The following is a 72089-nucleotide window of genomic DNA, read 5'->3' on the forward strand; positions in this document are numbered from 1 at the left end:
TATGGCATAATGGCAATGGTCAGTGTGGCAAAGTGATGTCATTTGTAAGATACATATCGTCAGCTATTGCTGCAGATTTATATGGGTTGCAAGCTTATCTCAGCCTTATTTTACTCATTTGAGACTGACCTGGTGTCGCATTACCATGATTGAACTGAGGCCCCTGAGAGTACTATAACTAGGAACACAGGACATGATTGGACATGTTCTGTTTACAGCTAGACTTCCCAAATAATCGCTCCTCCTTGTGTTAGATATGGCATCGCTTTGTGTTACCATCCACCTCTAACTTATATCATTAGTGCTACAATCTAGACTTAATTTTATCAGGTGGATGACAGGGAAGAGATGAAGAGAACTAATTAACAGTTATTTAAAAACACACATGATTTGCCATAAAACCTGGCCTTCTATTCAGACTTGGCTCCCATTCTGGAAAGCCAAGGCTGTCAACTGGACTTGTGTTAACATGGAATTTGAGTTCATAAAATTCCTTTTGACTTTTGCAGCCACTCGTTGTGAACTGGTACTACATGTGCCTCAATAATGTCTGAAATTACTGACATGGAGAGCAACAGTGTTGCCTAAATCAGGACTGGGTAAATACCAGCCCATGGGCTGAATCCAGTCTGTCAAGGTTAGGTCCTGGTGGGTCTCAACTGCTATATTTACCTACATGGCCAGAGATACCGGCGACTGCAGTTCCTGTTGGCCACAGATCACCATTTCCAGCCAATGGGAACTGAGGAAAGTAGTGTCCTGGTCCACCATCCACACCACTTCCTGCTGCTCTCATTGGCCAGGAATGGTGATCCGTGGCCACTAGGAGCTGCGATTGTTGGTACCTGTGGCTATGCAGGTAAATATAACATTGGCGGTCTGCCAGCAGCTAACTCTGGTGAACTGCACCATTTTATTGCCCATCTCTGGTCTAAATGATGTTCCCCAATTTCTGTGTTTCCCTTTTAAATGTCAAACACTGAACAGCCTTAGATACACTGAGCCTGATTCTCAGCTATCAGCTCCTGTGATTGAGGTGGGATGGGAGGATTGCCAAAAGGTAGCTTTAAGTCATTGTACTCTCCCTGTATTCTGGGGACATGCAGGGACCTATCTAGTTCTCTGGATAATGTATAGCAGCCCCAGGACTACGGTTATTCACTCTGCTTCTCATGGTCCAGGGAAGCAGAGTATAGCGATAGTGCTCTCCAAATCCATCCCTATACCAATGAGATCAGAAAATAATTGATGTAGAGCTCTGATCATTAGTTTTACAGAGGGGGCTCTTTTCATCCACTTTATCCTGACTGAATAGTAAAAGGGCCTTAATATAATTCATGAACTGGGCCACTGGCTTGTTAGGTGATATAGACGTGAAAGAGTTTCAAATACATGCTAAAATATGAATGTAAATGCTTTATAGCAGTTACAACCAAGACACAATGGCTACATCTTGACTGGCATGATTTTCCGCAAATGCTTTTAACAGAAAAGTTTTCCGTTAAAAGCATTTGTGGAAAAGAGCATCTAGATTGGCAGGACGCTTTTCTGTAAAAGCGCTTTTTGCGGAAAAGCGCCCGTGCCAATCTAGATGCGCTTTTAAGCAAAAAAGCCCCGATCGCCATTTTTGCGATCTGGGCTTTTTTGCGCAAAACAAATCTGAACTGTCTACCCTGGCCCTTTTGCGCAAAAGGACTTTTGCCCGATTGGGAGGAGCATAGTATTTCCGCAAGAAGCACTGATTTCTTACATGAGTTTGTCAGTGTTCTTGCGGAAATTCAAGCAGCCAGTGTAGACAGCTGGCAAGTTTTCCTGCAAAAGCAGTTGCTTTTGCGGAAAAACTTGCCAGTCTAGACACAGCCAACATGTTTTCACTTTTTGAATTCAGGATCCAAAGGAATCGGTCCATACAATTAGCAATTTGTATTTACAGAGTTTTCCCTGTATTAATTAAATTATAGTCAAAGTATCTGTCACACATATGTAACTCCACTGACAGTTTCATGTTTCAATGTATGGGTCAAATTCTGATCTTACTACAGACAGTGTCTATAGATACTGGGGTAAATTCTGCTCACTATCCTTGGGTTGAGTGACCCCAGAATGAAGTTGAGACCATTAGTTTCCCTGCACAGGAACTGGGGGCAGGATTTCTGGACCCAATCTATTCTCTGGGAGCCATGATGTGTTTTCTACTGGATATTTCTATGCTCTGCATATTAGAAAGGAGAAGGTAGAATTAGCAGGCTGAGGTCAGGAGAAACTATGCAAGATACTGCAATGAATTGGAAGAATTTCTTCCCTTGCAAACCCTACATGAGAGAAAGTGAGGAAGAATCATAATTCTACTGCAGGTGATTAATCTAGCTGCCATATATTCAGTAAGAGGAAACCACAGCTTCTCCTGCCTTCAGAAAAAGGTTGTATGAGAGCCACTCACCCAAACCAGATGGAGTCAGAGGAACTCCATAGCATTAAAAAGCCTAGAACCACAATATTTAGGGGGAAAAAAGTTCTAATGCCCTTAACATGAGACAACTGAGTGTGATTAAGAGGAAATCAGAAAAATGGCAAAAGTATTTTGTAGCAGAACTTCCCCCTCATTAGTTTCCTTAGAGAATCTAGTAAGAACTAAAGCCAAACACTTGGGTGTGTTGTATAGGAGACTAACTATATATAGAGGCTAATTGCTTTTATAAGTATTACTACCAGCTAAGGAGCCATGAAAATTATTTCACCATTTTCATCAATTTAAGCTTTATACAGGACAGGTAAAGATGGACAGCTCCAGTCCTTTTAGAACAATCCTGAAAAGCTCTTCACTATGGGTGTGTCTAGACTACTGAGTTTTGTCGACAAAAGTGGACTTTTGGCGACAAAACTATACCAGCGTCTACACTACCGCTGAGTTCTGTCGACATAACATCGACAGAACTCAGCAGTTTTGTCGACGCTGGTAAACCTCATTTTACGAGGCAGAGGTTTTACGAGGCAGAGTTCTGTGGACAGAAGGTGTTATTGCCTGTAGGGTTGCATCTAGACTACAGGGTTTTGTCGACAAAGCAGCTTGCTTTGTCGACGGAACTCAATGTGTCTAGACGCTCTATGTCGACAGAAGTTTTGTCGACAGTATCTGTCGACAAAACTTCTGTCGACAAAACCCTGTAGTCTAGACGTACCCTATGACTCAAGTTTTCAGATCCCTGCATTTTCAAAGTAATGAAGATTTCTTTTTGACCATCTGCCAACATAAACAATTGCCAGTAATCTTGATGTCTTGGTAGCAGTCAAATAACACAGAAAAAAGCAGTGAGCACTCAGATCTGAATAAATGGTTTTTTTGTGTTAAGACAGTTTTAAAAAGGACTGAGGAAATGAATGATTCAAAAGAAGAGATACTAGCGCTCAGTATGTGGAGATGTAGAAGTATTTGACTTTCAGATATTACCATATGTTTTAATCTACTAACCCCAGCACAAGGATATCCAACCAATGAATCAGGAAGAGTACGTACAGACATTTTCAGATGATGTTTCTCTTGGCTTGCTCTAACGAAGAATTCTTAGAGAAAGAGGAGCAATATTTGTTTTTCTTTTTAATTTGTCCTCTGAATTAAATGGGTTTTTGTTTGTTTTTTAAGCTTTCACAAATAATTTATTTTTGGGAAGAAACAGCCCTGGAAAATGACAGCATTTTTGACAGGCTCACAAACATGTGAAAAAAACATGAGTGACAATGGAAAATGGTTTGGATTGCTAACTGACGCCATTTAAAGTGCTACCAGGATGACTTTCACAGCCTGGCAGCATGTCACTCCATAGCCTTTGCACCAGGTAAATCCCACTTAATCTTCTGTGTGGCTTATCAGCCAGGAAGTAAAGCTCCAGCCCTCTCACTCTTGTTAGATCTTTTCCTCAAAGTTTAATTATTATCCACCAAACAAAAACAAACCCAGTGAAAAATACAAGGCAATATTTTTCTCACAGACCTCCCCCTTCCCTTTTTACACACCCAAGAAGCCATGTACCCAGCTGGGACTTGGGAATCCTTTACAGACTGCAGCACCTTTACCTTATCACATCCAACTGTGAAGTTTTGAATGGTGCATAAGCCTTGTGTAAGCCCTCTGCATGAGGTGGGTGAATGTATTTGTTGTTGACAACAGGTGCTGAAGCATGACAAACACAAAGCCATCCTTCAAGCAATAATTAGAGAACTTCCTGACCAAGAAGTTCCTATGTGTATTAAACTCTCCTATGCTGCTAGTATATGAGTCACATTGCACATTGTCATTTTTGCTTCCAAAAGATCTCTAACGCAGGAGTGGGTAATAATTTTTTATGGGGAGGCACTCCAAGAATATTGACAGAGGTCAAGGGCTGTACTGTTCCATATTAATGGAGGAGGTGCAGGGTCTGGAATGGAGGTTGGGTGCAGAAGGGAGCTTGCAGTAAGGGACTGGGGTGCAAGAGAAGGTGTGGGGTCTGGGAGGCAGTTTGGGTGAAGGAGGCAGTTATGACCTGGGTTAGGAGACTAGGGTGCATAAGTTTGGATTGTGACTTGGGGCAGGGGACTGAGGTGCAGAAGAGGGTACCAGGGTTTTGGTTGTGATCTGGAGCAGGGGATTAAGGTGCAGGGGGGCAGAGGATTTGAGGTGTGACCTGCTGGAGGGGATATAGAAGCAGAGGTTTGGGTTATGCAGGGTAGGGAAATAAGGGTAGGGGTGCCAGAAACAGGCTCTGGCTGGGGGACTTACCTGCTTGACTCCCAGACAGCAGCCTTCTCAAGCAAACTCCCTGCCTGCCCCACCCCTGCACTGACTGCAGGGAGTTTTTTGACCAGCTAGGAGCCTGAATGGAGGGGAGGAAAGTGCTTCACAAGCTGCCTATTGACAACAAGCAGCTCCCATTGGCCAGGTTCTGGCCAATAGGATTGTTCTTGGGGTGAAGCCTCTTTCCCCTACCAGGGCTCACAGATGCTCAATGGCTGCTTTTCTGGGAGCATGCAAGGAGCATGCAAGGAGTCTGCCTGAGGATCCCCACTGTGCCCATAGGCTGAATCTGGCGGCTTGGTGGACTGGATCCTGCCCATGGAGGGTGTTCTATGCAGACCTGCTCTAACTGAAGCTATGCTGATAAACTGGTGTCTCTTATGCCAACAAGAGCCAACTACGGATTCAGCTGAGCCAGTGCTGATCATAGTGTAATTACAAGTGTAGCCAAAAGATGAACTTTTCAGCATCATTTCAGAAACCAAGGTTAAAACTTTCCAATCTTCTACCATGATTTGGATACAAAAGTTTGTTTTTCTAGACCAAGGGTCGGCAACCTATAGCTCCTGAGACAAATATGTCTCAGCAGGGAGTCAAATATGTTTTTTTGCAAGAAGAGCCTTGGGGCTTTCTCCTTCCATAGCAGGGAGCTTGTACTTGTGCTCCAGCCTCACGGTCCCCCACAAGTTTAGAGCACCAGTGCCAGCTTCCTGTGGTGTGGAAGAGAAAGCCCCAAGGCTCCCCACCAGATCTGGCTTTTGGGGAATAAGTGGAACTAGAAGCAGCTGTGTGCACTGCTGCTTTTCTTCCTCCTCCCCTGGTTGAGGGAACAGCATTTCCCGGAGACTTTCACTTCTGTTCAAATTGGCCAAAACCTGGCCAATGAGGTCAGCAGGAGGCGGTGCCTGAGCTACGGCGCTGGGAGCTGAGTGAAAGCAAGCAAGTAAGTAGCCCCCCTTCTCCTCATTCCCAGACCCTGTACCCCCACATCCCCTCACTTACCCCATCCACAGAGACCCCGCACGACCAGCCTACTACTGAACCCTCCCCACTGGCCAGACACCTACCCCCGGCCTGCTCCTGCACCCTCCTTCCTGGACAGACTTTGCACCCTCTCTTGATCCTGCACCCTCACCCTTGGCCACACACCCTACCCCCAGCCTGCTCCTGCATTCTCCCTTGATCCTTCCTGTACCCTCCCTCCTGGCCAGACATTCTACTCCCAGTCTGCTCCTGTACCCTTGCCTCCCACCCAGAACTTTCAACCTCACCCCTTCCTGCACCCCATCTTGCACTCAGATCCTGCACCCCCATCCCTATCCCATTCACTGTAGCTCTGTTCCACATACTTAACCCCTTATTTCTGGTTCCATCACAGAATCCAGGGAGGCCCACAAAATCCACTAGCCCTGGAACCTCAGAAGAGTTAATCTGGCCTGATACCTTGAACCTCAGGCCTCCCTGCTCCTCCCCCACCATGGGGCAGGAGCACCAGGAGAGTGAGGTGTTTCAGTTGGGGGCCACATCAGTGAGGGGCTGGAGGGGTATTTTTTTATTTTGGATTGAGGTTTTCTTTGCTTCTCACTTGTGTGGTCCCCGACTGATTTTTCTGTGGGTCAGTGGCTTCTGACTCAAAAAAGATTTCCCACCCCTGCCATAAATAAAGACAGTGTTGAAACCTTTTGTGTTGGACATAAAATTTTACTTTATTTAAAAATGAAGTCTGGCCAACAAAGTCCCAATCAGGGCCCAGTCCCCATCCAGCAGCAACATCCTGTCCCCAGTCTTGATCCATGATCCAGCCCCCATCTGGCCACAGGAATGGCTGGTGGCGGCCCCCCTTCTTGCTGTGGCACAGGTAGGAGAAGAGGCCATGATCCAGCTGTGGCAATCCTGTCCCAGTTCATTGCTGCCCAAGTGCAGGAGCCCAGTCCTGGCCAGGTAAGGTAATCTGGCCCCAGGCTCCCACGCCTCCATACTCTATTTCCCACCCCCCAACACCCCTGCCCTGCCTCCAACACCTCCCCTACCCACCAATCCCCTGCCCTGAGCCCCTCATGCACCCTAACTCTTTAAATTTCACCCCCAGCAGCAGCCCCATATTTCATTTATGCTATTTTTAATCATCATGTCAATTATCGTTAATATTAAGTTGTATATATACAGTCATGCAAATGGACATTTTTATACAGCTCTTTGTTGACCACTTGTTCTGATTTTTGATGTAGTTTGGCTCTTTGGTTCTAAATTCATGGATAACCTAAGTGGTGGGAACCTACTATCTGGAGGCCAGATCCGGCAGCCCAGCTTGCCTGGATCCAGCCCTGAGGCTTGGGGATCCCCCCAGCATCAGGGAGCTGGCACTCCAGCCCTGCACTTCCTCCTCCTCACAACCCGCCATGGGGCTAGAGCACCAGCATCAGCTCCCTGCTGTGGCAGGGTGGAGGAGCCCTGAGTCTCCTGAGCTGGATTTATGCAAGCCAGGACTGGATCTGACCCATGAGCTCTGCCTGGCAAGGGGAGGAAGTGGCTCCATGTGCTGCCATTCTCCCTTCCTTCGGCTGGGGAGCCAGCAGCGCAGCAAAGTGCTGCCTGGAGGCTTTTCCTCCACTGCTCTGATTGGCTGTAATTGCAGCCAATAGGAGCAGCAGAGGTGGTGCCTGAGAGTGGTGGGGGATATGGAGCCATGTGTATTGCCCAGAAGCTGCACCAGTTAAGCGCCCTCTATTGCTCAGAGCCTGCACCTCCATCCTGCTCCTGCACCCCCTCCTGCCCAGATCCCACCCCTACCCTACTTCTGCACCCACCTTCCCCCAGATACTCTACTCTACTCCTGCACCCTATCTTCCACCTATACCGCCAATCCCCAACCCATTCCTGCACCCTACTGCCCTCCAGATCCACCAATCCTTTCCTGCATCCTCCCTCCTTTCCAGACCTGACACCTAAGCCTGCTTTCTAGCAATTATTTTCCCCCACCCCAGAGCCTAGAAGGGGCCCACAAAACCTACTAGCCCGGGCACCCTAGGTTCTACTGTGCAAGGGGAATGTGGGGAGTATCTTTCTGCTTCTCAATCAGGGGACCATGTCAGTGAGGTGTGGTTTTTTTGCTTCTCACTTTTGTGCAGTCCCCAATTGATTTTTTTCTGTGGGTCAGCAGTCCCCAACCCAAAAAAGGTTCCCCTCCCCTGTCCTAAGGAGTTGGTGTCTGCATTGCTACCTGCCCTCACTCCTCCAACTCCATGTGGTTTGTACAGGAAGTTATCATATGTAGGGAAATTCTTGGAAGTCTGTATCAGTATGATGTCTCTAAGACCATGCTGCATCAGAAGGGTGTGAGAAGAAGATATGCCACTGTTCCCAGAGGAGAGAAGAAAGGAAGTTTTCTCAGATAGATGACCTCCACATTCTAATAGCAAAAGTTAATTTATAAGTTTCTCTAATTTTTTTTTTTTTTTTTTTTTTTTTTTTGGTGGGGAAAAGAATTTTCTCTAGAGATAAAATCTACCCATGCTCACAGTCTGCACCACTAAAGTTCCTGTGGAGCAGGGCTACTCAACTTTGGAAGTCCCAGGGGCCACAATGAAACTCACAGCACATGCCAAGGGCCACAACTTAAGTATTGTGGCACATACATGCAAATAGCTTCTTTCACAGTGACGGGCATGAATACAAAAATAAAGGCAAGACTACACCACACAGAGACCCCATTTAAGTCAGTTCTGCTGATATTCATAAAATGCAATATTTACCCAATTTTCACCCATATGGCAGCATTTTTAATGAGCAATGACCGTCCAGGAATTTAACTATTAAAACAAATATCAACAGGAGACCATTATATTGACTACTTTTTTGTTTTGGCTCCCACCCGTGTTGCCGCATGTTGAGCCCCACGTAAACCCAAACTGTGCGCCGCGGGCCACAAACAAATGGGCCATGGGCCACATGTTGCGTAGCCCTGCTGTAGAGCTTAAATGAGACTTAGGTGATGGCTTAGGTTTTGCTCAGGCTCTCTGCAGACTGATGAATTACATTTTGTATTTATATACCATATATAGCTAACCTCTCTGTGTATATTTTATCTAGGTATAGACAAAGTTGTTGCTATTTACTATCACCATTGTTAGTAACATTTCATGCACATTTTGGGACTCATGTTTAGCAAAATATTAGAACAGTAAAAAACAACTTATGAATGGAATAGTTTTATATTAGTTTGGAAAAAGCAGCCATTTATATGAATAGGGCCTGAGTCTGCAAGCTTTACTCACACAGAGTAGCATTTACTCATGAAAATAGTACCATTAAAATAATTGAAACTGCTCAGAGTAAGGATTGCAGGATCAGGCCCATGCTAGTTTACAGACTGTCTTTTGCTAAAAGATTTTGTTGCTGACAGTATCTGATAATGATTGGCTGTTTGCAGTTGCATACAAGGAAGTTCTTAAGTGGGGGATTTCTCAGTGGAAGTTCCCAGCTATCGTCAGTCAAAACCAATATAGGGGACTGGCTGAGTTGCATTTCAAAATCCTGTTGACAAAAGCTTCCAGCCTACGTAAAAATTGCTATCTTGTTATTGAAAATGACTGAAGAAAAATATTCTTAAAGAGATTACTTATAAAGGTAATCAAAAACTTTAGCTGTTATTGCTTGTAGACAAAAGATTGCATGCAGTCAAACTGAAATAATTAAAACAATGTCAGACTAGGATTTGCTCCTCTATCTATCATTTTACTTGATCGCTATAGGGTATGTCTACACTGTATTCCTCTTTCAAGAGAGGAATGCAAATGCAGACAAACGAAATTGCAAATGAGGCACAGATCTGAATTTCCCGCGCTTCAGTTGCATAATCACATCCAGCTGCTATTTCAAAATACCCTCTTTTGAGATAAAAAACACCATGTAGAAGCTGTTTCAAAGGGGTTTCTTTCAATGCATTTACACTGCATGTTTTATCTCAAAAGAGGGTATTAGGAAATAGCAGCTGGATGCGATTATGCAAATGAAGCATGGGAAATTCAAATCTGCGCTTCATTTGCAGTTTCGTTTGTCTGCATTTGCATTCCTCTCTCGAAGAGGAATGCAGTGTAGACATACCCAGGTTCTGAGATGTAAGTACTATAATTGCACTCACTTTTGCCTTAACATATATTAGATTGAGGAGGATTTAAAACCGCATTTAAAGATAACTAGCTAGTTTGTTTAGTTACTCTCTAGAACTCAAACTTTTCATGAATTTCCTTCTGCTGTGAAAATATCCAATGCAAAAATCAAACCCAATTTTTTTAGCCTACAGCTAAAGTTTACACTGTCTCAACATATTACTGGTTTCTCAGAAAAAAAGTTAGTCTCCTGTATCTTATAACAGTTCTACAGATTTGTTCTGAATTGCTCTACAATTCCTGCTCCACTCGAGTTGATACTTTATACCTGCATCAACATAGTGTAGTGTAGATCCTCCCCTAATTCTGACATGTTAGTTCTGTGACCAAACTTCAGATTTTGTCTCCTCTCTTAGTCTTATAATATACCTTTTTGTGAATATCCAGAGTAACACCAGCTTCTCCATTTGATAGCAAAAAAATGCCAAAAGCTATGTCTGAGTCTCATTATGTATTACAGACAAAGCACAGAAGTTAATAGTCCTGGAGAAAAAAATTAAACATCTGATGTGGGCCACCTAGTGTTTGAAAATGTGGCTACATAAAGAAGCTTGGAGAAATATGTTAGTCTTTCAGCTTCTCAAAGTTGATTTCTAGAGACCAATTCATATAAGACCAATAAAACATCATGAATGATCATCCTTAAACTAATAGTTAAATGTGGTCTTCCTGAAGCTATGTTGCATTGCAAACATATCTGTAGTAAGTTCTACCCCACAGTGTATTGCTACTTGATTTATAATGGCAATAGTCTGACTGATATTATCTACAATAATACATTTTTTATATTGACCACAGAGAGAAATATTTGTATCTTGGTTAAACTGCCCTTTATAACAGAGATGTCAAACACCCAGCCTGAGGCCAACTGCAGCCACTTGAGGTAGTCATGTGGTCCATCTGACCTATTCAGTTTGTACAGAATGTGAGCTGCAAATAACTTCCAAGTATAACCAATAAGTCTGCAGGAAGCCTGGAACAACACTTTAGAAATGTGAACTCTTCCTCTCCCACTAATCTCATTTTAATGTTACAGCTAACGCCTAATGATGGCACTTGAATATCATCAATGATAGTGTCAGATACTAATGTGGGAGTGAAGCCCATATGGAATGGCTAGTGGGAGTTGCTGCAGGGAAGGAAGTGCAAAGGGAAGAGGAGAGGAGACACAAATACAGTGGAGAAGAGATAAAAGAGAAAGTAAGATGGGGAAGAGAAACAGAAGGCAGAAACCACAGTGATTCTATAGGGGAATGTATTGAGCGATGCAAACTATGAAATAAGGTTATAATGGGGCTCACTGCCTTCCATGCACTCTCTTAGGCTACGTCTACACTGGCCCCTCTTCCGGAAGGGGCATGTAAATTTCACGAGTCGTCGTAGGGAAATCCGCGGGGGATTTAAATATCCCCCGCGGCATTTAAATAAAAATGTCCGCCGCTTTTTTCCGGCTTTTAAAAAAGCCGGAAAAGAGCGTCTAGACTGGCCCCGATCCTCCGGAAAAAGTGCCCTTTTCCGGAGGCTCTTATTCTTACTTTGAAGTAAGAATAAGAGCCTCCGGAGAAGGGCACTTTTTCCGGAGGATCGGGGCCAGTCTAGACGCTCTTTTCCGGCTTTTTTAAAAGCCGGAAAAAAGCGGCGGACATTTTTATTTAAATGCCGCGGGGGATATTTAAATCCCCCGCGGATTTCCCTACGACGACTCGTGAAATTTACATGCCCCTTCCGGAAGAGGGGCCAGTGTAGACGTAGCCTTAGGGTATGTCTCCCCTCAAAGTTAATTCGAACTAACGGACGTTAGTTCGAATTAACTTTGATAGGCGCTACACATGCAAATCGCTAGTTCGAACTTAATTCGAACTAGCAGAGCGCTTAGTTCGAACTAGGTAAACCTCATTTTACGAGGACTAAGCCTAGTTCGAACTTACTAGTTCGAATTAAGGGGTGTGTAGCCCCTTAATTCGAACTAGTGGGAGGCTAGCCCTCCCCAGCTTTCCCTGGTGGCCACTCTGGCCAACCCCAGGGAAACTCTATTGCCCCCCTCCCAGCCACGGACCCCTTAAAGGGGCACGGGCTGGCTACAGTGCCCGTGCCAGGTGCAAGCCTGCCAGCACCCAGCCAGCAGACCCTGCACCTGGCACGGCTCGAGCCAGCCACCCGATGCCCCCCAGCCCTCCCCCTCTTCCCGGGACCAGGCTGGCGGCTCCCGGGAGCTTGCCCAGGACTGCAAGAGGTGGGCACCCGCCTGGTCCAGTGCAGACATCGTGGACCTCATCTACGACTTCCGTACTAGGCACAGGAAAGTGGCCGTCTAGGGCAGGAGAGCTGCCAGCCTGGTCACCCAGGAGCAGGTTTGCATGAAAATCAAGGTGGTCCACTGAGACCCCCGACCCTGAGCCCTGAGCTTAGAATGGCCATACTGGGTCAGACCAAAGGTCCATCTAGCCCAGTATCCTGTCTGCCGACAGCGGCCAACCCTAGGGACCCTGGAGGGCATGGACCAAAGACAGTGACCAAGCCATTTGTCTTGTGGCATCCCTCTCCAGCCTTCCACAAACTTCTGGCAGGGACACCACTCCTACCCCCTGGCTAATACCACTCCATGGACCCGACCTCCATGAATTGATCTCACTTCTCTTTAAACTCTGTTCTAGTTCTAGTCTTCACAGCCACTCGCAAGGAGTTCCACAGGTTGACTCTTTGCTTTGTGAAGAACAACTTTCTGTTGTTAGTTTGAAGCCTGCTACCCATTCCTTTCCTTTGGTGTCCTCTAGTCCTTCTATTATGGGAACTAATGAAGAACTTTTCTGTATGCACCCTCTCCACCCCACTCGTGCTTTTATAGACCTCTATCATATCCCCCCTCCATCTCCTCTTTTCTAAGCTGAAAAGTCCCAGTCTCTTTAGCCTCTCTTCATATGGGACCTGTTCCAAACCCCTCATCATTGTAGTTGCCCTCCCCTCTCCCACCGTCTCTCTTCCCCTCTCCCACCTCCTTTTCCCAGTCTCCCCCAGTTTTGTTCAATAAAAAGAGATTCTATTTTTGAACACAATTGTCCTTTATTTTGTACATCAGGAAAGAGGGCTAGGGAGGGGTAAATAGAAGGAGGTGAGGGAGGAATGGGGTACGAGCCCCCGATGGGGAGGACTGGGCTGGCTCTGTGGGCTTATGGGGGTAGAACCTCTCCTGCAGCCCCCCAATTGTCCCCTCTCCCCAGATGGCAGCCTGCGGCAAATGCAGCCAGTCTGATGGCCGAGTGCTGTGATGTGCCCAGTGTGGGTACTCCGGGCAATCCAAGCCAGGACTGCTTTGCAAGCGGGGCACCCCTGAGAACTGTCTGTCCGGGGTGGGGGTCGGGTCCCTTTAAGCACAGTCCTCGGCTAGCCTGAGACAGCAGCTCCACGCTCTAAGTCCTCCTCTGATGCACTGCTGGCACTGTTTCCGGCCATCCTTAACCCCGGTTCAGGGTCCACTCGCTAGTTCGAATTAGCAAAACGCTAATTTGAACTAGTTTTTTAGTCTGGATGCGTTAGTTCGAATTAGCTTAGTTCGAATTAACTAATTCGAACTAAGTTAGTTCGAATTAGCGCTGTAGTGTAGACATACCCTTACATTGTAAGGTCACATTACAGGCACCCTGCCTGAGTATCTCATCTTGGGCTATTCAAGAAACTCTAACTCTTTAATCCATTCCCATCCCTTCTCAGGTTTCTTAACTTTGTTAAATTATTAAACATTCAAACTAACGTTTTCAAGCCCATCCTAACGCTCACACAAACATTTCTCTTTCTCCTCCCAGGCTCTACCTGACTGGAGTCACAATCTTAACTCCCAGAAAGCCTAGTTCTATATTTATATTTCAGCCTATAGTCCATAATAAAAAATAGAAGTTGGCCATTTCCACCAAAATATCATCACATCTCTGATTTCCTTTAATCCTGTTAGAAAGTATAGGTTTTACACTGTGGTTTTAGAGAGTTATTTTTCTTTTTAAAAAGACTATAGAACTAGGTTTTACTTATGATATTTGAGATTTCTGAGGAAAATTAGGGTAGGTCTTTGTACAGCATGTGCTATTTTATATATCAAATCATACTTGCGGAAACAGAAAAAGACTGCTAAATATTGACCAAGGGGGACAGACTAGCTTCCCTCGTAGCATATCACCAAATGATATTACTGACAACGTGCTAAGCAGAAGAATAATGTACATGAACTGAAAAAAATTCTAAATGGTTGTCATTTTGCTCTGGCAGCTTTAATAAGTTCACATGAAATTTGTACTGAGTGTATTAGAGTTTGATCAGAGAACTTCTGTTTCCTGTAAAACCATCAGCACATACACTGAGGAAGCTGCTCAGCTGGTATAAATTGTCATAGCTCCGCTGAAGTCAATAGAGTTATGACAGTTTACACCAGCTGAATACATGCCAGATTATCTTCACTGTTGTCAGATAACATTATTTGATTTATGACACACTTAGCCTGTTTTTAATGTGGCTTATATTGTACTAAATTTAGCATAGCTTGAATTGAATACAGCAGCTGGGGAGTTCTCAGTTATTTCAGCTACTTATTGGGGTCAGAGCATACAAATTGGAGCTAAAAAGCAGAATGCTGAAGTACAGAGGTAGGTGGCAGGATAAGTACAGCTGGTAGGTGGTAGGACTGGGTCAGCTGAAGTTCAAAAAACTTGTATAGTAGAAAAAACAAACAGTAGGAAGGATTATATACCCCTCCCCCCAAAATTTAAATAGCTCCAGAATTTGAGCCTTGTAAGTTTGTTGGTGATTAACGCCCCCTCCCCCAATGGAGGAAAATGAAGGCCTAGTTCCCCCTTTCTTTAACAGGAGAGAACCTTCAGCAAGACTTGGGAGGCATGTGAAGGCCTCACCTTAGGAGGCCTCAAAGACAAACTAATGTTCTGTCATCTGAAGAAGTGGGTTGCGCCCACGAAAGCTCATGATACCATCTACATGTTTTGTTAGTCTTTAAGGTGCTATTAGGCTATTTGCTGTTTTTTAAGTTTTTCCTGTTAAAGACTAACTGGGCTACCCCTCTGAAGCTAATTTCTTTGTGGCTGCCTTTACAGTCATAGTAGCATAAATGGACCCAAACTGGTCCCGTGTGCTTCAGTTGTCCTGGGAATTACTAGTTGTGAGCTATCAACTGTGTCAAGTTGGGAGAAATTCCTGGTTCCTGCCAGGATGTATCCTCTGCTCCACCCCCCACTGCTCCACTGATTTCTGGCCAATGGGAAAACTGCTTGTTGTCAACAGGCAGTTTACAAAGCACCTTCCTCCCCTCCCCTCAGACTCCTAGCTGGTCACAAAACTCCCTGCAGCCAGTGTAGGGACAGGCAGGAAGTTTGCTTAAGAAGGCTGCTGGCTGGGAGTCAAGCATGTGATCTTTACTGGGTGATGCTTACCGGATACCAGTTAACCAGAACCTAGGAGTAGCCCATGACCTGCCATGGGTAGAGAGCTGCTCCAGCCTTGCGGGGATCAAAAGCTGACCCCCTTGCTAGCATTACCAGATGGCTTAAAAAAAATACTGGACACACTTGATCCCAGATGGGGGTGGGGGATGAGGGGACTGGCTGGGAGGGGGTTGGGAGGAACGGGCTGGGGGGAAATGGAGGGAGAAAATTGGCCAGCGGGGATTGGGGCTGGCCTGGGCGCACTCAGATCGAGCAAGTTTGGCCCCAGGGAATCCATCCCACCTCAGTCCGCCCCCTTCTCCCACCTTGCTACTGCGTAGTTGCGTACTGCCTGGCTGGTAGACACACTCCTGCAGCATGAGCGTGTCTACCAGCCAGGCAGTACGCAACTACATACTGATACTCAGGGCTCGACAATTAATGTAATCTACTCGCTCTTGGTGAGTAGATTTTAGCCACATGCGGCCACACAGCACGGTCAGCACATGTGCAGTGCAGTCTGCGCATGGGCAGAGTGCAGTTCTGTGGAGCTGGCGAGCAGGGCTCGCTGCTGCTTGGCCAGCCCTGCTGATACTCATAATAATAAAACGTACTTAATTAGAAAATACTGGACATTTATATGTCTGCTATTTTCTCAATTTATTTCCCAGAAAGAAACCTCAAATACTACTGTCCAGTTCAAAACTGGACACCTGGCAACCCTACCCACTGGACATGGGGATCCGGAGCAGGAACTGACCCTTTACACCAGGTGCTGGGCTGCCAGCTCCTGCTGCTGCTGCCATTCTGCACAGGGAAGCTGGGAGCAGCAGCTGGAAGCCTCATGTGCAGGGGGACCAGCAGTAGCAGCCAGGAGCCCCACACATGGGGGGAGGGGCAAGAGCAGAAGCCATACTCACATGTGGCTGCGGCAGGGGAGGAGGGGCAGGAGAGGGATTCCGCTTACGTTTAACCCAGGGGGTGGGGTCTTAGGCAGAAGGTGTGGTGCCTTGGGTGAAAAGGGGCAGTTCCCTTTATGCCCCGCCTGGGGGTAGGGTAGCAGCAGGGCAGGCCAGATCTTGACCACTCCTTGTTTAACCAATTAACAGATGAACTGGGATTTTACATCCCTAGTTACAATGAGAATTTAGTTGCAACCTTGGCTCTGGAGTGACAATTTTGTCATCCATAATCAATATAGATAAGAAATGACTGATGAACTTATTTTCTCATCTTATTTTCAAAAAGAGACAGAGCAGAGTAGCTTGGAGAAATAGAATTATTTGCCCAAATCAATTGTGTGGAAATGTTTAGTATCACCTTAAACCCATGGGCAGGATTAAAGATATTTTCAAATCCCTCGATGAAAGGTGCTCTGTGACTTAAGTGTATTATTTTTGTCTCATATGTTTCTCACACATTACAACTTTACAAATGGCATGAACAGAGGAGGAAGAATCATTCCATTAGCCATGAAAGAGCAGCCACTTCAGGAAAGGCTGAGGGATAACACACAGGCACAAAATTAGCAGGTAACACTGCAGAAGAGTGAATGGAGTAGGGATGGCCAAAGGCACTGAAACAATCATTCTCCTGTTTTTAAGAATGGGTTTCTGGGCTCCTTCTGGCTACTCTACACTGCCAAGCTATTTCAGGTTACCAGAAGTATCCCAAAATAGCTATTCAGTATCCTTTGAGTGTGCCCATTATTTAAAAAGGGCTTGCTATTCCGACATCCCTCATTCCATGAAAGTTAAGGGATTACCTCAAAATAAAGTACACAATTGGCATAGCGCAAATTGTGTAGCTCATTTCGAGATAAGGGTGCAGTGTAGACACACTTCATGTCCAGGTTGCAATACAAAGTGTATGTCTGCCATAGACTTTAACACCTAAGTTATGTCTTAGAGGGGTAGCCCTGTTAGTCTGTAATTAAGAAAAACTTCCCACAACAATGGTCCGGTGGGTGCTACGGGACAATTGTTGCCTCTTTAAGTTCTGTCTGGTTTAACCCTGCAGCAGCTGGTAACCTCTGAACCTGGGGGAAAGGGCAGGGCTGTGAGGCTCTCCCGTACACTGTCACATGGGCTGGGGCGGGCGTGGGACACAACAGGAAGTAAATGCGGGTTCCTGAGTTAACAAGAGAGGCTGGGGAAGGACCGGCTGCAGCGCTCCAGTGCGAGCCCAGCAGAGTTCGTAAGTTTAACTCGCTTTTCAGCCTTTGTCTTTCCCCTGGGCAGAGCAGGCGGGCCTGGAGTCGCTGCTCGGAGAAGAGGACTAGCCCAGTTCTGGCACATGCCACTCAGCGGTCGCTGCTGTTCGCTGCCTGCTTGCGTTTACAGCCAGCTTCCTTCTCCTTCCGCCCTCTGCCCCGCAGGTTCGGGGCGCCCCTGCGCCCCGCCGCTCAGTATCTCGCAGTGGAGCAGGCGGCTCGCAGCCCGCACGGGGTGAGCCGTGCAGAGCCTGACAAAGACGGAAGTGAAGCGCCTGCCCGGGGACAAGGGGAAGGGTTATGTGGGGGGCTACTGAGCCGCACCACGGCCCTGTTTTCTCCTTGCCCCTGGCAAACTCAAGCGCGGGCTGCTGGGCTTGTTTGGGACGGGGCAGGCAGGGCTGGGGGTGAGGAGTTGTTCTCTTTGCTGGCAGGCGGGGGCTGTGTGTAGAAGCAGCTGCAGAGCTCCAAGGGCAGGCGGGTTTTTTCGCTCCTCTGTGAGCCAGCGTGTCAGGCATATAAGAAAATGACACACACCCACACACCCTTCTCAGGTTTTATTCTGCAGGGGCTGAGCACAAGTGGCTGGGACAATGGGACAGGTGGGAGATTTTCCAGATCAGGAGGGGAAAATTCTGTTGAAAGTAACACAGTGGGAAGGACTTTGACCACACTTTTTCTGGACCTGAACAGAGAGCTTTTGTAATTTCTTTGTTCAGTTATTTTAAAAAAAAACTACCATAAAATGAATCGATAGTAATAATAATCTGTCCTTATAGGATGTACAAACAGAGGGGTCCCTGATGCTTTATTGTGAATAAAGGTGTCGCAGCACCAGAGGCTTTGGGTATGATTCTACTTTCGCTTAGTGGTGGTATAAAAGCAGGCATTATTGGGTGCATTTGGGGGAAAAAGAGCCCAGCTGCTGACAGTGCCTCAATATTTTATGAATGATTACTTCAGCTGCTTCACTATTCCCAGTGATGGTCTAGCTGTGGCAAAATAATAAAAGATATTCCTGTGGAGGAAAACTGCATAGAAAAGTGGAAGAAATGTACAGAAGTGCTTTCTGCTGGAACACCAATATTCTGGTGGGAACTTTTAGCATTAAGGGGGTGTGATTATATGTATGTACACACTCAATTTGATATTTTTTAAGCATTTAATTAGGCTTTTGAAAAGTTGCTCGCAAGAACTCTCATGGTGTTCATCTTCATTGTCAGTATGCTGAAATATGAAATTGTTCATATATAAATAGTGACAAGCTAAGTTGTTACTTCTACTTCCTTAGAGTATGCTCACTGGCTGTGCAGTAGTTCTGTTAATGGAGCAGCATAGCACAGCATTAAGGAACACACTGCTTTCAGCAAACCAGTGGGAATCTTGTGTGGAGATTGCCTACAACAGGCATAGGCTCAAATATTTTTTGTTTCCTCTCTTTCATGTATAATGTCTGATTTTGTGCCTATCTGAACACTTGCTAATGTTAATACTAGAATGTCTTAGTCCTGATGCATGTAGCCATTTCCTATTGTAATATATTTTGCATGTTATTGTACCATCTTGTAGAAGAATGAGCCATCAAAACTATATAAATATGGTTGTGTATTTAGACGGCAAATACTTAGCGAGACCCCACTGGGATTCTATATAATTACAGCTGTTCATCTGCAAGGATTGGGCCTTATGGATGTCACATTGACTTTGACTCTTCTCTCTTCTTCAAATGCATTTCAATAAATATTTAATTACATGACCACAGAGTTTGTACAGGGATGTGATGATGTGTAAACAGTGTAATGTGTAAGAAGTATCATGTAACAGTGTAAATGTGCTTCTCAATACTGTTACATGATACTGTTTGGCAAATGCAATACAAGAAGGGCCCTTTAGTCAATTTCACAGTCAAGTCTCATGAAAGTTGCAATTTTAAAAATCCTGATTTCAGCTGCTTAAATCTGAAATCTCTTGGTGTTGTAATGGTAGGCCTCCTGACCCCCAAAAGGAGCTGTGCTGGATTTGGCAAAGCAATTGTAGAGGGAGGTGCAGTATTGCTATCTTTGGGTGTGTATACACAGCACCCTTAGCTCAAAATGTGCAAATTGCGTAGCTTATTTCAAGTGCATTATGAAATAACTCGCTATGAAGCGAGGGCTACCGGAACATCGGAATAAGCCATCCATTATTTTTAAATCTATTTCAAAATAATGGGCTACTTCAGTAGATGTGGAATCATTATTTCGGGATACTTCTGGTATCCTGAAAGAGCTCCGCAGTAGACGTACCCTTTATGTCTGAGCTGCTGCTGGTGGTGGCACCACTTTCAGAGCTAAGCGGCGGCTGCTGAATTGGAGCCAAGCTCTGAAGACAGCGCCACTGCCAGCAGAGATGGGGCCCTAGGTTAGAAACTGCCATTCTCTGGTTGTCAGAAGTTAGGGTGGTACAGTATGGTATTGCTACACTTACTTTGGTGTTGCTGCTGGTGGGGTACCTGGCCAACAGACACTGCTCTCTAGCTACCCAGGTCTGAAGGCAGTGTAGAAGTAAGAGTGGCAAAACCCATAATCCCTCTAAAATAACTTTGTGACCTCTTAATACCTCCATTTTGGGTCAGGACTCTCAATTTGAGAAACGCTGGTCTCTCCAGTGAAATCTACTTAGTATAAGGTAAAAGCACACAAAAGACCAGATTTAACAGTCAGTGACATGTTTTTCATGGTCATGAATTTGATCTGGCCCTAAATACAAGAGTAGATGTATATAGCATTTTGTATTGCTCCCTCTGTGCTATGTTTCTTTTGTAAACATTAGTAAAGGGGCACAAACTTAATTTTGGAGGATCAGACGAGTATCCAGAACTGTGCATGCTTTTTCTAAATCTTTGAGATCCTTGTCTTTTAATGACTTCTCATCCTTGTGTCATTTCCTCTGACACTAGGGCTATGTCTACACTGCAGGCTTCTTGCGCAAGAACTGTTTTGTGCAAGAGTTCTTGTGCAAAAGGTCTTCCACAAGAGCGCGTCCACACTGCCATGTGCTTTTGCGCAAGAGCATCCATGGCACTGTGGCAATGTGGCCATTTTAGCCACAGGGCTTTCTTGCACAAGAAATTCACGTGGTCTGTCTAAACTACCTTCTTGTGGAAGAGCTCTTGCACAAGAGGGCTTATTCCTTGTGGGGAGAGGAATAACTCTTCCGGAAGATGCCCTGTTTTCCGATGCTGTACTGTAAATTTACTTGCGCAAGAACGTGTGTGCAGTGTAGACGCTCTGCAAGTTTTTGTGCAAGAACAGTTTTCTTGCGCAAAAAGTCTGCAGAGTAGATGTAGCCCTTCTGTTTACTATCAATGCTTCCCCCAAACAGTGTTAAAGTTAGTCTGCAATTTTTTGACAACTTTTGTTGTTGAAACTGTCGTTGTTACAATAACAGGGCAGTTTTGACCAGTCTCCTGAGTCAAGCTTTTTAAAGTGTCAAGGTTATCAAAATGACTTGTTTTGATATTTTTCAGAATGAAAATTTCCAGTTTTCCTGTTCAAAACAGCTTTTTATGTAGCATTTTAAGTCAATTAGACTGAAAAAGTATTTTTTTGGGGGGGGGGGGGAGGTGGAGTCAAAACCGAAACAAAACCGTTTAACTTTTTATCCATTTAGGATAAGAAATCTCTCAAATACAGATGGGACATTAAGTGTTTCCTGCCTAGCTCTACTTTGATTCTGGAATGAGTCTTCAAGGAAGATTTCTCAGCCCTCTCCCAACAGCAGGTATGGGTAATATAATGCCTCAAAAGACCTGGATTCCTGAAATGATTTTTTTTTCTAGAGTTTATTAAGTGCAGTCTAGTCCTCTGACCTGAGTGATTAAATACTAAACAGTACAGAAGGAGCCATATTTCAGATGGTATAAGTCACTATAGCTCTCTTGACCTTGGTGGCTTTACATTGATTTACACTAAGGATGTAAAATTTTAATCCGTAGGGGCTAGAGCAGCTCCCTGCCTGCGGCAGGCAGGGGCCTGCTCCAGCCCCATGGGGCATGCTGGAACAGCCCGTTGGTGGCAGGCCCAGCTGCACCCCTGGCACATGTTATACGTTGGCTGCCAGCCCCTCTCCTGGGGAGATGATTGCAGAGCCTACAGCAAAGTTTCCTCCCTGGAAGTGCCACTGGCATCTAGGGAGGCTTTGCTGTAGGCTCTGAAGAATAAAGCTTTATTTAAGCTTTATACTGCAGAGCCCACAGTGCATGTAACCACTATAAATTTTAGTGGTTACACTGTTAGATTTTTAACTGCATTTGTACATCCCTAATTTACATCAGTGGCTGATCTGGTCCCGTACCTTCAGTACTCTGCCCTGAGTGGTACGCCTCAGTACTTAGCATTTAATCACTGAATGACTGTCTCAGAGAATTTGAGCTAAACTGCCCAAGTACAAGACACTAGGCTAAAGGTATTTTGGAAACAATCTAAAGGGTCTTCATATTTCTAAAGAATATGGGTCATCCTTCCTAACAGTCAGAACGGTTAAACACTGCAATAAATTGCCTAGGGAGGCTGTGGAATATCTATCACCGGAGATATTTAAGAGCAGGTTAGATGGAAATCTATCAGAGATAATCTAAATGCAGCTTGGCTCTGCCATGAGGGTAGGGGACTGGACTTGATGATCTCTCGGTCCCATCCTGTTCTAGTGGTCTATGATTCTGTGTCTAAAGCTATGAATTGTACCTTCCTGTACTTATGTTCACAATTCTAAGAAATCTTTCAAACTCCACTACAACCAGTTCCTATCCGCTTTAGTCACAATTATTTTTGTTAGTAGTGCAGGTTGAACCTTGGAAATACGGGATTCTGTGGTCTGGCAACATTTGTGGTCCAGCAGGATGATGGATGTTGCTGGATCAGAAAGCCCCAGTGTGCGGGAGTACAAAACCCATCCCTGGGGAGCCTGGGTTGGGCAGGGGACAAGGGGGGCCACGCAGCTGGGGAGCTCTATCCCCGGGGAGCCCCAGCTGGCCAGGACCAGCAAGTCCCATCCCTGGCAGGTGGGGGAGAAGTGGGGCTGTGCAGCTGGGGAGTTCCTTCCCCAGGAAGTCCTGGCCTAACAACCTGTGGGGTGGTTTAAGGGAAGTTATAAAAAGGTATAAAAAACAGCTTCATTGTCTTGTGCCAAACTTGAAGGAAAAGAAGAGCACACTTTCAGTCATTCTGATTTTTAACAATGCTTTTCCTTTTTTACTTATTAGAGACAACCTCTAGCTTGCCCATCTCTTAAAAAACATAATCCATAGACTACAGTAAGGAATATACCATTTAGTGGAAGACTTTTAATCTTGAGGTGGGGGAAGAAATAGTGTTCATTACACAAGATGCCTTGAAGCCATATGCCTTGCTGGAGGAAAATGATGCCTTTCATAGGACACAAGCTCACCTGGCTGCTTATATTCTAATAATCTTACATCCATGTGGTGGTTTTATTCCTAAAATCCACAAGTACTTCAGAACCTAATATATAGAAATCCCTTCACTTGTTACAAAAGTGCACTTTTGGGTTGCATTTAATTTACTTCAGCAGCACTCAGAAGTATTCCACAACAGTGAGTGAAGAGTTACATTATTCAACTGCATGTACAGTACAGAAAAGTGGAACGGTGCTGTCATCCTTCATTCTTGTGAAAAATACTTGAGATTTAATGATCAGATCAGACAGTTACTGTTGTCTCTTCCCATACACTTACAGACTCATCTATATTTCATATCTAGAAAACAAGAGCAAGGTCCCAGCAACTCTCTTCTTTATGCTATGCTGCATTTAATCACAATGTAGACACAGATTCTGCAGGAGAGGAGAGCTCTCCATTTTAAGAAAACAGTTCAAATAAAACAAATTAAAACTAATACAACTACATACCCAACCGTTAAGGTTTTTGGTTTACAATTCAGCTGAAAGATGACCCCTTGAAGTAGTTTGAGGACTTGTCTGTACACCCACATACTGCTTTAACTATACTGGTTATCCCCCCCACCCCTTGGATACAACTGTATCAGCATACAAGTACTTTATTCCCAATAAGGGAAGGGGAAAAAGCTATACTAGGTTAAGGCATCTTTATACTTGCATACCTACATTCACATGAGGGGTTGCACTCAGAACTAGTTCAGTAAAAGATCACATCTCTAAATGAAGTAATTACGCCAATGCAAACTTTGTGTAGAATCTGTCTACAATACTGAGGGAGTGATTCATTTACTGATTCAGAAGCAGTAGTGCCACCTTGTGAATCACTGACACCATTTCCTGCAGCACCTGGGTTTTTCCTGTAGTCTTTGCAAGTACTAGCCTACACTGACCTTATTCACCTTATGGTAGCTGAAGCTACCACAACCGTAGGTGATATGTAATGTGATAAGAGATCTACCATAAATGCTATATAATGTATATTTCCTTTCTCTGGTATAAATGTGTGTGTTTGTACCTGTTAGCATATTTATAAGGATAACACTGTATGTAAATAGTGTTGAGTGACTCTCAAAGCTGATAGGAACCAAATGTAACTGTCTAAAAAATGCTGAACCAAGTTCTATGGCTGGTGTAAATCACTGTGGTTCTTTTGAAGTTAATGAAGCCTTGCCAATTAACACCAGCTGAGGATTTAGCCTTTATGACCAGATTTTTCAGAAGGGCTCAACACTCACAATTGTGTCACTTAAAGCACTGAACACCTATCACCTCCTATTAAGAACACAGAGATCTGTTTATTGCTTTTGAATGTTTGGCCACTTTGTCTAACTGGGAGCTGAGCTGCTTTTTTTTTTCTTATTTTCAATCTAAGCCCTTATTGAAAATTTGGCCCCACATTTACTTAATTCCTTTCCTGATAAGTGAACTGGCATTCCCTCATAAAGGGCTGCAGCTATGATTGTTGCTGGTAGCTCACCAAGCAATTAATTGCAAAATTGTGGGTATCTACTTTACACAGCTGCATGTTGTACCTTCCCTTTTTCTGCCTTTCTATTCAGGTCTTAATTATACACTGAAATATATATAAAAATATATATAGTCAAAGTACACATCCCCTTTACATCTGCTAACTTGTCCAGTTTTAAAATAGTATCCCACTCCATAGTAGCCCATTTCATTTATTTAAATATACTATTTTCTTTCCCTTGTAGCATAGCTTTATATGTGGCCCTTCAGTCATAAGTCACTAAAAATTCCCATCCTAAAATCTGCCTCGGGTCAGTTTACTAGTTCCACATCTGTAAGGCCAAACTCTCTTCTATTGGAAGATAACTAGATTATTTTTCCTTAATATAATGTATAGTATGAAAGATCAGCTTGTGCATTCTGCCTTATGTCCCCGTGAGTCTCCTTGCTTTGCAGCTTACCAGGAGTTTAATTGCGATGATGTAGTAGGGATTGTGATCTACAATAATATTTTTGCTTCTGCATTATTGAAGCTTCATTTAAAGTTGCCTCTTTAACACCTACAAAGAATGGTAGAAAAGTGCTGTAGTAGCAGAAATGCTGTTAAAACACTGTGGATATGCTGACTGTGGATTTGATGAAGAACCATCTTTAAAGAGAAATAATGAACAAGAACTCAAGTGCATCTTCTGATTTCTAATTCATCTGAAACTGTTTTAATTTTCATGTTCTAATTCCTGTAGCAATAGCTGTCTATCCAGCCACGTCATTAATGTGAATTTAGTAGAAGACATACCTGGTGTAACCCTCAAAACCATTAGATCTGAGGGACTCCTGTAACCAGGGGCATCAGTGTAGAGGTTCCCCTTTTCCTGGCTCACCCTCACTAGCATTATACCCAGAGTCCTCCACAAGCTTCAGGAACATGAAGTATGGTATATGGTGACAACTGACTCTAGCCTGTACAGAAAGGGGAAGGGCTATCCTGCTTAGGGAATCCTCTGGAATGGTGCATTTTATTCCCCTACCCAATTGCTGCTCTTTCTTTTCACTTGTTTCTTGTGAACTTACACACTTGTTGCCTATATGACACATGATGTACCAAACTTAATCTTATTCTGTAGCTTTTTTTAAAAAAGTCTTGAAACTGGAAGTTTTAGGATTTTTCAGCCAAAGTAATGTGTGTGCATTTTATTTCTGTAAATGGTAACAGAGTGTTGTGCTTTCTGTGAGTTCTGTAAAGTTCAAATGTTTTAGCAAAATTAATTTTCCTGTGGTGGTGATGTGCAAGCAAAATATTTATGGCAGTATGTTTTCACTCTGCTTGAAATGGAAGTCTGTTACAGTTGTGTCCTGGGAACTGTTTGTTTGAGAGCATGAGAGGAGGCTCCTTACTCTCCAGCTCTTAAAAATTAGTATTGTTGTTGTTCATGTTTACATACAATAAATAGACACCCCTGTGACACAGCTACCTTCTGAATACCTCACTGTGGTCAGAGGTCACTCAGTAGTACCCTGCCTTTGTTATCCACTCTTTATTGGATTTTATATGTTTTCTGTGATCAAAATATTCCTTCGGGGGAGGCGGGGAGGGGGAGGAGAGGGCTGGGTTCATTCACAGAAGAGTAATTCAAAATAAAACTCAAACTCCACCAGACATACATTATCCCCTTCTAAGCCTTCAGGCTGGGCAGGTCTCTGTTAGCCACTCGCAAATCCTACCTAGTTGAAGCCTTTGTCCCAATTTATTGCTTGCACCTGCTCACAACTAGCAGTCTGCCATCCCTGTGCAAGTGTAGTTTATTGCTGCTGTTTATAGGGGAAATCATTGATTCCTCTCAGATGTGCCTCTTTTAAAGTAATCAGAATTATCTAGCCCCCAACTGTCCATCCTTTGCTATTACACATCTCAACAAATGGAAATAGGTCTGAAGTAACGATTGGTCTTTAACTTTTGCCTGTTTATGAAAAGTAGGTCAAGTTATTTTCGATACAGAATGTTAATTAAAAACAGTTGCAAGAAAACCAACAGGAAAAGCTAGATTAGTACAAACAACAAAGCCTAATAATATGTCAGACTTTAAGCAAGTCAGATTTTGTAAATAAGAAAATATGTTTAGAAATTAATATTAGACCTAAATGGTTGACACATAATGAGGAGATAAGCTATTTTACCCATCACACCCTTTTTAAGCCCTGAAATAAAATGGGACAGGGAACAAACGGAGGCTACTAGAACAAGTTTCCCCATCATGTCTGTTGCTCCTTTTCCTTCAACCTGCTTCCCTGTCACCTGGGACCCTACACCTTTATCTTAATCCTGAGAGATGTCCTGACCAGCTCAGGCCAAAGAGAGAGCTCCAGATGATATTGCTACACCTAGCAGCTCCAACGGAATCCCAAATGCCATCTGAAATTAATCAAGATTAGATTTTAGCAGCAGTAACAGCTTCAGGTCATACCAGCTAACTTTCTTTTTTTTATCCAAAAAGACAGTTGGTATACTCTTTAATACTATCAAAAAGATTGCCAAAGGATTCTTTCCTTCTAATGCTCTCTCTAGCTAAAGGGAACAAGAATGTTATTACAAGCCTTAATTAATATTTTACACTTCAAATACTTTAACTCTTTTTCTTCTCTTCTGTATCTTTAATTCATAGATTATTTTAAAATGTCAATGCCATGTTTGTAATTGCATTAAGGAGACTGCAGTCTCCTTACCAAATCCCAGATCTCATTTAACACTGAATGTTAACACCGCTAGCCCATTTATTCAGTCTAAATTAATACAGCAGGTCCTAGGTTTTTTGCTAATTTTCACTGCTTGGTATTGTTTACTTGTAGCTAAAAAGTGTTCTGATATTCATGGCAGCGTTTCTCATATTGGCCATCTTAGATCTGACAGGAAAGAGGATGGGTCTGTGGTATTGTTTAGTTGGTTATTTTTTTTAATTTATTTTTGTTCCATAGTAGAAAATTTTCTGGTGTTTGCACAGTTGAATAATCATTAAACTCCTCAACATGTGTGTTGAAATCAGAAAGCTGATGATATATAACAATCAGACTCAGTCTTACAAACATTTAAACACGCATGACACAGTGGGACTATGTATGTGCATATATAGCTTGATCCAAAGCCACACTGACTTCATTAAGGCTTGAGTCAGGCCTACACTTGTATCAATGTTTGCATGAGCAGAGCCATAGTACATAACACTTGGTTATTTTGATAATTTATCCCATGTACTTGTTTTAAGCGTGCGATGTTGATGTAAGTTGTGACATGATAAAATTATAAATTTACCTTTGTATGCATTGTTGGGTATAGCAATGTTTGGACTCAAAATATTAGAGAGAGAGAGAAGGTGAGTGAGGTAACAGCTTTTATTGGACCAACTTCTGTTGGTGAGAGAGAGACAAGCTTTTAAGCTACACAGAGCTCCTCTTCAGCTGTGGGAGTGGTACCCTAAGGCTGCCTCTACACTAAGGATGTAAAATCCAGTTTAATTAGCTAACCAGTTAAACCATATTGTTTAACTGGTTAACTGATTGAAGGGGAGGCACGTTCCTGTCCGTGGCACCTCCTCCCTCCAGTTAAACCTTACCTGTTAACCAATTAACTGGTTAAACCTTTACATCTCTACTGTACATTACTAAAGTAAATTGACCTAAGTGCTGCAACTTCAGCTCTGTGAATAATGTAGCTGGAATCGATGTACCTTAAGATGACTTACTGTAGTGTCGACAGTGCCCTGGGTTGATGGAAGACGCTCTTCCCATTGATTTACTTTTACTTTTTTCATTCGGATTGAGTACGAAGGTTGACTGGAGAGCCATCTCAAGTCGAGTTAGTGGGTTTTCTTCACTAAAGCCCCTAAATAAACTCTGGTGCACCAACTGTTGGAGCGTTGATCTGGCTGCAGTATACATGTAGCCTGAATGTCTCAGCTTCACCTTGTGTTTAACTGTATCATCAACATAGGTTGTTGGGCCATTCTCAACCTTGAATATGTGGTGTTAACAATACTGTAAGATAAAAGGAGGGATTAAAGTGTTTCAGATTAGTGTAATGAACCCTAAATCCAGAGTCTGTTAGTACTTAATAGAGTTGTGAATTTAAGCTCCGAGACTTGTCTTTTGAAAGTGTTGTGCAAGTTACCTTTGGGGATGACTGATAGCAGATACAGAGTGAAGGCTTTGTGAAGTGTTTGCCTACAAGTGCTAGGGTGTGTTAGTATTTTTCAGTGTGAGTTCATTCAAGAGCATAGTAATTATCATTTTTTCTGTGTGACAAAAGAAACACCCTATCACCTGTGAGTTAACACTTTTCACAAAGTCATATATAAAATGATCGCTCAGTCCTCAGCCTCACACATGCACAACACATTAAAAAGATGAGTTTAGGAGTTAACTTCATAAGTCTGTGAGGCACTAAAAATTATGGACTGAAAAGACACGGAATTTATGGTTTATTACCCCAATCTGTAACCCACTCATCACATCTCCTTTTTGTCCTATCACTTCATGGGTGTTAAGGAGTCACTCCACCCTACATGGTCCCTTTTTTTAGAATATGTGCTAACTACCTATCCTAAACAGTCTGTTCCATCTTGGACTGAGCCCTGACACTGAGTTCCTTTTCTAGACCTGAAGAAGAGTTCTGTGTAGTTTGAAAGCTTGTGTGTCTCACCATCAAAAGTTGGTCCAATAAAAGATATCTCTCTCAAGTTTACCTTTGTTAATTAACTGTGCTTTTCTTTCTGATCACTTTTCAGGTCCATTAATTTGTCCGTCTTTTCAGTGATGAAACAGTGCTGGGAAGTATGGATAAAAATATTGGAGAACAGCTTAATAAAGCTTATGAAGCCTTTCGACAGGCATGCATGGATAGAGATCAAGCCAAGAAAGAACTGCAGCAAAAGGTATGTATTGTCTTTTGTTTTTTTTAAAGCTAGCTCTTTTGTTGAGACTCATGGTATATGTGGAGAGTTCAGTTTTGCTTTACTTCAGCCACTGAATTTTCAGTGCCTCTTGTTGAAGATAGAAAGTGCAATTTAATAAACCAAACTACTAAATCCAAGGGTTATGTCTACACTGCCCAGTCTTGTGCAATAACATATGCAAATGAGCTGCCATTTTTGTGAAAGGGGCTCTTGCGCAAGAAGGAGCAGTCTATACCGCTCCTTGTGCAAAAACCCCCCTCTGAAAATAGACTGAGCTTTTCTGCCTGAAAATAGACTGAAAGCCCCTTGCACAAAAATGGTGGATCATTAAGTATGCAAATGAGGCACGGTGATATTCATTGCCATGCCTCATTTGCATATGGTCTTGCGCAAGAGTAGGCAGTGTAGACATAGCCAAGGAGAATTGCACATTATGGTGTGAGAGAGAACTCCCAGTATGCGTATGTATCATCTGGCATGTCTTTATCTTCTATTCATTTCTAATTTTGAGGTGGTTTTAGATGTGGGAAAGGTCTCTGGAGATGAGGGACACTTGTATTTTTAAAGAGCTATCTTTGCTGTTGCCAAAGTGTCCATCCTTCATGGAAAATATTAAGCCTCATTTATCTTACTCTTATTTTACAAGAAATTGATAGGGAAACTTGAAGGTCTTTCAAACAGTTATTTACATTGTCACTTAGCTGACAATAATAACTAGTAAAACATCTTACGTGTTGTTAATAATAATTAGTTATATTGAGATAGTGACCAAAGTCCACAGCATGCTAGATGCTGTACAAGCACATAGAAATATACCGCCTCAGAGGGGTAGCTGTGTTAGTCTGTAACTTTAAAAACAAGGAGTAGTCCTGTGGCACCTTAGAGACTAACAAATATATATGAATAATATCATGAGCTTTTGTGGGCAAAACCCATTTCTTCAGATGAGTCTGGGTCTCAGAATGTATAACAGAAGAAGAAGAGAGAGGAGGGGGAAAATGTACCTGTCAATAGTAATGCCTGTGCTAATGAGGCTGAGTGGGCTGGCAGTGTCCTAGACTTAGCTTTCAATGTCAATGATGTGTAAAATGTAAGGAAGACTGGTTTTATAATGGGTCATTCAGTTAATGCCTTTGTTCAGGCCCAGGAAAACTGTGTCAAATTTTTCTTCTGTTATAAATTCTCATAGTCCCCCTTTTTTCTCAAACTAGTTGTGGCTTTTATAGAAATATACAGTTCCTTCAAGAATTTTCAATTAACTGAATATTAAAACAGCTTGTAATTTACAGCCTCAGACTATATAGTTATAGCCTTTTATCCAAAAATGAAGCACCGAAGAGGGAGATTCAAGGAAGATTCTGAACAGTTTATAGCACTTTAGGGTTTTTCCAGGTTTTTGGAATGATGCTAACAAGCATTTTTAGGGATATATTGTGACCATCATGTGGGGGGAGGGAGGGGGACACAAATGTTGTTGAGTTGCCTGGAACTGTTAGTCACACAGTCCAGTACTCTGCAAAAACAGCAGTTCATATTTTTGTGATACTGCTTAGCACATAGTGGTCTCTAGAGCATTTCACATCCTGCTCTTGAATGAGAGATTCCGTTTTTCCTCAGTTCACACACAATTAAATGGAGGTGCTATAGTGGGGGGGCCTGTCTAAAGGAACATGGGTCTATCTTGTCTCTGAACTGTAAGATACTTTAATAGAGTTGGGGATAGAATAAAGTGTGCTGTGTGGCACGCATTTCATTAAATCCAGTATACTATTCTCCTGCCCCAATCAAAAAAAGCACCCAGTACAGAATAGCCTGGTGATGGGGGCTCTTATTTGGATGTGGGAGACCCCAGTTCAAGTGCCTTTTCTGCCTGAGTCAAAGATCGGACACTTGATTCTGGGTCACCTACATCCTAGCTAAATTCTTTACCCATAAGCTGTTTGCTACTCTGGATTGAGTGGGTCTCTTTCTCTGTCAGAATTGAGAAGCTCCTAAACTCTAAACCTGTGATCTTTGAAATAATTGCTAAAATATCATTTTAATTTTGTCCTCCTTGTATACGTATGCTGCATTCAAAAGAAAAAAATACATATTTGTTGCATAACCTTTCTAAAGCTAGGTGGAATATTAGAACATAAGAAACAAATGGATGAGACTGGTGAGTATTTCTATGGTGATGGAAACAAATTTTTGGGGGGGTTATTATGCATTTTTATTCTGTTTATGGAAAATCTGCTTATTGCTTATCTTTAAAGTGTTCATAATAGTTTAAGTCTTTGCCCTAATCAACCTTCATCCATTTTTTTCTGACTGCAGAAAAGAACTATTATGGGCAGGTTGACTTCCCTTAGGAAATACTTATATAGACACTGCAGTTTTTACCAGATATGCAGTTTTTTGGATGACCTACATATATTCCTTGCTATAATGTTTCCTCATCCTTCCTCTATTCACTCCATGGCCTCAGCACTTTGTTGGCTTGTCCATCATTCTGTTGTTAACAGTTTACTAAAGTTACTGGTAGGCCACTTGTTTTGCCAGTCTCTAGAGTTGGGAGCCATGTCAAACACACAGAAGCCAGAGTCATCTTGGCCAGATGGTGTTTGATACAGATGGATAGTTGGTTGTCATGCAGATCTTCTAGTTGGTAACTTGTTGCTGCCATCTGACTCAAAGAATAATTTGTGCACACTGGCTGTCAAAAGCATCTTCTCTTCTGTCTGTTTTAGCTGTCATGTCTGTGCTCTGTACAGAAGTGTTGACAAGACATTGCTGTTGTACATTTTCAATTTAGTTTTCAGTGCTTTTTTTCTGTTTCCTGAGGTCTTTTATAGCTGCTGAAGTTTACTGCTCTATGATCACTTTTTTTTTTTAAAGTGTTGTTATAGTGCAACAATTATTTGGCCTTTTAGAGTAACCTGTAATCAGATTGTAGGTTTATTCTTGCGTGTTTTATGGATAAGTGCATCTTTTCAATAAAAAGTCTTAGGCTTATAATACTGGTACATTAACCATGAAGTAACTAAATACATTACTGTACAGAATAAGTGGGGGAAAGATGAGAGGCTGCTCTCAGTCAATGTATGTGTCATAATTTTAGAAAAATTCAAATAATCCACCTAAAACTTTCTTGTTGGAATTTCACAAATTTTTCACAACTTTACCACTATTATTAGTGTTGTACAATCAAGAATGGGCTAGTGGAATACTGTATATGTTTGAATATCTGTTATTCAGCTACCTGAGTAGTACCTGTTTGTTAATCAGTAAACTGGCTGACTAATACTCATAAATCCTAGAGTTAGCTCAGTGATCTGGGAGGTTCTGCCTGGCCTAACTGGGTATGTCAAGCTAGGGGAGGAGATGAAGAATTCAACATTGATCAGCTATTATTTTCCTTGCTATTTGGGCTTTCCCCCAATTCCTCTTCCAGAAGCCTTGGAAGGTAAAGGTAGCAAAGACATGCGGTTTGATATATTAAATATAGAGGTGTGCTTATTTTTGGTTAAACTGAAAACATGGGAAGTGGAACTATAATAGTATTTCAAATTAAGTTTTCAAAAATGAATCAATATATTTATTTACACATTGAGATTTACTTCCTGAAGAGTTAAATTGGTAGTGTCCTTATGTAGACCTAACAGATTAACTAATTGGCCTTGAGGAGGAGCAAATACACGAATCCCAATTTTAAAAAACAAACACTTTAATATGTGGTTATGAATGAAAATTATGTCTTGTAAATGTTATCCTGACATTTACTACCATCACTGTTAACCAAGATTTACAGCACTCTTGTTTCATCTGGTGTTTGTTACCTTTTTTCCCAATCAGTACAGACTTAAAATTAGACCAGTCACAGGTGACAACTGTTGAGTTTCTGTGCACAAACTGTAGCCACAGGCATCCTAGAAAGAAAGCTGATAAACTGTATCTGCTAAAACTGAAGCCCATAATCAAAACAAAATAGGACTAATGCTAATTAAATTAAATTATTGTGTTTTCAGACAGAAAACTATGTGCATCAAATACTTGAACAGCAGGAACAGATAGAGTTTCAAAAAAGTATTATTACAAAACTTAAATCACAGTTGGCTCCTATGAATGCTAACAGAGGTATGTACTCTAATTTATTGCTTTATATATCTTTCTTTTTATCCTGTATTGTACTGCAGAATATTTTTCACTTCTTTTTACAATGTGAATCCACAAAAGGACATTCAGAAGTACTGCTATAATTTTTGGAAATAAAACTATTTCTGTGTGAACAGAAAGAGTTAGCATACTTTCACATTTTCAAATTCTGATTGTAAAATGAAAAAAATTAAAAACATTTTCGTTTCTACTTAACGAAAAACTAGTGAGTTGGTTTTGTGTTTTGTTTTGTTAAATATAGAGCTAGTGCACATTGGATGAGTAAAGGCAGAGAAGTTACTGTTTGTAATAACAAATGATCTGTAAACAGGATGTGACTTATTTTTATGAATATTGATCACAATTGTTTGACTAATTCATATGAATGAGTTTTAGCTTCTAGTTTGTTCTAAAACTGAACAATAGGTGTCTGCTTCTTAATGCTGTGTGGTCAGCTAAGCTTCATGTCAATCTTTAACTTACTGGATGACTTAAGCTTTATAAACAAGAGTTTCTCTTTCTGGTCAAATTGTCAGTGAAAATTCTTTATTATTTGAATCAATTCTACACAAGATAAAAATGAACATTTCAAAATAGCCATTAGAACTCGTTCAGTAGAAGCACTCTTGTGAATATTTATTTATTCACACTAATCTAACGCTTTTCCTTTTCATCAACGACAGCAAAGCTGATTGCTTTATTTTCAAGAATGTGTTTATTGCTGAATTTGCCCATCTGTATGAGTATTTCGGGACAGAACTGGTTCTATGTTGGATTAATACTGGGTCCAGTAAAGGAAACTAAAATAAACTTAATATGCATCTATAATGATTACCTGACCCAGTGAAAATAAGAAATTCATAAAAAGCTTTTTTGTTTAAATTTCCCCACCCAACCCTATTAAATGCAGTGATGCTCAAAGAGCTATTTTTATTATACAGGTAGCACACATGGCCATGTTCTGGTGCCTGAAGATAGTGAAACCTGGAGAAATGATACCTCCCCTAATCTACCTTTTGATCAGCTCCATGATAAACTTAAACTAGCAATGCAAAGAGAGAAACTTCTAAAGGTACAGTACCATGAGTGTCTTTAACCTGGTTATTGTATTTATGCTTTGAGACTCTAAACAGATAAATGAACTTTCTGAGATGCCCAGAATGATGCCCTCCAACATAAGCTAGTAACAGTCGAGCTATGCTTATTTCCACAAGCCGAGGATAAGCCTCTGACTTCTCCCAACTTTGTTGCTGGTTAATAGCCTAGGAATAATGGCAATAATGTTGACTCAGAGAGAGAAAATGAGGGGGGAGGGTGCTGTCGGCTCACTTATTTCTTCACCTCACATAAGTGACAGTCAAGAAGGAGCTCCCCCTTTCTGTCATGAGCATTTGCCACAATGCAGTCCTCACAGTGGGAATGGGAACTTGGAAAGTCTGTGCAAGTGATTGGGGTGAAAAGTTACTTGCTGCCTAAACTGGCTGGATCTATTCCTTTCCCTTCAGCCCACTGTTAGCTGAAGCCACATAACGGATTTCATCATAGACCTAGAGAGGATGGCAGGGATGAGAACAGAGTAGCAGTGTTCAGGAGACAGGACGTGATTTACATGAGACTCCCACACCCATAGCAGACCATGGCCACCATGCTGATCCTTTCCTTGAACTAGTCAGCCTCCTGAATCTTCTGGGGCTTGCACGTCCCGTATGGCTGAATTTCAGTCCGAGCATGACCCCCTAGTGTTGTCTTCATAAACCTCCAAATACCAGAAGCCAAGACTAAAAAAGGTAATTTGGGGATTTAATTGCTAAATCTGAGCTATGCACAAAATGATCCTGCATTTCTGTGAACTAAGCACAATTTAATCAGATGTGTTAATTTGAAAATCATTTTATCAGATTAGTGACAGTTGCTAATTATCTTGTAGGAATCTAATTTGAGACTTTAAAAAAATAACCATTTTCAGTTTATTGTTACTAAGGACATTTTAGAATGGAAGAAAGACACAATGTCATCCTCTTATGGTCCCACTTTTGAATTACCTCTTGAAACCCAATATAATGCCGTTGATAGTTTTTGTATTTAAATTAGGAAATAAGAGTAGAGTTTAGCTGAAGAGTTAACTCCTTATCAAAACATCTATGCAGGTCTTTATTTTTCTCTGAATTTAATTTCATAATTATTATTTGTATTCCAGTAGAGCTTAGAGGTCTCAGAGTAACTTGTATTGTACAAACAAATATTAAGACACAGGTCCTACTTTGAGGACCTGACAATTTATCTAAACTAGACAAAAGACTGGAAGGCAAATTATCCCAATGTTATCCATAATCTCTGTCTCTCAGATCCCTATGAGATGTGCTTGCACTGTCATGGGAAGTTTATGGCAGAGCTGGGAATGTAACTCTGATTTTCTACATTTTAGGCCTGTGCTGTAACCACAAGACTGTCTTTTTCTTTGAGGCATAAACTATCTGCACCTGCTTCTAGACTATTCAGATATCTCTCTGATACACAAAATGATGTACATGACTAAGAGATGTATCAGTTGTGAATTTAATCCCTTATTTAATGTGGTTCTTTTGTATATATTGAACAAAACTGATGCTCAAGTACTTTTGTTTACCACCTCCACCCAATTTAAATTGCTTCCTCTTGTTGTAAATACTGGCTTCAGTAGAAAAGTCAGTTCTTTAGCAGCCCAAGCATGGTAGTTAACTCCCTACAATCCTTTTTTTTTAAAAAAATGCTCTCTCAATTTTCCCCCAAATTAGGTAAACTATATCTATATTCATTGTCCTCCACCACAGGAATTACTTTCTGCTACATTCCTAAAAAAAACTACCACACTCACTATATGTAAAAATTTAGTATGGGTAAATCTATACTGATGGTGACATACTAAAATATAGTGTGTGACCCCTAATTCTGTGTCTGGTTAGTGTTTAGAATATTCCCCAATTGTGTAGTTGTCTGAATCTTCCCTAGAACTTACTTTGTGTATTTAAGTTATCTTCACCTGTGTCCACTGGAATCTTTGTTGGCTTAATCCTGCACCCACTGAAGTTGGTGGGAATGTTGTCATTGGTGTTAATAGGTGTAGGATCAATCCCTAATGTCTAGCACTTCGAAATATTATTTGCTTAAATGTTCAGAGAGATAGTTGCACCATCCAGTGCTAGTCCTTTTCTCTGTTTCATCTGCATTCCATTGATACTGTAACCTGAACAATTTCCCAGATGAACATTCTCACACATTTTGATGAAGAGGGGTGACAGAGTAGAATCTTATACAACCCTACCTCAGAATGTCTTTGGGACATATGGGCATTGCTCAACGTTTCCCTCTGGATCTTCTTGCAGAGGAAAGATCACTCTCTTTCCAAAGCAACTCTGTCTTCTCTGCTGGACTCTGCAGTCATGTGAGCTACACCTCAGTGTCAGCCTTCTACCATCAAGTACTTGTATTTTTAGTTGAATAATCTAAAAGAATTATCATGGATAGGATCACCATACACCCGAAAGGAATTGACCAAAGAGACTAGTACAGTCTCTATACCATATCCAGGCTACAACCAGAATGAAGTAATGGAAATCTGTGAGACTTGCTTATGTCCAGAACTGCCTCACCACAGGAAAAGGAGGTTAAAGAGAGTGATGTCTGGCATAATTGTGAAGAACAGGAGATAGTAAAGAGTGATCAAAGGAACTGAGCCCTGGTTTATACTAGGGAGTTACTCAGCCCATTATTTTGAAGTATGTCAAAATTTGTATTCCTGCTTTCCTTGGACTAATGCTATTTCAAATTTATTTCAGGAGTTATTTCAATGTTATTTATTTTGAAATCACTTCCTAGTGTAGACATGCCCTGAGAGTGAGTGCTTTGTTAATGCTTTTCTTTAGGAGACCAAGGCATCAATATCCCATTCTGTTGCAAGAATGGTTTTGAGTATTTCCCAGCTACATTTTTATCAAATAGGAAGGATATCAGTTTTCAATTTTCTTGTCACAGTCCAAGCCTCTTTGGTACAGCCTTGACCTTTGCAGGAAAAAATACATGAAATACAAGCAAAGAAGACCTTGCATTCTCTCCCTTTGACACACAGCTCTCCCCACAAATGCAAAAAGTGCCATGTGAATCAGTGTAAGTTTACCTTTGAAGCACGAATACTTGACCCCACAACCAAGACAAGACATCCAGATTTACCATGCTGTTCACATTCCTCCCAGAAATATTCCAGGATTTTAGATCAGTAGTGGGCAACCTGCAGCCCACAGGCCACATGTGGATCATTTGGAGTTCTGTGTGTGGTCTGCAAGACGTTTTGTTTACTACTGCACGGTTACCGGATTCTGGCCTCCGTCCGCATCGTTTTTATTACTACTGGTCTTATTAAAGTGACATGCACATAAAACAAGGCCCAAAGAAGTGAGGTGTGTGCTAGTTGCACACAACAGTAACTGTGAGAGCCATGCAGTCCCTCTGCATCCAGTAAGGTGCTCTCCAAGCACACCCCACAAATTCTAGGCACGCAAGGGCAGTTAGCAAAACTACCCTATCGCGGGAGACATTCTTGGTTACAACAATCTTGCAGTCCACTGAGATGGAGGGCCACTTATGCAGCCTGCTCACTAGCCTAGGTTGCCCATCACTGCTTTAGATTCTAAATCAGAGGTGAAGAAATGCTTCCTGCACCTCATGCACAGCCAAGACATTCGATCTCAAAAATGATATATGATGTAATAAGCGGTGAGGAGTCCTGTGGCACCTTATAGACTAACTGAAGTGTAGGAGCATAAGCTTTCGTGGGCAAAGACCCACTTCGTCTACATGCATCTGACGAAGTGGGTCTTTGCCCACGAAAGCTTATGCTCCTACACTTCAGTTAGTCTATAAGGTGCCACAGGACCCCTCGCCGCTTTTGCAGATTCAGACTAACACGGCTACCCCTCTGATACATGATGCAATAAGTTAGACTTAGTGATCTAGGTTCAGATTGTTCAGAGCATAAGCAGAGCGGTGAGGATTGTGCTATAAGTCATCTTTCTGTGGCCCAGATTCTGGGGTTGATTTGCCCCCCCCCCCCCGTGTGAATTAAAGCAGCCTGAGAAGCAATTATGAAAAGCTGACTCTGCTGGATTTATACCAGATGAGGACCTTGCTGTATCTACCTGTCAGAGAGCTATAATCCTTCCTTTGTGCACCACTGGAGTGATGCAAAGTAGAATTAGCCAAGTGACCTGTGAAGCAGATGCTAGGGAGTGGGACACTTATGAGTAAACTTATCAATAATCAGAGAAAAGATGTTCCAATAAGAGTATTGAAAGAAAGCCAAACAGCATTTTTCTTTGGACTGTGCATTGCCATGACATCACACCAAGATATTTTTCTTTGGACCTGTCTGAAATCTTACCTATTCAATTACCTTCCAAGGACAAACCATTAAAATAGGTTCCCACACCTTGACAAGGACAGTATGTCATAATGGAGAGGTACTGGTCTATGTATGACAAGAGTGCCAGACAAGAGTCCCTGCTGCCAGTTCCAATGCAGAAGATCCAAAACATGGCCTCATATGTTAATTGAGCCAGACACCATCTAGACAGTCCCATAACTGTCCTGGGATCATGGCCACGTTGATGTTGAAGCAACCCAGACCCAATCAATCTCGGTGACTTTAATTCTTAGAGATTGAATTTTTGCTGTTACGGGGTCTCTCGGGATACATCTACACAGCAGGGCTAAAGTTGAATTAAGTTATGCAACTTCAGCTATGTCAATTGCGTAGCTTTAGTCAAAATAGCTTAACTCGGATTTGGTGCTGCCTACAGTGCAGGAAGTTGAAGCAAGGACACTCTTCCTTCAACTTCCCTTATTCCTCATGAAATGAGGATTAAAGGAATTGGAGTAAGAAGTCCTCCAGCTCTGTTATTTTGAAATAAAGGCTTGTTGTGTAGAATAATGTCAGTTATTCCAAAATAACATTGCTGTGTAGATCTTCCCTCAGGTAGGGGAAAGGCAATGTAATGACTTGGATGGATAGCTAATTAACCCAAAACATATCTTGGTGTGATGTCATGGCAATGCACAGTGAAGCTGACTTTCATCAACATGTGATGAAATGGCTTTTTCAAAACAACATCATGTTCATCTTAGCATTGGCTACGTCTACACTGGCCACAATTTCCGGAAAAGCCATGCAAATCAGGTTAGTCGGGATAGGGAAATCCTCGGGGGATTTAAATATCCCCCGCCGATTTAAATAAACATGTCCGCCGCTTTTTTTCCGGCATGGGGAAAAGCCGGAAAAAAAGCGTCTAGTCTGGCGCGATCCTCCGGAATAAAGCCCTTTTCCGGAGGATCTCTTATTCCTTTGAAGTAGGAATAAGAGATCCTCTGGAAAAGGGCTTTATTCCGGAGGATCACGCCAGTCTAGATGCTTTTTTTCTGGCTTTTCCCCAAGCTGGAAAAAAAGCGGCGGACATGTTTATTTAAATCCGCGGGGATATTTAAATCCCCCGCGGATTTCCCTATCCTGACTTACCTGATTTGCATGGCTTTTCCGGAAATTGTGGCCAGTGTAGACGTAGCCGTGATGAAATGGCTTTTTCAAAACAACGTCATGTTCATCTTAGCACACAGACAGGCTGTTGTGTTGATCCATGGTGACTTCCCACTGACAGTTTCTCTTCTCTTTGCCTTCCATATACCCCATTGCTTTTGTTCCCCCACCAGAGGAAGAGCAAAGCAATTCCCACACACAGCTTATAGTGTTGACTTGTGTTTCAGGGAGCACACTTGTAATCTGTGTTCCTCTTGCTTTGCCTGACTTTTGGCCAGAGCACAAAGAGCTATGATCTAAGTGATATTGCATATTTGCTTGTTTCTAATGTACTTGATTCTTTTCATACTTAACCCTGCTTAGCAATTGTTAACATTTTTATTCTTAACGTTACTGTGTAATGTTTTTCAGACCTCCTCATGCTTTATAACCTTTACTCTTACAGCCCTTTCCTCACTCTAAGTACTTCAACCTTATCCAACTCCTGGTTCCACCATAACTTCCTTCAACTTCAGCACATTCAGAACTGGTAAGACTACCTTAATCCAAAAAAACCACCATCCCCACCATCTTGCGTTCACCCGAATAGTCAGGAACCATGTGTTTTAAACTTCAGGCACATTAGTATTTCTTCCAGCTCACATCAAATATTGCCTTGACTACAGAAACTTTTAATGCCTTCTACTCCCCTCATTTCTGTTATTATATCCTATGCACTCCCTAAGTCCCTCCTAGTCGATCTCAAATTTAGCTGTCATTTTGAACAGTCTCATCCCTCTCTGGAAATTGGGAACATAGAATACTAGGACTGGAAGGGACCTCGAGAGGTCATCGAGTCCAGTCCCCTACCCCCATGGCAGAACCAAATACTGTCTAGACCACACTGACATGTGACCTTTAGTCTAAAATCTTCAAAGACTTCCTATCCATTTCAGAACGGAGTACAAAAAAAATCTCTTCCTTTGAAATCTTCATGTCCCCTCAATGCTAATCCTTCTTTTGCTGCATCTTTTCTCTTCATCCCACTCCTTGGATTCCTTCAGTACTAGATTTCATTTTTACTCCCTATAATGGGATATATAGGTTCCAACCTGGACAAGGGCAAAAAAGGATTAACAGTCTGTCCTGGAAACGGAATGAAATCTGTCCCACAGAATCTTCCAGAAGCATCAAACCTGAAAGAAATATCCTCCAGCTGTAGGAAATAACAGCAGCATATACAGGTGAAGGAGGATGGCTATAAAAATGGCTTGTCCTGCAAATTGAGTGTGTCCGGGAACTGGGTTTGCTAGAACTTGAGCCAGTGAGATGAGGGATTTCCTGGGGTGGAGACTGTCCATTTTAAAGACTGTTCTGACCATTCAGTGAGTGAAGGAAGCTCACTGTGGCTCAAGGAAAGGGAAAACCTACTATGGACTAGGTAATCTTTGGGGAGAGGGTTATGCTGATCCTGACTCTTGGTTAAGTGCTTTAAATTATTAAATTGAAACCTGTCGTCTTTAACTTCATCCCAGAGGATGTCCATATTTTGACTCCTACAGCAGTCTCTTAGGGGCTCTGCTGTTGGATTAGCTGAACACAATCCCTTCCTTTTATCACCACACCTGGAGCTGGATAGGCCCTGCTCAGTAATCTCAAAATACATCTTCTCGCTCTTGCAAAGGACTCAAATAAACCAAAAGCTTGTCTTTGAGCCCTTCGGCTTTCTTGTGTTCAGTTCTCACTCTGCCTCCATCCCATCTACACATTGTCATTATAGTACATAATATTTGCATGTACTGGCTTCACAAACATTGATTGTGAATAGTGTATACCTTGAGCCTAACTCTCCACTCAGATATTAAAGTTTTATCCAGTTGGAGCCACATGCCTGGCTTAATGTGGCTCATCTCTTGATCTTTCTTTCTTTGTCTTCCCACTAACCTTGTCTTTAAACCAATTATTTTTCCAGATGACATGACTTGCATTTTGGTACATTATTCATCTTGACATTGTATGTAACTTTTCTAGCCTTGGGTCAAAGTCAGTGTTTCTACTTAACCATTTTGATCAGTTACACTTGTAAACAAATATTTAATTTTTACTAAGTCTCAGGAATGAAACAGTTTCCTTACTCTGTTATTTGGGTGACTTGGAAACCAATTCGAAATTTCCTTTCGAAAAAGACTTGTCCTAATTTCAAAATTATAAGAGCAGGATATTTCTGGTATATTTGGTTACTCTGGACAAATATAGTAAAACTAATTTCAGCCAAGTGAAGGTCTGTCTCCTAATTGCATTGTGGCATTTTACAAATATAGTTCAGTCCTCTATATTCAAATAGTTCTCTTTCTATAATTTGCCTTTTCTTCTCATTGATTATCATAGAGCTTCCTGAATCTCTCCAAAATAACTGCCAAAATTCACTCTTATATAAATACATTTGAGAAGGGGGAATATGTAGCTGGCTAACAGTCACTACTGCTTCTACTGTCCTCCTCAAACTTGCTAGGAATCTCATGCTTCTATTAGTATAGAAACTTCGGATAGAGACATTTACACAGCTTTCAAGGGAAGACAGCTTGTTAGCTGTTTTAACTGCATCTCTGTGCCTTTAGCCATATATTCTTTTACTGAGAAATAATCCAAGAATTGCCTCTTCATATACATAACAACTAAATTTTATTTTAGTGACCTGCTAGAGTTTTTTCCTCCCACATGCAGTTTCTTCATGTGCATATACATTTCTACAAAATTCTGATTTTAATATTTAGGGTAGGGATTATACTTAAAATGTCTTAATTGCTTATCATTTCAGCATTGCATGCAGCTTGGGTCTTTGGAAATCTAAATCACCTAAGTGATAAAGAGCTACATATCTAACTGCTTCAGAAATTAACTCTGAAGACTTTGTCACCTTCTTGAAAATTGCTGTAACTTGATTCTAGCATGCTATGAACCTAATTAAATGTTACTGCACACAGTGTATATAAATGAAGTAAGACAATGTCTTCCACTGTTTTAAAGCATTAATGTGAACGTCTGCTGGCTTGGTTTTTATAAACTCAAAACAACACATGATTGTTTTGAGTAATTGTCCATGATCAGACATATCTGCATATAACACTAAATGGTATTTAATTATTTCACGCAAACTGACATTAGTGAGTAGATAAGACTCATTTCGTTTAGGTTGCCAAGACTTAATATAGTCTATCCCAGGCTGTTGCATAATGATCATCTTCCTATTCTGGAAATATTAACCAATTGTGCTATTTTTTAGGAACAATTGGAAATAGAGAGCAATAAATTGAAGCAAACTGAGGAAAAAAACACTCTAAAGGAAAAGAAACTTGAATCTATTATTGCCAGTCAAGAAGAAGAAATAAGACTTCTAAAAAACAGATTAAAAGAAAAAAGTGAAGCACAGGATTGCATACATATGCCAATATATGAAATGGAGGTAAGTAAATAAAATGATACCACACCTTTGCACATAATTATACTTATTTTAGATTTTGTTTATACAAATTATTCTAGTTAACAGATTTTTAGATTACAACTGTAAATTTAAGAAAATTATTAAATATATATAGTAGCACTAGCTGTCATGTTACTTCAATTAAACCATAATATACTTGAATCTTATTTTGTGCATCTTAACTGTTCATCTTATTTTTATTTGATTTGATTATAAAATTAAATGTGATATTGGAGGGGAAATTACATAGTTTATTGTAGCTGCTCTTTGCATTTCAGATTGAATCAGTCTTCCATTTTTATATTCCACTCTTTTGGTCAGATAAATAAAACATCCTATCAAGAAAAACATCCAGGGTAAAGCATTGGTTTTCAACCTTTGATCCATGGACCTCAGCTGAATTACAGCCTATGCCTAAGATTTCCAAAGGGATCCATACCTCCATTTGACATTTTTTAAGGGTCTGCAAATGAAAAAAAAGGTTGAAAAGCACTGTTAGCCTACATTTAATGAACAATTTGCAGCCCATGTAATACTGATATAATCCACAAGGTGGTAGTCAAAGGTAACAACTTGTTTAAAAGCATGCTAGAATATGTTAATCTGCTTGTTGAAAATAGAGACTGAATTGATTTTTTTTAACCAAAATATATCAGTTCCTTTAAAATGAGCCTATAATATGATACATAATTAAAACAGGATTATAACATTAATCTGTGCATTAGCTTCTCTATCTCTAAAGAGAAGGATAATGCTTATCCATGTATTAAAGTCCTGTGAGTGTCTCAAATGAGAGCTTCCATATAAGGGCAAAATAGTGAAATTATCAAATTTGTTCTAGAAGGGATTTTAAATCAAAGAATGAAGCATGAGATTTCTTATGCATTTGGTTTTCTAAATGGCTTCTTGGGCTACAAGCAAAATTGGTTGATTCTGCTGATGTTGAAGAATGTTGAGACATTTGTTAATCTACCTTTGTATTAAGTCCACATGAATGTACGAATTAGCACACCAAAACAAGCTCCCTAATTCCATGTTTTACTTTAAGATAAAACCTACGAAGGTTGTTCCAGCTAGACAGGATTTATCTCCAGCGATCCCTGGTATTTTAACTGTGCATGAAAGGTAAATAATTTTGCAGCATTTTTATAAACAATTTTGAAGGTTCACAATTGCTAAAGAGGAGTAAGGCCAGCTGCTTCCCTCCCTTTTCACCATACAGAAAGAACAGAAAAAGGCCAAGAAGCCAGCACAGGGAGGGGAGCAGAGCCAGTGCAGCATGTGGAAGCATAGCTGGTATTCTATGGGTATATCGGAAGGGCACATTTGATGCAGATGGGGTATAAGCTACGTGGGAAATGGCTATGGATGTTAATGCTGGTTATTATATCAGCCTTGACTCCTTTTGTGGGGAATGTACAGCCATGCTGGAATAACTAGTAGTAGCACAGGATAGAAGCAGCGCTGCTAGGAGAAAGCTCAACAGATTGTACAATGGACTAATCCTTCAACTTTATGATTCCAAATGAATCTGAATGCTTTGGTCCAGGTTTAGCTGTGGCGCATCAGCCCACAACACCATGGAGGCCTTACAATCCCTATATGTTCAAGAGAAGGGCATTGGAGAGGAATATGACACTGTATTTAATGAGCAAGTACTGTATTGCTCTTCTGCATGTCTTATGGTGAAGGGGGTTGACCACAGAGCCTTAGTTAATAACAGTCTCCTGTAAAAAGTACAGATCTAAGCCAGGTTTTTACCAACCTTTACTGAATGATTATGTAGATGGAGATCCCTAATAGTGTCATATGGGATGAAAAAATAGGATTGTGGATTTGTTTTTTGGGTGTGTTTTTGCTACTCTATTTTTTTTCTAAAGATGATTTGAAGTGTCTTTTTAAAAGCTATCCTTCCTTCCACACTTTTTTTATATTACAATTTAATTGTATGCGAAGTTCTTCTTGGAAAGCTGTGTGACTGGAGAACTAGCAGGATTATGATACAGCATCAGAGATGCTAAACAAGTGAAATGTGATTTAAAAAAATATCAATTGTATTAGACTATTAAAATTTGAGTGGAGTTTTGGTGTGTTTAACGACTAATGAACTGAAACCCCCGAGAAACAGTTGTAACACAAGTTAAAACTACTCTCACCAGCTAACCTCGTTCTTCTGAGTGAGTTCCTAATCCGCATCTCTGGATCCTCCAAAGGAGATCTGTAGCAAAATGAGACAAGCAGCACTTAATAGTCCAAACTCTTATAAAGTGAATAAATATACAGAAAGAAAAACCTTTTTATAAAAGCAAAAACAAAACCCTATGGCAACATAAGGCATGAGCCCTGTGTGTCAGTCTTGCCCCAGCTCCCATATCTTCAGATCGCTATTAACTAAACATCCTTTTTGAAAGATCTAAGAATTTGTACTTAATGAGTCTGTGGTCTAATGTGCTTCAACTTAAGTATTTCCTATGCATAAATAAGCAGAATAATGTAATATCATATTTTTCAAGAAGCCAAAAGTGCACTTATTTCCCATTTTAGTGTGATTTACTAAGTATTTGACAGTCATTTAGGAACCTGTGAAAGCTCCCGAGGGAAACAAAGCAAGAGGAAAAAAAGCTAGGATATAGGTTCTGCAGAAGGGAATGGCAACTATTTGAGCAGTTCTCCAGCTATCTGCAAAAATATCACATAGGCAAGCAGAGGAGGGAGCCAGGTGACAGCTGCTTTTGCATATCCTATTTCTTTTCCTGCATGGGCTAACGTCCACAGAAAAAATAGGAATCCATGTTCACAACAGAATTAGCTAATTTCTGTGGACTGGCCCTATGTGAGCACAGAAATGCTATAATTGTCAAGGAAGTGTTGTACCTACCAATGGCTGGAGGGAACTCAGTGGAACTTGAAATGTCTCTGGCTCAGGTTTCCTTTGAATTCCTGGTCTGTAAAGGTGTATTGCTCCATTACATCATTTTCATGCTGGAGGCCTGTGTGTATGATTTATGACAAAACAGTTACATGTTTTATTGTGTTCAACTACTTTCTTCCCTTCCATTTTCTTTTGCAAATGAGAGTGTGTGCATGTGTGCGTGGCATGCACAAGCATGCAAATTAAGGAGAAGAGTATCAGAGAAATTTAGCTGGTAATACTATTTTCTGGTATCCAGTTGTGGAGTATTATTTTTCTTTTAATTCAAGGTCATGAAAGAACTGAATTCACTGACACTTTGATTTAAAATATTGAACTTTTAGGGAAGATCTAGAGATGGTTTTCCAGGACATGAAGGAAGAATGTCATCGAATATGCACATTAGCAAGAAAGCAAACAGACCAACTCAGTAAACTTAACATAAAGAGAGAACCTGTAAATGGTAACATCTTACTTTAGCTCTTATTGTGATTCAAGTGTTTGAAAGCTTTGCTTTATATTTGAAAATACTGTAAATTACACATACATTGAAAGTATTTCTACTGTTTACCATCTGCTTCTTTCAAGTCTGCTCATATGATGCTCTGCAGTTCACTAAGAAAATGCACCGTGGATTTTGGAATTGTATGAGGAACATTCTAAATGACATGGGTGAGAGACAGTCATTGTGTAACTGATTTTTCAGGTTCTTTTTTGTCCCTTGAAGTAGACTGTTGGCTCTCACTCAATCTGATGCCCCAGCATGTTTTGAGTAATGGAATTTTTTAAATTTTTTATTTAGCTGTTTATAAAAATGCCCATTATGAATATTTCCAGACTCTCAGTTGTTACAAAAGACTGCTGGATCACAGCGCTCGTACGTGAAGAGATAGAGGACTTTAAGACAAAGTGCCTTGTGCATCCTCGAAACACTTTTTAAAAATTAATAGAGATTAAAGGTGCTACTTACACTGAAGTGAGTGGCAAAACTGTCCGAAGCAAGATCTAGAGAAGATATTAAGAACCTGATCCTGCTAACACTTGACGTAGTACAAACTACTGGTAGTTTACTTAGCTAGATCAGGACTTGATCTGGCTTTATAGACTACTTTTCAATCCTTGCAACCTTTCCCTCCTCCCCCCCCCCAAAAAAGTATTTAGTTTACCCTTCTAACTCCCTGGTTCTCTCCTGATGTCTCTAGTACGTATTAGCAAACTACATGTTACAACTCACATGAAATAAGAGCTAATGGCCCCTAACTTAGGGTGTGTCTAGACTACCTAGTTTTGTCGACAAAAGTGGACTTTTGTCGACAAAACTATACCAGCGTCTACACTACCGCTGAGTTCTGTCGACATAACGTCAACAGAACTCAGCAGTTTTGTCGACGCTGGTATACCTCATTTTACGAGACATAACACCTTCTGTCGACAGAACTCTGTTGACAGAAGGTGTTATTGCCTGTAACATTGTGTCCAGACTACGGAGTTCTGTCGACAAAGCAGCTTGCTTTGTCGACAGAACTCAGTGTGTCTGGACGCTCTTTGTCGACGGAAGTTTTGTCGACAGTATCTGTCGACAAAACTTCTGTCGACAAAACGCAGTAGTCTAGACGTACCCATAGTGATTTTAAAAAAGGAAAAAAAGGGTAGATAAAAGATAATCTTTTATGTGCCAAAAGTGTCCTTTTATCTCTGTGATTTGTGGCACTTGGCAAATTATTCCAAAGCTGATGGTTTTTGTCTTTTCTTGAGGCAAGTTCTGGTTGGACCTCCTGGTCCAGCACCCTCAGAATCTGAGGGGTCCTGAAGGAGGGAATTTGTTGGACATGGGGAGATCAGGCCTTAGGTTGTCCTGGGGCTCCCTTTCTGGCCGCCAGCCCGGTCATGCCCTGCCTCTGGCTGGCAGAGCTCCACTCCTGGGTGCCAGGGCTCTCTGCTCCTGGCCAGCAGCAGCTCTGCACTCCTGGATGCAAGGGCTCACCTCCTAGCTGCTGGGGCTCCCTGCTCCCGGCCAGCAGCAGCTTTGGGGCAAGTGGGGCTCACTTCCTGGCTAGCAGAACTCCAGCTGCTGGTCAGGCTCCCTGCCATCAGGCCACGGCCCCAGAAGGCTTCCTGCTGCCAGACTGGCTGAACTCTCAGCCACAGGCAAACTCTGTGGCTTGGATTCTCTGGTCCAGCAATATCTGTGATCCTGCCAGACCAGAGTGTCCTGGACCAGAGAGCTTCAACCTGTCCAATGAAGTTTTGACCAGTACTTGTGGTATATATTTGTTGTTAACCTGGCTTTCAGTTCTAATAAGGGGTACATTGGATTCCCTTTAAACTTGCATTCCCTGGCTATGGTTTAAAGGGTAACCATGAAATTTGTTATAATTTCCCATAAATAACAAATAAAAAAAAGAAAAAATTAATGGTACCTGATTTTTGGCTGTGTGCTCAGCTGAAATGAATTTGTACAACTGCCTTCTTAGTTCAGCTACATCTAGGTTTCAAATGCTGAAAAGAAAATACTGAAAGTCTAAAATTATGCTTCTAAGCCTATACTTTAATAAGGGATTTGATACTCCAAAGTTCTGTTAAGCTGCTTCCAGTTAATTGATGCCTGTAAAATTGATTTCTGTGGGCTTTTTGACACTACATTATTATTTTGTGGTGTTTGTTATATGCAAACAACACTGTCCTTTTTTTGCATGAAAAAATTCACTGCCTCATTAGGAAGGGACACGGTGGGTGAGGTAATGTCTTTCCCACCAATAAATGGTAAGCTCTTGAGCCACATATAACACTTCCCGAGACCTGGAGAAGAGCTCTGGGTAGCTAAAAAGCAGAAGTGGGCCCAGTAAAAAGATATTGCTACATCAACCTTGTTTGTCTCATATCATGAGAGCAACATGACTACAACTGGCAGAGAAGGGGCAAATTCTCCGAATCATGAGACCGAAGTGATTTCAAGAGGACTTTGCAAACATAAAAATGTACAGTGACACTATTCCCCAACTTGATTATAAGTAATATGTAGATTATTAGTTTAATTCCCAAAATGCATTGAGAGTACTCAAACACAGAAGAAAACAATCCCACCCTAAAGATCTATGCACTTCAAATATTTTGGGACTACAGTGCATAGCATATGGTGGCACTCCATAAAACTCCTGAGTTGCAGCTTCTTTTTCTTCAAAAAAAACTTTAAAACTTGTACATATGTTGGTATTAAGAATATGGGGCAATATGAGTTTTAACTAGTGATAGTAGAGTGTAACCAACTAACTGTTTAGCTGATAAGCTGATACTTATCAGTTATTGGTGTTGGTTAAATTCAGCTGGCTCCCGGGGAGGCAGCTGGGCTCTGGCAGGGCAGCCAAAGCCTCTTCACCAGGAGCCAGGCCAGCAGAGGTCCCCGCTCCACTCTTGGGGAGAAGCCTTTACTGCAGCAAGGAAGCTACAGTCCCCGGGAGCCAACCCAGCAGGGGCTGGTGGCTCCATTCCCAGGGAGGTTTCACTGCAGGCTCTGCAGTATAAAGCTTAGCAGCATGTAATAGGTGAGATTCAGTGGTTACACGGTTACCAATTAAACTGACTTTTAACAGCCCTAGTTTTAACCAAATCCAAGAGGGTTAAAATCGCTTAAATAAATTAATCTGGATCCGTTATTTCATGTTTTTGTGGGTTGGGGGGAGGGATTTGATTTTGGTTTTTGGTTTTGTTTTTTGCACTGAGACACCAGGCTCAAATTACTGGCTTCAGGAAAATATTCTATCAAATCATGAAAGAGGATCAAGAAAAATAACTGATCTACATGTTTGATCTTTAACAATTGCTTTGAACTATTATTTCCATAGATGGTGTCTGACCATTTCCTTTTTCTCCCCTTTACAGAAATTCAGTGTTCCATGCCTATTCAGTGTACTGATAAAACTGATGAACAAACAGAAGAACTTTATACGCCTCAGGTTAAAACAGATATAAATAGAAGTGTATCATGCATAACATCTATCACACCAAGAGGAGTGGGCCAAGATGAGGAAGACAACTCTGTAGAATCACTTTCTAAATTTAATGTCAAGTTTCCACCTACACACATGGACTCTACTTTCTTGCAGAGCACTCCCGAAAAACCAACAGTTCCTTGTACTTCTATAGCTCAAAATATGCTTCAAGAGCATCATTTTAACATGGAGAATGAAGTCCACACTATGAATCTGAATAAATTGGAATGTGAGGCATTTGAAGCTCATGGAGTTGACCACATAACCACAGCTATGCAAAACCTACCTGCACTTGACAAAACAAAACCCCCAAGCCAGACAAGCATGCTCAAACAAAATACTCAGGACAAAACATCATGTTTGAAAACAGCAGACAGTGGTACCAAACTTGTACATAAGTTCACAAATCAAGATGCCACTGAAGTAAATTTTCCCTCTTCAGAGGCCACTGGAAGACCTGTCAGAGGACCTCAGCAGGTATCTTTATATTGATACTGTATATTTTAAATATTAATATTTCCTTTGAACAAATTAAGCCTTCGTATGAATCATACCATTTTTGTGAATATTTGATTTTATGTAATGTTTTCTGACACTGAATTTGTGTACATTAACTTCATTTTCAGTGAAATAATAGTGATTTAAATTACATTTAAGAATATAGTTGGGTGCATAAATTTCACTTCATGAAGATTTTAACTGTTTTTGTATTCATTGTAAAACTAATTTTAATCACAACTATTCAAAAACTCTCTTTAGCCAAATATTATTCCATAGAATCGAACATAATATGCATCACTAAACTTTTTAAAATGTACATGTGGACATGTGCTGCTTTAAAAAATACCAGGTAGTTCAGTGTACTTCCTTCTGAAAAAAAATCTATTTTTAGATCTGAAGAGGCACAAACATAGAACAACTTAAAAGGGATAAAATATCCCTTAAAAGGGATATTTTAGAAGTTCTTGTAGAATAGGAAAATATATATTTCCACACACAATCATAAATGGACACCCAAAAAATGCAAGTAATTGTGCATCTACTTTTTAAGGAAACATTTTAGATGTGATTTTTAGAGGTGTGAACATCCAGAACTTTAGCTGAAGTTAGTGTGAGCTGTAGATGCTCATCATCTCTGAAAATGTAAGGCCATCTGGCCAAATTCAGCAAAACAATTATGTAGGAAAATCCCACTGAGTGTTCTTTTGAATCTCAACCTTTGAGTGACATCCTGGACCCATTAAAGTCAATGATATAACTTCCACTGACTTCAATAAGATCAGGATTTCACTTTTTGACCTTCTTTCTCATGAGTGGGAAGATTATTCAAAGCTAGAGCAAGTACTGATATTTAGAATTTTTGCATTTTCTTCCTTACTCTTCCAGTTACTCATTTTGACCTTTGGGCAAATTGCCTTAACCTCTCTGTGCTTCAACTTTGCCTTTAACCTAACAAAAAGAGGAGCTATGATGCATAAATAATATTTACCTTACATCTGAGACACTCTAGAGCTAGAGATGTATTATTATTAAAGCCGGCCGAGTCTAGTTTTACAGTCAACCTTAGTCTTTAATTTTCTGAAAAATGTTGGCAGAGAATTCTAGATACTTGCAGTGCTGCTGCTTTACATAATTTTATTTTTTAAAATTACCATATATTGTTCAAAATACATGAGTGGTGATTATATTTAAGATGGATTGCTTTTGTAGATTTTGTTTTACCCTGAATTATTAATTACATACTCCTTTTATTGTACTTTATTTTCCTCCAAATTCTCAGTTAGTTGTTACCAAGTAAAATAAATTAAATAACTTCTTTTATTGCAAGTAGAATTCCTGTGGCTCTACCGAGCATCCATTCTGTTACTTGTTACTTTTTCCCCTTTTTTCTCTATTATCTCTCCTGCTTGTTCTTTTACTAGCTAGTCTGGGAATTCATTTTTCAATAGATGGCACCCTGCATTGTATATTACAGCAAGTAAAACAGCTGGTATGTGATTACAAGTTGATAGGGAAGCCTGCAGCTTTTAAAAGTGCAGGAGAGTTAGTGGACAAGAGAGCATAGGGTTAGATAATTGATATTTGTGCAAAATAAGGAAATTACTTTAGTTTGAAGGTATCATTTTAGCATGTGAATTATCAGTACTATAGCTCTATGGGGAGATTTTAATATTAAATGTTACATTTTGAAAGGAAACTGGAAATAGAAAATAGTTTCAATATTTATAAGTCAGATCCAAATAGCATAGTAGTACTAAAGGACATTGATTAAAATGTTGCATCGTATCCAGAAATGTGACAGAAGCCTATATTACTTTAGAATCCATTAAATATACATCCTTATAAATTTAAGTAAATACAGATCATCTTTATTTGCCTCAAAAATGTTTTCATGCATTTTGTTTTGGATGTATTGAATTGATCTGTATTGCCTTTCCAATTATAGGGTCACAGATTTGATCTTAGCTGAGTTCAAATGCTGAAGTATCATCAAGTTGGATGAATGCAACTCCTTTTCATTGTATTCACATTGGCAAAACTTGGACATGTAGTTCTCTCCACTAGGAGTAGCTGTAGCAGTTGTGCTCTAGTTCAGACAGTGCCCAGTGCTTTTTTTACCACCTTGTCCTATAGGGACCAGTAACATACATCCAAGTCTTCTCTTAGGAGGCCTGCCTGAGCCCTGTCTGTAGCTACTCCTGGTGGAACTCCAACAGTGATGAATTGCTTACTGGATTTTTTTTTTGCTAGTGTTAATTATGTAGTAATATGACAAAGACCTATGTTAACTTATAAGATGGAAAAATCCCTAAAACAATGAACCTTTGGAAGCTGTTACTCTGTTTGTGGTAAATTTAATTCTTTCCAGCTGTATAGATATTAAATGGAAACCTCAGTGCTGTTTCCTTAAAAATACATGGCAGCATAGAGATTTTTGAAGGCCTAGGACAAAATCTGAAACAAACCTTCCTCCTCATTCCCCCCACTCCCCAGATTCTAAAAACAAGGGGAGGCTGCAGGAGAATGATTTCCACCCCATATATACTATGTAGCATTGGCTCCTGTACTGTAATGCTGGCTCTGGTTACCCACTTTGGGCATTGTGACCAGATACACAGGGTCACAGTGCCAAACCTGAGTGGCACTGCAACCTCATTTGTATGGTCACAATACCACTCAGTTTGGGGACCCCTGGCAAACAGCCTCTTTTCCTCCCCTCCCGTCTCCATCTTGGTGGCCCTAAAAGGATATAGTACCTCTTTTAAAACAATGATTGAAAGCTGTAGCAGATTAAAATAACATGCATCTTACTAGACCTAAGACCTTACTGAATCATAGTTAACGGTGTTTGTACGTATGCACACATTTACAACATTATGTATGATTCTGCAAATATTAATTATTCATGTAGTGCTTTATTTAGTGGGAATACCAACTCTAGTGAGGTCACAATTCAGAAAACCATTTAAAATGTATAACTTTAAGCACAAAAATAGCCCCAGCTATTGCTTGAAGACAATTAAATAGATGCTTAAGATCCCAATTCAGCATAATGCTTAAGCATCTCCTTTTAATCAGTTCCTATTCAGAGAAGTACATGATTAAATCCCCAAGAAATCAGTGTTATTTAAACATTTTACTGTATTGATACCTAGTCCTGTTAGTAATTTGTAACAATAGAACCTTACTTTGTCCTGAACACATTTCATGAAATGTTACAAGAACCGTTTTTGCCTCTTTAAATACCATGCCTCTTTATATGGTTATAAAAATTGTCAGTTTATTCAAGGTGATGTCGCAAGTAACTAATTACAAATAAGAATCGGGAGAAATATTTATAGAATGTTTGTGTCAAAGATTTCATATGAAATTTACCTCAACTGCCCACTATCTACAATCAGTAGATTATATTGCAGAAGGAAGTGATATAACTAGACTTAATAAACAATGAACAACAACTCCCTGACATGCTAAATGTTGTTTAGGAAAGGAATTGACTTCTAAAAGAAATTGCATAACCACTGGGAAAGCCAGATTGGTAGCACAGTTTGTTGCCACTAGAGAGGTAAGCACTGGCTTTTTAGCCTGGCAGAGTTTGGGAACATGAAAACTGAAGCTCTCTTATGGAGATTGACAGCAAGAGACTTCAAGGGAAACGGCTTGCCTTTCTACCCCCAAAATACTCTTCCCCTCTCTGTGCATAGGTGAGATTATAGCAAAAAGTCTTCTGCAAAAAAGACTGTAGGAATCTACCATGTCCCTTCCTGCCACTTATGTGCTGCCATTCACTTTGGGTATGTCTAAGTGCTACCTCACATCTTCACAAGCCACCCATTATTTCAAAATATTTTTCAAAATAAATAATGGGTGCGCTGTTTCAGCATCCCAGTAACCCTCATTCCACAAGGGTTAAGGGATGTCTCAAAATAGCACTTTATTTTGAAATAAGCTATGTACCTGATTTTGAGTTGAGTGCAGTGTAGACAGCCTTTGAGTTCACTTCATCTTATAATTTGATGCCAAGTAGGAAGAAGAAACAGACTCAGATACCTCAGTAGCCACACCAAGGCTTTGTGATGAAGAAATCAGTATTGACACGAAAGGATAAGGATTGGTTTAATTGTATTACTGTAATATTAGCAACAGATAATTCAAGAGATAAAATACAAGCTATCCTATACTGCCGGAGAGAATGTCTTCTGATTAGATTCAAAAGTAGATACATACCTTTAGGGGGAATGTAAAATAAAATCTGCCTCATGTCAGTTGTATTTAGTAAACATATGCTGCACTCTAATGTAATATGTATATTGCTTATTTTTTAGAGAGCTATAATATCTGTGCAGGAATGTTTATACAGTATCTCAGTACAGTACTTACAGGTGCCATGGTTTAGTTTTCCTATAATGAAATATTTAAAGAGCCCATAGAAACCTTAGTATTTATTACAGTGACAAAGGAAGCTTTAATTTATTATCATAAATGCTTGTCTAATACAAGAACATCAGATTTTAACTGTTTGCAGATATAAATGTTTAGTTTCTTCTTACTTCACATTTTAGCAAAGATAAAAAAATATTTCTTGATTTTAATGTAAAGAGAACCAGAGGTGCCATTTTGTTGTTAAGCTAAATCAAGTATATGAAAAATCTAACTTGCACAAAACAAAGGTGGGTAGTGTTTGTTTGTTAATTTTGAACTGTATTTCTTTAAATACCTTTTTTTTTCTTCTTCCAGCCCTTCTGGAAGCCATCTCACACTCAAGACAATAACATACTGGCACAAGATTATACAGACTCAGAACTGAATCAGTCTGGAATATGTGAATTCTGTCAAAAAGTTTTCCCACCATCTAGTACATCAAGAGGGGATTTTCTCAGGCATCTTAATTCACACTTTAAAAAACAATCAATGTATCCAGAAGCAAGCTGAATAAGTCTTTGTAGAGATACGGGATTGCACTTTTGTATACATTTTATTTGTAATTCAAATGCATATGTTAATTTCAGAATTAAGACTTTCTATGTTCATCATGACATAATTGAAATGTTTTCAGCTAAGTTCATTTCAATTTTTTAAAATTTAACATTGTAATTTTACTCATTTAAATTCCCCAATAGAAAAACGTAATTGTTTCACTTGAGTTTGCTATGCTGCAGTATGAGCTTTGGGCTTGATCCTACAAATCTTTTCTTGTGCAGGTTATCTTCACCTGAGTAGACCTAGGACTGCTTGCATGAATAAAGGTTTGTAGAACTGGGTCTTTAATTTGAGGAGAAAGTATGAGCAGTGCTATCAATTTTCCTCAGCACCCTAAGGTTTGCTTCTACTCCTACTGTTGTGAAATAGGTGCTGGAATAGACCTTAAGAACATTTGATGTGTTAATGAGGATTCTCCAAATTTGACTTAGGACAGGTTCAGTGTTGTATTTAAATTGTAGATAAGATTCTTGTAAAGTCACTAGAGCAGCCAAATAACAGGTATGTCATACACTTAGGATACTCTTATGTCTTTTTTTCCTTACATCTTTGGAAGAGATTAGTGTAAACAACAGTAAAACTGTTGACTAAACAAATTTGTCTCAAATACAGTGCAATACTCACTCTTTGGCTAAAATGAAGATAGGAATCGGTATGTATCTTGTGCAGAGATGCACAACTAAATAATTGTTAATGTACACTGTTAGCATTCGTAACTAATGGAAAATACTTATTCCTCGATGAGAGATGCTTTTGTATAGAGAGAAAATCAAATCAATCAGATGGCACTTCCCCTGAAACTACACATTCAAAATGTAGCATTTCTTGTGGTGTCTTATTGGATGTTACTCAAACTTTCTAAGGATTTAAAAAAAAAACACACACACACACCTGAATACAAGTCTTCAGACCAAGATACATTTTAAATGTTGATGTTTCTCTGGTGCATTTTATGGATGCTAGATCAGCTAGTTTGCATTTTTAAACCATTCAAGTGTAGTGATCTCTTCAAGGAAAGCCTTCTGCACTTCTGACTGGACACACTCTGTCCAGACCTCTGTAGTTATTAGCATTAATATATTTTTTTCTGTAGCTAACGGTAAGCAGGGCCTGAACTTCCCTTTTTTAAAGATTTATTGGATGATGGTAACCATTTTTCAAAGCTTAAGTATAAATCTTGTAGTAGTTGTAGAAGTGGATTTTTAAGTCAGCTGGAAAAGGCTGGCTCACTAAACATTTTTCTACAATTGTTTAGGTTTTAAGTGCCTGGTGTGTATGTGACTAGCTGTTGGCTGATGATGTACTGTAATAAACTGCAGTGCACAGTGCTTGTCTGTTAATGTGACCTCGGGTGCGTTTGTTACTCGAGTAGCATTAAACCCGGTTTCCTACATCGTGGTGTGGGTGAAGGGTCTGAGGCAGGCAGGTGGTTGGGCTAGTCAGGCGTGTGACCACGAGCAAGGGCGGTGCTTAGTGTAGCACCAAAGGGCCAGGGACTCGCGCTCCAAAATAGCCCGAGACACACCTGCCTTGCGCTCTGACCCGGGAAAGGCGAGACCCACAACTCACGTGGCTAAGAGCCGAGCAAATCGCGATTTACCTTTCTAATCCCTTCCACCTTGTTGGTACCTGCGTGCTGTCTTCTCTAGCTTTCTGCCTGAAGGGGGGGGGGGGGGGGGAAGCCCTGCTCGGAGCTGAAGTGTCTGGACAGGGCCCAGCGCTCTCCTTTCTGCACAACGGGGTCAGACCTAGAAATGTCCCCTCACCTGGATCATAGAGGGGGGCGGGGAAGAAGCCGAAGAGGGGGAGTCAACATCTGCCTGCCTATGCCCACAGGGCCCTGGCTGCGAAGAAGGTGGTCTGGCCAATGAAAATCCTGCCGGGAGGGGGGCAGGCCCTAAGCTGTGCTCGGAGCCCAGCAGGAGCCTTCAAGAATCTATTCCCAACAGCGCCCCAAAGCCCAGCCTGGCCAGCTGTGAGCCAAGGGGGGCGCGGTTCTGCTGCGGTGGGTGGTTGCGAACATCTGTTTACTGCGCTCAGCCCCACAGCGGGTTCCGCTGAAACGACCCCTCCCCACAGCTGAGGCCGACTGGAAAGTGCATTAAGAACCCATCAGTGGTAGGAGGAAGGAAGCAGGCTTGGGGAAGGAGCAGAAGGCCACGGTGTTGTGCTGTTTCTCTCCCGCACCCCTCTTCTCTAGCGCGAGTGGCGTTTAGTCCCCTCCAGCCCTGGCGCTATACAGGTTTACAAGCCTCGGTGCTGACTCACTTGCAGCGGGGCTGCAGGTGGCAGTGAACGCACGTGTTCAGAAGCGGCAGCCAGTGAACCCAAATGGCCGTGTCTATGCCAAGAGCTTTCCCGGGGGCCGTTGGGTAGCTTTTGGTGTCTCATCCTAGCCTGGGGCTGGCGGCCCGGGAGAGCCCAGGTCGCTCCTCAGTCTCGCTGCTGCCTCGACAGCCGCATGTAGCTCCAGCAGTTCGCCTGTCAGTGCCCGTGAGAGGGGAGGAAAACTCGCCCGTGACAGATTCCACGAGTCCGCCGGGGCGTGGCTGCTGAGAGCTTCGGGATGTTGAGGTCTCTTCCCTCGCTGGAATCAGTTCCCTCTGCCCCATTCCGCCGGGAGCTGTTCCCCTTCCCCCGCCATCTATGTCGGCTCAGCTGGGGAGTCTCGAGCAAAGCTCAACTCTTTCCCGCTCCGCACAAGAGTCTCCAAATGGCCACTAGATTTCCAAACCCCACTTCCCCACTGATCAGGTAACAGAGGCAGAAATGTTGCTTTCTTCCCCACTCCTTTGAGTCGGGATGGCCCTCGCAGTATTCTCCCCCCACCCAGTGTACAGTGAATTCAGGGGCTCGGGAGAAGCCATGTCTCCCAGATAAGGGCACGGAGGCTCAGACGCAGCTATTCCTGCTTCCCACCCGTGGAGAGCTCAGCAGCTGGGGCTCAGAGGAAACGCTGTCTCTTTCCCTCCCTGCCGAACATCCTCCTTTCCCCCGCAATCGTACGAGGTTAACTCAGCAGAGGAGTTTCAATCCAAATGGCAACTGGGATTGCATTAAAAAAAACGAAAGAAGGGGGAGCGAAAAAAATCAGAAATAGGGAAAGAAAAGAGAAAAAGCAGCAGGCTGATTACGAGGTGTCAAAACTGCCAGGAGCAAGAAGGTGATAGCAATCAGGGGTGAGAAGAGTGCGCCATTCGTGCGGGGCAGCTAATTATCCGTCTCATTTGAGAAGAGCAGCATTCGAGGCAGCAGCGTTCGCCTGCTGAACGGTGACAGATTGGCGCGGAGGAGAGGGGAGGTGTTAAAACAATGGAGCCGGGCTTGCGAGCGCTTCTGCATGCTAATCAGCCCGGCCTCCTTCCTCCCTCCGCCTGCCTGCCGCGATCCCTCCTTCCTTCCCGCCCTCCGCACCAGACAACACTGGGCCGCGTGTGTATAGCCTGGAACCCGGCCCGATCCCAGCAGCCCCAGCTCCGATAGAACACGTCTGACTGCAGTGGGAGCAGGGACTGGCCAGGCCTGCATCCAGCAGAGTCGCCTGGGGCAGTTCCCGTGCGCGCCCCTAGGAGAGACGGCCTAGCCCCTGGGGGCAACGTGCACAATCCCTTGGGGTCCACACACTGCAGCGCCAGCTGCCCGCCACGGCATAGGCGCTGATGCCTTCGGGCACTCGTCTCTCTCGTTCCTGGCCTTGCAGCGGGCCGACGATCCCACGTCAGGGAATAGGTACCAAGAGTGGGGAGTCTAGGTGGAAGCTGCGCACTGCTGTGCCGTGTTATCAGTGCTCTAGCCCCGCTGCTCTCTAGGCTGGAGTTCCCTGCTGTATTTGTGTAACGCTGCTAGGCCCCACAGCCGCCCCGGCCCCCTTTGAGCGCGCCCTTGTGCCTTGCAGACCGCTTGGCCTTGCAAGCCTGAAACGCGGCGCGTCCTGATTCAGTCGCTGGCTGCGAGGAGTCACAAAAGCGAGCCTTCGGGTGGGACAAAACGTGGCGCTCACTTCTCCTTTGCTTTACATTGGGCGGCTCACCCCACTCCAGGCGGGGAGGGAAAACAGGCTTCCTGCCTGCTCTGCCTTGCTCACTGCCCCCCATTTCCAACACCCCTGGAGTTCACCAAGGCAGCTCCTCGAGTGATAGCATCTACAGCTCTACTCCAGCGAAATGCGCCATATTCGTAGTGTGAGGCAGAAGAATGAGCGTTGGATTGTTTACTGTCAAATGTTTCTCAGTTTCTATTCCATCCTGCCCCTAAAGATTTTGATTACTATACACTTCTCCTTAACATTAAAATATTATTTATTACAGATTTACACAAACTGGATGTTTTTATGTTAAGGGAATAACATATTGATGCTGTATTATGTGCAGGAGTTTGTATGAACGATGTAATCTCTCCTTTAAGAGGGAGAAGGTAGTTCCTAATAATACACATCCCTTGTTCTCTGGATTAGACCGGAGAAATATGTACAGGAGGGTTTTGTTCGCAATACTAGTTACTCCACAAAGTCATCCCACCACCCCATTCGTGTTTTAAAGAAATTCAGTATCCACACATCTCGGTTTAGTTTAAACCTCTCGCTTGCAAGCGGTATTTAAAATCATTTGTGCGCCTTATCAGGGAATTTGGGGGTTAGGCAAACAAAGAAAAGTGCTAGCTTTAGGCCTACGATGAGGACCCTGCTAATATCCAGGTTGAACGCTACTTTCGATAGCTTTTTAATTGTTTAGTTATTGTTGGGTTTTTTTTAAATGATGCCTTTATTTAAGAATATTTTATGAGAATTTCTATGAGCATACAGATGGTGAGATTTTCATGCGTCTGTGGCTTTCTGACATCCCAGGCTGCAAAAACAATTCCCCAGATCGCTACAATACCCAGGGTGTGGAGAAGTCTAGTACATCGCGATGCTAAGCATTAGATTTTCTTACATTTTAGGAATGTTAAAAACGCTAGGTGCACAATTTAGAATATATAAATAATACTGACCTCTTAGATACACAAATAGGGGGGAGACATTCATTTTAACCTTTGTGCCCTTTGCTAAGTGGGAGACTTTATCTTTGCTTCTTAACTTAGCCATGGAGGGGGGGGGGGATGAAATCTCGGCTCTCTTTTATACATGGGATTTTTTAAAAAAATATTTGCATATAAGGAGACAAAGATGAACTGATATTTGATCCCTAGTGGAACCGGTTAAGTTCCCTGAACATATGGCTTATTGGGCTGTTGCTTCCTTTGACATAATTTTCCAAGATTGTTTAACATATACATCATTTTATTATACACATAAAGAAGACTGGCCGTGAAGGGGAATGCAGAGACTGTGGATTCCACCCTGGCTATCATAATAGTCGCCTTTTTCATGCCAAAGAATGTTCAGTGGAGACTAGCCTGTACCTACAGAAGTGCATTGCATCTCTCTCGCTATTTAGCTGGGAAAGAAAATCACTTGCTTGGACAATATTTGACCAGAAAATAAAGGCGAAGAAAGTCTGATTTAGAAGGGTTCTGAAAACTGACCGAATTACAGATTTATTTGTAACAGGGTGATATGGTGAAAGTAAACTAAAACGGAAACATTTTGCAGAGACAACTACATACTTTCAAGGAGGTTATAAATGTTCAATTGGTGAAAAGAAACACGTACTTGTGAAAACGTGTGTGTTTCCGTTATGCTTAATTTGCCATTCAGAACAAGTTTTTCTTAATAAGCTCTATTGTTTCTTTCTGTTTTGTGAAATTTAATATGTGTGAGACTGAAAGCAGACGCGGAATGCGAATGAAGTCTTTTTTGTTTTGTTTGTTTTACCACTTTCTTTGTAAACATCTATAGGTAAAGGGGATGTATGGAAGAAAAGTGCCGTGACATTTCTGAGGGCAAGAGCTGAAAACATTAAATGCGAATCTCACCTGCTGGTTTTTTCTCTATACCTGATTACAATACACAAACCTCGCTAAGCAAAACAGTAGCTGGCTAGCAATTATGCTTTTTACTCTTAGCAGGCACACTGAGGCTATGTTAGGGATTCATTGTTTGAATGCAGTTCATTAAAATACTTTAATGAGAGACTCGTTGTTTTAAAATCACCACGCTATCACCTGTATACAAACATTTATGTCATTCCATCCGGCAGTGTCAAAAGTACAGTCTCTTAGGGCAAAAGGTTATGGAACCTTTATGAAGGCTCCATATCTGTCAGCCAGCCCCGCACCAAGCCCTCCAGGTGCTGTGGAAGTGGTTTTCTCCCGCACACTCCAGCCCAAGATGCCATCCTCTTAATTACAAGTACTAGAGATCAGGGACGCTATTGTGTTCCCTGAGGATTCACAAGAAGATATGCAAGAGGAGTCTCTTCTGCTAATTCCGCTTGTCTGCCAGTTTAGACGTGATTCCGTACCTGCCCACAAACTGGTCGGATCTTTTGCTAGGAAGAGCTGGATACAGCTGGGCAGCCTGCGCAGCTGCACCGTTAGTGCTACCCTTCTGACAGCACTAATGCACGGTCATTACAAGCATCATTTTTATTCTTGATCGTGAACATTGAGGCGATAAATAATGATCAGCTGCCCTTGTCTCCACCACTAGGCGCATGTACACCGGCTATTAAAAACAATTACTGATTGGAGAGTGGAATGAAACAAGACATTGAGATCCTGGATTTAGACGCTGTCGGTAAAATACGCTGTTTACAACAGGTACTCTGAACAAAAATATTGAAAGCTATTTCTAGGGTCAATAAAGGTGCATGCAAATTGCGTGTGTGAAGTCGAGTCTGTAGGGGACAACACAGTGCCTCCATAGCATAAACTCAACCTACACGTTGGTAGGGTAGGGTTACAATCTATGCAGTAGCATTGTCCCAGAGGGGGCAACCAGTTGTAGGAGCATCGGAGCCATCAATTTGTCGACAGCAGTTTATTTGTGGTGGGTTAAAAGCAATTGCAATACCCATGTCTTCCTTTGGGAATTACCCCAGTCGTAAGCGGTATATAACGATAAGGGAGCAGAAAAAAAGAATCCTAGTTTTGCACACTATTCACCAGTACAGCACTAGATGAATCGAACTGTTCGGAGAGCTATGTTCCAGAGTACAAATAGATCTGGTGTGTATGCGCCCCAAGAGCCTTTGTTAGCCTTGTCAGTCTCAGCAGTGTAGACTACATTTTCAGTATGTGGAAGTACTGTACATAACTGTGGCCATAAGGGTGGGGGCGTAAAAGCCAAGTCCAAGCTCAATAGGAGCACTGGAAAGAAACCTCGGGCTTCATGCCAGTCAAGATGTGAAAGCCCACGAAGACTCAGCAGCCAAAACCACAGAAACTGAATTTCTAATAAAGTTCTCAACCATGTGTCCATTTTACTGCAGTTTGTATGGAGTCTACCAAGTACACTTGTTACTTATAGATTCGCAATTGCTTCAAGTGGCAACAGAGAATGGCAAAAGGAATGTCACCCCTAATTTAATTAATATGACTTTCTTGCTCATGGAATTTAGTGCCCATAGGCCTCCAAGAAACGGTAAATATTGTTAGAACATTACAGCTTTTGACAGCTTGGTCTGCAGGTCTCGTCATCTTTCAGCACCAGGAACAGGCACAGCAAGTTTCAAAGTGGCTTTGCTTAATTCCTTGTGCAAATCTTACCTAGCATGCCAATATCAGCATTTTCCCGATAATTTTTGCGATTAATGCTTTTCTAATATTATTTCAATCAAAATTAATGTAGAAAGAAAACCTGCTTAGAAAGTAATATGAAAATTGCTTGTGATCTGGCATAAAATATCCTGCAATAATATATTACGATATTCAGGGTAGAGAATTTTTAATGGAACTTGTTTGATTACACCTTTAAAAATTCACAAATATTACATATTATAATTGTATTGCAATTGTTTAAATAATCTATTCATTAATTTTACGAAAATCATTTATGTAATCACTGACCCAACCCAAAACAGTGTGGCCAGATTCAATCAACGGTGACATTTCTTTTAAAGGTAATTTCACTTGAACTGTAGAAACGTAATTGTTTTACTCATTAAATATCTGTATGCCTTTTCTAGTGCAGCCTTAGGAAAACTTTCGGTGGCGTCATGGAAGACACCTGGCCACTAAGCATGTAGGGAAGGCACGCACATTACACCCGCAAAGCCATGAGTGTATGTATGCTCACCTGACCTCTATTCTGCATCCCTTGTTCACCCAATGAGCACTGGAATGAATGGCCTTTATCCTGTTTATTAACCTTAGCAGGTGCTCTTCAGCTGACACTTAAAAAGAGCCAGCAGCCCTCCCGCAAGCAGATAGCGCCGCTGGTCCCAACGCAGGTCAATGGGGGTTGCCTGTAATAGGCGTTTGTGAATGATTCACGGTATTATTTATTATATTTGTATCACAATTAGGTCTGGAGATTGCAATCAGGATGACGCTCCCTTGGGCCTGGCCTTCTGCGAATACACAATAAGAGCTATAAAAATAAAGGCGCATGTGAAGTTTTGTCCAAATCCCCAAAGACCTCAAAGAACTCACGTGGCTCCTACCCAGCAGGAGGACATTTAGTTTTTAGCAAAAGCACCGAAACTTCATATCCATATTTCTCTAACTTGATTTTAGGCTGAGAAGAGATTGCTGGAATGGCAGAACAGCAATTCCCCGACTCCTTCCCTCAGTGTAAGAGGGCCAGAAAGCTGCTAAGACTCCCACATTACAGAAAGGTCCAGATTTCCTATTGGGCCTCCCTGGCTTTCCCATGGATGGGCGAGGAAATATTAATATACAAGAGGCTGGCTACATCCTTCCTGTAACGGCGTGGAAGGATTAGCAGCCAATAAAGCAAACATGTGGATGTCTTATTGGGTCGTTGACCTTGAAAATAGTTTACTTTGTTTTATTTTTCCAAACAAATATCAGTGAGAGTTTTCCCCAAAGGAAGTTAGTAGATTATTGGCTTCCTTTAAGAAGTGGAGGATATTTAAATAATCAAGTGGAAAGTTGAGTGGAGATTGATTTGTGACTTTTTTCCTGATTTCAGTAGTGGGTTGTACTCGATAACTTCTGAAGGTTTCTTCCAACCCTATGCTCTCTCCCTCCCTCACAGGTAAAGACAGTAGTTGTTATTATTCGTATAGAGTCCCAAAATTATTGATCAGCTGCATTCAGTCTACATAAATCTTTCATGCCACGAAGATTTCAAACTGCTTTTGAAAGAAAAAAAAACCTCATTTTGTCTTTTATACCCAGAGTTACAGTTTCGTATTGGAACGCCACTGTCAGTGGGTGGGAAAGCCAAGCTAGGTTGCTTTCTTAAAGTTTACTTCGGTGGCATTTTCTTAGCTTAGCTGCGCTCCCTACGATGAGATGCCGTGACTAATATTGCAATTCTTAGAGAGGAACTTAGAGTGCTGGCCGCTACCTTACCTGCCACCCTTGGTAAATCAGCGCCTGGAATGTACAGGGGACTGACTTTACTATCTTATTTAAATGTGCTGATTTTCTCATTTGTTGCATTGTTTGTATTAATAAGAATATCTTGTTCTGTTTGTTTTGTCTCATGGGAGCCAATAAAGCTGTGAAGTTTTTCTTTACACCAAATGCAGCTCTACGGGCGATCAATCAATGGGTCGTTTTTGGATAATCTGTGAGAGTGAGAAATCTAATAAAGCAAGCAACTAAAAAAAGGAAAACACAGTCTATTTTCTGTTAGGTTAGCGACGTCAGGCCTCATGCTTTCCAGTAGGCATTTCAATATTTTAAAATATATATATTTAAGTATCAGAAACCGTTAAGGCATCTTGCTGAATTCTCTTCCTTGCATATAGAGAAAAGTTTAGACTTGATGACCTCAGAAGCAATGCGGGTGACTTAGTCTTACAATTAAATTTGCTTTGACACTTCCATTTCCCTCTCTCTTTCTCACAGTTGATTTTCAAAGCAAGCCAACAGGAAATAAGGACCAATCATAAAGTGAGAGGAAAATATAAGTGAGTTTTAAAAAAATACTACGCCTGTGACACATACTAAGCCTTATTTTAAAAAAATCTGGTTAGCCAAAGGTAGACCCGGATGTCTAGAAGTGCTAGCAGAGTACAAGGAACCTGGCTATTAATTTCCTGGCTGGAGTTCTTACTATAGCAAAATGATTTATAAAAAGATCAAAATAACGATCTGAATTATCTAACATTAGCAGTTGAACTGAAAAGCCCCAGATTACGAGATGAATTGTTAAATTGCAGTAGCATTGTTTTGGAATTGCTAATTAAAAATAAGTAAACCCCCATGACTCTGGATATGACAACTGAAAATACCCACAAATTATTTAATAAATGAAGCGTCTAACAACTATAACACTTCCTGGTCGCCTTGTTAATAAATGTAATTTGAGGTAGATTTAAAAAATCTCCCATCTAAACAGTGAATTCATTACGCGGCGTTCAGATCTCCAGATGCCTATGGACTCCACCGAATTAGGTGTTAAATAGACAAAAGTGAACCAAACTGCCTTTAAAAGCACAGCATGACCATGTAATTCTTTTTCCAGTTTGTGGTAAAAAATGATGAAACTTCTTTCCAAGTAGCTATCACCCAGATTTAGTGTGAAAAGTAGTGTAATTGTAATTCACGCCATCAGGGTCTATCACTGATAGACTATCAGCTGTTCTGTAGTTAGGAAGGCTTTCTTTTCAAATAGGAAAGCTGCCAAGTGCTCTGTGATACCTCCAGCAAGCTTATCGGATGGGAGAGCGGAGCCAAAACAGCAGCTGCACACATATGCAAATTGGCAATTAATAGTATAACATTCTGCTAAAAAGAAAAGATTTTTGAAAAAAAGAAAAATAGAGCGGAGCTACCTGAACATTAGCCTTAACAGTGACAGGGGGCTCCCATACTGCATGGTCAGGAATTAATTACCCTCTGGAGAGGACTTTCGCTCTATTACCTTCCCTTCTCACACAAAGATCAAATCTGTGTTGTCCTGCAGAGTTTGTCTGTATCATAAAAGATAACAATAGGATACCTCAGGGGGGAAATACCCAAGGCTCTTCAAATACCCCAGGCTCCTCGCTTCTAGCGAGCGAGGAATCGCTTTCACTGGTGATCCTGTCCTTTGTTTTTCGGAAATAACTGCTTGCCATCTTTCTACAGAGCATAGTCCGTGCTATCTGAAATGCTGGTGTTGTGCCGTGACAGCCTGCGTACCAGCTCCTTAGGGCGACTTGTCTAACGCTAAAGCAATAGACAAGAATATGGTTTACAAATGTCACCCAGCCTGCCTTAACCCGCCCAGGCTAAGTTCACTTAGCCAAGCATGTTGGCTCCCAATTGATGAAGCCTGGTGCGTTTTTTCCCCCGGCGCGTTCCATTTCTCAGCGTTCTCACTTGATCCTTCTCTGGTGCTAGCGGGGCTGAATTTGGAAAGCCCATCACAGGACTCCTGCATTTCACACCACACTGTCCCCAGTGCTTTCCCCACGTCTCTCTCTTCCAGCATGAGGATGGGGGTGATTAGCTAATGTTTTCCATAACCTGTGAATTCTTAATAGTCATATTTTCACGTGTAAAGCTCTCAGTGTCTCTGGATTTGGGAGGAAAAGACAGATTATAAAACGCTGCAGCGTGAATGCAGCTCAGGAAATCGCCATTTCTGCTTTCTTTTTCTGTGCCATATACGCTCCTACACTTATTAATTGCTATTGCATTGCTCATTAACTGTGTCTTTTAGCTGAAAACCCTGCCTGTTCTTCCACCCCCAGGATACCTGACTTGCAAGCTGAGACAGTTTGGGAACGTGATGCAGATGAGATGTCACCGTCAAGAAGTCTATTTAATCTGTCACCAATGTACATGCAGATCTGTAAAAAGAATCTTCGTGCCCAATGGAGGGAAGGTTTACAAACTATCCACGCTTTCTAATAACAATATCCAATCCCCCTCCAATGCTCACCCAAGCGCCCAAAGTAACTTCCTGCTTGTCTTCAAAACAGGGCTTTTCCATCAGAGTTTCAGACAGTTCTTCAACTAGGTTCAGAGAAGAAAAATGAAGTTAGCAGGAATAACTATCCATCACTTCATATTTTTTAAGATAGCCCTTTCCCCAGTAGCCTACAAAAGATATCTGGAAGCCCTGTTACACCAAGAAAAGAAAATATTAGTGTAAAGAACACGAGTCAACATTTCGATTTTCATTTGGAATATGCACTTATTTGGCTTCCACTAATCAGCTCCTTGAAGACTAAGTTCTTTGGGGAATTGTAGCGACTAAGGAAATATCTGAGCTTCCAGAGTGTGAATTGTATAATCCTTATCTAAATAGAAGATGCTAGCTTGGTTTGACTTCTATAAATATTAATTTAACCAGAGACATGCACAGAAATCCATATACCAAAAATTCAATAAACAATAAGTCCACATAGATGAGTTTGTCACTTCTGTGCCTGCCTATGTATTGAGGATGCCTGCCAATTCTCCATTAAAGTTATGAGTCTTACTGGGGTGTCCATACATACACACACATACACAAGGTGGATTTAATGACTTTGTCTCCTACATGAAAAATCTATTATTAAACCACTGCCTGCTAGTGCCACTACAGTTAATAGTCTTCTGTCTGAATTTCCATTCCAAACCTAATTTTCCACATGTGTATGCCACCTATTAATCTAAAGAAATTTGTAAGCCTGTATTAGTCTCCACTTCAATATTTTTGTACATTTTTTGTAAGAAGTTATTTAAGAGCCTGCTTAAGAAGTGCAATAAAACTGCAAATAAATGAAGTAGAGGATGCATTTTTATACTCTATACTAAAAAAAATGTTATGGAATATGAGGGACATTATATAAAACAATAGAAAGTATACAATTACTAAAATGTGAAGAATAGTCTGTTTTTGTCCATATTAAAAATCTAATGGTTTTATAGTCTTTAAGGAATCTTATGGTTCATAACTATTAAAGGGCCTGCTAAATTTCTACTGAAGGCTTTGTTATTGGCTTCTGTTGGATGGAGCAGGACTGGACCTATCTAATAAATATGTATCGTTATGTATTTAAATCCAGATTAATACCAGCTAATAAGAGCAAAGGAGCCATTTCAGTCTCTTTCGTCAACAAACTTCCAGAAAAACATGTTAATAATATTTTTTTTAAAAAACACACACATCTTAAAACCTAACTCTACAAAAAATAAGCTTGAAGAATATTTGGGATTCATCTTTAACCAACCAAACCAAAGAAATTAAGAGTGAAGTTATGGGACCAAATGCCTGATTAATGGAATTATGGAATATGAAGGACATGCTATAAAACAATAACAAAGGGAACAGAATTTGGGCCTCTGTCATTAATTTACTGCAGTAGGTGATGATTTTGCAGAACATATTCCATGTTCTGTTATGGGCCATGTTAATCCTCCATCCCTCCTGTCTTTTTGCCCTGAAGAAACTGCACAGATTTCTCAGGGTGTATTCACAGTATCATTTGTTTGAGCTCCCTTCTCCAGTACTACAGTCCCCATGCAACATTCTCTTTACAATACCCTGTGTGATTTCAGCACTCTCCTCAGGAATTGAAAAGATCAGAGGTTGCCTTTTCCTGAAGCCTCTCTGGGTATGTCTACACTGCAATTAGACAGCCATTGCTGGCTCATGCCCTGAGCCATGTCTAGCTGGCAGGGCTCAAGCTAAGCAGCTGTTCAATTGCAACACAGTTATTCACAGGGTCCTAGAGCTCGGGCTTCAGCCAGACTCCTCATGTCTACACGGCAATTCAACAGCCTGTAAAGGCTCACAAGCCCAATTCAGCTGGCACAGGCCAGCCACGGGTTTTTAACTGCAGTGTGGGCAAACCTTCTGACACTGGGCTCAGCTAATCCCATCTCTGATCTCCCCAGCACTTCCTTTCTAGGTCTCCTTGTCCTTCTGTGCTGATGGGCTAATTGTCTCTTTATATTACCCAGCCCATAAGCCTGATTAGCTAGTTTCCTCAATCAACTTTCTCTCAGGGAAATAATTGATGTCCCAGTATCAGAGTGCAGACTTACCCTCAGCCTTCTGCCACACATTTTCCTTCCCTCTTGCCAGCCAGGTTTCTCTTCTTGATACCCTCCCTCCTACTCATGCTTGGGATTAGACTGGTTGCCCATTCTCCATCTGCAGAAGTCACGTTTTGTGAATGGGGGGGGGGGTCATCCTCACCACTCCATTTCTGCCCATAGATCCCCTATGCCCAAAGGACAGCCTACTTCCCCACTTTGCCTATTCTCTGTTTCTGTCCCTGATTTTCATCTCCCACTAGGATCTCTGGTTTCCCTAACCCCAGAAACTGCCTTCAAGATTTCACCTCCCATTATACTGGTGGTGAGGTTCCCTGGGTTTGGCTGACTTTTCTTATCATCTTCTCCTATGTATTCTTTTGGGTGGTCTTCTTCTTCCTTTCCCTCCCCTAGGGATATCCTATTTTTCTCCTGGCGGGTGTCCTTTGGTCTCAGGTTTTCTGATTTTTCTACATCAAGATCCTTAGTCCTATTTCTGATTAGCCCTACTTCCTGTAACAGGGGACTCCAGACTTCCATTATTTTCTTATAAGGGAAAGGGTTACAGTCTGTTCCTATAACAACTACCTGCTTGCACTTAAATGCCCCCTTGACTTCTAGGGATATCTCTAACGTTAGATAGTCTCCTCTCACCATGGATGCATTGTAGTTTGAAGGTCTCTCCTGGAAGCATCCAATGGAGCTCAAATAAATTCCTTTGGACCTGTGAACATTCTGAAACAGTGCCCACCAATCCCATTTGGTACTTCCTCCCTTCTTTGACAGGGATGTTATGAGAAGGGTGGTGGAGGTTTCTGCCTGCCTCATCTAGCCACAGTCCACTCACAAAACTCTGTGAAACCATACTCCAAAACCACTTTTTATGCACTGGGCATCCTTACTGATAGCAAACCATTCCCCAGTTCCCTGAATGAGGTATCCGCATCACCTCCTTTTGCTTCTTCATTGTCCTTGGTGTGGTAAAATCGCCCTTCCCACATTCTTCCTTGAGTTTGGACCATGAAATGGCCGTAATTCTTTCTTGGGAAAGTCTATGCCCACAACCTCTTTTGCAAGCTTTTCTGCTTCTTCTAGTGCAATTGACTGCTGCTTCCAGACCTAGATACATGAGCTTTCATGAAGGTTCTAAAAAATCTAAAAAAAAATTCAAAGGAGTGTTTCTTTCACCATCCCTGTAAACCTCATTTTACGAGGAAGAAGGGATATTCTGAAAAAGGGGTTTTCCCCCATATTTGGCCCAATGTAGACAGGCCAAATGTCGGAAAAGCCTCTTTTGAAAAAAGAAGTGGAAAAAGCTACGCAAATTGCGGTTCTCAATTTGCATATCTTTTTCCGGAAGAACTGTGTAGTCTAGAGACAGCACTTGCACCTACTGTATTCCTTTTTTGAACTTTTGAATGCTCATCTGATGTTCAGTCTGCCAGGCCAGGAGGGACTGCTGTTCCATCCAGTGGGACTGCTGGAACAAATTCATGGTCTTGTGCTTCTTTTACTGTTGTTCCACCAACCATTGTAGACTCTGTTACATAGCCTGAATATCAACTCCTTGCACCAACTTCCCACTTAGGGTCCTCCACAGATGGGGAAAATCATGATCTTGGACAATACCCCACATGTAAAAGGGCACATTTCTACTCTTGTTTTCTTGCCCTATAGAAAATGCACAGACTCTACTGGTAGTGCATTAACGGTGCCATTTATTTGAGTTCCCTCCACCAATACGACTTCAGTCCCCATTTAACAGTCTGTTTATAATATCCTCAGTGTTCTGTGTTTTCAGTTTTTATTTGTTAAAAAAATCCAAAATCTGAGATTTTTTCAGTGATTATTTTCCAGACATTAAAACCAGTATGAAATTGGGTTAAAATTTTGAAAAATCAGTGTAAAAAAAAAAAAAAAAAAAAAAAACTTTTGTGATAGCCACATTTTAATATAGTATAATGGAAACTTTTTTGTAATGTACAAATATATACTTTATCTCTCTCAGAGCTTGTAGTTTTTCCAGAAATCCTGGTTTGTGTTTGCTTGCATAATTTTCTTCAAAGTATCTCTCATGTTGAGCTTC

General features: G+C 41.5%; 1 protein-coding gene across 4 annotated transcripts; it reads left to right on the plus strand.

The window, feature by feature from the left end:
• The first annotated feature begins 17421 nt into the window (after nt 1-17421).
• TANK (TRAF family member associated NFKB activator) lies at nt 17422-57315 on the plus strand. 4 transcript variants are annotated; one of them, XM_006114832.4, is made up of 11 exons: nt 17422-17555; nt 21223-21333; nt 29271-29417; nt 33446-33554; nt 34514-34644; nt 43397-43576; nt 44643-44719; nt 46850-46968; nt 47094-47177; nt 50385-50971; nt 55733-57315. In XM_006114832.4, the coding sequence occupies exons 3-11, from the start codon at nt 29319-29321 to the stop codon at nt 55925-55927; spliced, it is 1581 nt and encodes a 526-aa protein (XP_006114894.1). In that variant the 5' UTR covers nt 17422-17555; nt 21223-21333; nt 29271-29318; the 3' UTR covers nt 55928-57315. The 4 variants fall into 4 exon arrangements, with proteins under 4 accessions (XP_006114894.1, XP_006114896.1, XP_006114895.1 ...); XM_075933500.1 differs by lacking the exon at nt 17422-17555 and adding an exon at nt 17575-18418; XM_006114834.4 differs by lacking the exon at nt 47094-47177.
• The last annotated feature ends 14774 nt before the right edge of the window (nt 57316-72089 follow it).

This window comes from Pelodiscus sinensis, chromosome 7, assembly GCF_049634645.1.
Source record: "Pelodiscus sinensis isolate JC-2024 chromosome 7, ASM4963464v1, whole genome shotgun sequence".
In the NCBI taxonomy this organism is placed as follows: Eukaryota; Metazoa; Chordata; order Testudines; family Trionychidae; genus Pelodiscus; species Pelodiscus sinensis.

What these genes read in the sequence shown, in the direction of transcription:
- TANK (XM_006114832.4), top strand. Translation starts at nt 29,319, where the DNA reads ATGGATAAAAATATTGGAGAACAGCTTAATAAAGCTTATGAAGCCTTT. An exon ending in AAAGAGAGAACCTGTAAATG is followed by an intron (nt 46,969 to 47,093) that starts GTAACATCTTAC and finishes GCTTCTTTCAAG; the next exon opens with TCTGCTCATATGATGCTCTG. An exon ending in CTGTCAGAGGACCTCAGCAG is followed by an intron (nt 50,972 to 55,732) that starts GTATCTTTATAT and finishes TTCTTCTTCCAG; the next exon opens with CCCTTCTGGAAGCCATCTCA.